This window comes from Patagioenas fasciata, chromosome 8 (assembly GCF_037038585.1).
Source record: "Patagioenas fasciata isolate bPatFas1 chromosome 8, bPatFas1.hap1, whole genome shotgun sequence".
Taxonomy (NCBI): Eukaryota; Metazoa; Chordata; class Aves; order Columbiformes; family Columbidae; genus Patagioenas; species Patagioenas fasciata.
The window spans coordinates 12,383,712-12,455,800 of NC_092527.1; the positions used below are offsets into that span (position 1 = coordinate 12,383,712).

The window sequence follows — 72,089 nt, forward strand, 5'->3', positions numbered from 1 at the left end:
TTCCAATCCCTAACATTCTGTGATACATCACACAGAATTGACTGAAAAGAGTGGAATATGAACGTGTTGACATTAATGCTGAATTAACCTTATATGAAGAGTGTTTTGGGAATAATGAAATCTTCAGTTGCTGAGTGCCAGTTGAACTTGATTTTATTCTGCTGCCACCTGAACTTCCTCTGCCAATTTGGTTGTTGATTTGGAAAAGCAGACAATGAAGTGCTGATTTCATTGGTTGTGTGACCTGGGGATTCGTCATCTCTGCCAAGTTCTGTTGACTATCCAGAGGTTGTAGTTCTCCACATTTGGACATTTTATTGGTATTTGGGTGCTCTCAGCTGTGCTTAAAAGGAACTCTCTCAGGGTATGGCCATTTATCTGAAAAGTAGCTATGGAAAATAGACATTGCTTGATATGGGCTGACACAGCATCACTGCAAAACCAATTATAGGTAAAGAGTAGTAGCTGCAAATGTGCTTGAATGTTCTGCGAAATAAAGACCTGAGTCCTCAATTTGACTTCTTTGAACACAGAAGCTTTTTTTTCTCTTTTTCTTTTCTTATTTGGTGTTTCACACAGAATAATTGTCACAGTTGTGTCAGTTGTGTTTTTGAAAAAAACTGCGCTAATCTTACAGGCTTTTTCTCCCTTTTCAGTTTTTTTATATTTAATGTGAAGAAGAAATGCTTATCTCAGTCTAAGTAGCACCAGGGCAACAATAATTTTTGTTTGTTTTTCCCAGGAAATTAAAATCTTGTCTTATATTTCATGTTGAAGATACAGAAAAAGTAAATAAATCCAATACCAGTGAATATCTTCCTTGGAAATGTCACACAGCCTTACTAAAAATCTCAAGTTGAAATACCTCTATAAATAGATAATAATAGCCATTTTTTTTATCATGATTGTACATGGTTTCTTCAAAAGTGGAGAAATAGCATGTTGGAAAAGGAGAGGTCAAGGGAAGGTAGTTCCATGTAATTTTGGTCTTGGGAAGCATGAAGCATAACTAAAACTTCTAGCAGTCTTCTGGGGGTAGATCCAATTACATATGGGTCTGAAAGAGCAGAAGAGATAGGGTGTCTGTGATGATGGGCTTTCCTGAAGAAAAAGGATTAATCTTGCACAACTAATCAAGACTCTTATTTCTGAGAAGTGAATTAGCTTTATCTTTTTTGGATTTTTTTTTATTCTGAAAGATTTCAGGGACACCTGATGCTCTGAGATTTTCTGTTGAATAACCATCTTATATTTATGTGGTTCTCCCATATATGAGAAGCTGAAAACAAATCAATTTATCTTAAAACTTATTGGATACAGCAGCTTGGCAAAATTGAATGCCAAGAAGTTCTAGCCTTCTCAGATACTGCTAGACTAAGAGATAAATGTAGTTACCATGTAGTCATTGGTGGTTTGATTGAGTGTAGTTTTATTGAAGTGGGGTGGTGCTAACTTTGCCTAATTTTGCCTTTATCTAGGAACAGAGTAGCTCTAGATCTCCTGAAGTGGCTTGTGTGCTTCTGGGCTGGTCCATGTGTTGTTTTGATCTCAGCAGCTCCTTGGACACTTCAATGACAGTTACACAGTTCTGCTGGTCATGTTCTTGCTTTTCCAGAAACTGTGCCCAGCACTAGGAACAAGGCCGTGGCTGCCCTGGCCTCCCAGGGCTCTGGTTTGTCAGGGTGAAGCTGGTGTCCCCAACACTGGTATGGGACCCCAGGAAGGGAAAGCTGGAAAGGGGAACAGGGGTCAGGAAGAGCTCCCCAGTTCTTTATTGCAGGGGGACTAGTCAGGGAGGAGCCATCAGGAACTGCTGTGCAGCGGGAGCAGAGGAGGTGATTTGTTGAGGGAAAGCAAGGTTTGCAAAGGGCAAGTACTTACAAAGATTAAATGTTACAGAGCTTGATCTGCAGCTGGTAAACAGGAAAATGCCAGGGTGATATTTCTGATGTGAATGTCTCTGCAGATTAACAGTAATTAAAGCTGGGCTTAGTCTGCTTGGGCTTTCTTTTTGCTCAGTGTCCACATGCTTACCCGTCAGTGCTAAGAATCAAGTATATTAATACTATTTTAAAATGTTTTGGTTTGTGTGTGTTTTTTTTTTTTTTTTTTTTTAAATATAAAAACTCTAATGGATTGTGAACAAACTCTGTACTGTGTAATCTCAATTGCTCCAGAGTGAGTCTGTGTGTTCCTCTGTATGTTATGGCCCTTCTTTTTAACTGCATCTCTCATTTATAAAGAGATGCATTTATGATATATAGTGTTTAAACTTCCCTACACAACCAATCCAAAGACACTAACAGCAGAGTGATAACATGCGTCACAGACAAATTTGATATCTGTTGAAAAACTCATCCTTTGCTGTAGACCTGCTTTGGAGCAGACGTTTTTCTGGTTTGTTTTCTTGTTTGTTTTTGTCACGGTTTCATGGTTTTTGTCACGGTTTCTCTCTAGATGCTGGCCATGATCAAAGAGAGCGTGACCCTTGTGACCACCCTCTCATATAGGGGGTATGACGATTATGGGATGGAATACTTGCGTTGGTCAGTTCTAGTCACCTGTTCCATCCACCCCTCCTCAAACACGCCCCTCTCACAATGGAATGTGGGAAAACTTATCAGTCTTTCTTAGCCACCATAGTAATAAATCTAAACATGAGCTTCTTCAGCATTCCGTTGGTCTCTTATCAGCACCGAGTACTGCATCCTAGGAAAAATATGCAGGCTAAAACTCAGAAAAGTACAGTCACCTAGAAGAACTTAGCTGAAAGAAAAATCACTAAAAGAGAACCAGTCTTGTTTTTTAACAAAACCAGGACAGTTTTTTACCCTTCTCATGTATCCTCCTCCCCAGTCAAACAGACCCGTACAGAACTGTTTGTCTCCTTGACCTGGGCCCAGATGTGACTGCAGCTGAGTCTTTGTGTGAACTTCCTCATCCGCTCCCTGTCCCAAGTATGAGGAAATAAGACTCTGCTATTCTGGGACACAGCTTTCTGGCTTACAAAATAAGCAATCACAAGGCAATTGCATTGGAAGACTAAATCTAGGGGTGAGGATTGTAGCCTAAACCACTGCAGTGGCACAGTATTGCATATGTATATATTCTAGCACCATCTAGCAGTTTTCCAAGGTAATGTCTATAATAATAAAACACAGAATATGATTTTCATATGAGATGTAAAACGATGAGTGAAAAGGAAGAAGAGGAGAAAAGAGAAATACAGAAAGAAGAAAACTGTCCTGGTGGTAGCCTGGCTTTACATGGAAGAGTAAGCTATTTTGGAATAGTTTCCTGAAGTGGCAGCCATTCAGCAGCTCCTGAGAGCAGGGAGAAAATCAAACTCCCTAAAACACTATCTAGTGCTTTCATTGTGCAAATGCCTTTAAGAAATGCTTTACGGTGACACTCTCAGACACTGGTGCTTAGCTAATGAATTAGCAACAGTGACTCTATTGGTGACTACTTGTGTGAACCATTTCCCAGTATGCTCTTAGAGAAGCTTAGATTTAAGATTCTTATCTGCTTAATCAAAGTTCATATGTAGTTTAGAAAGAAAACCCCAAGGAGTTCTCTCTCATGCCAGGCCTTATGTGCAGATGTAATCTTACATGACTGCTGTACCAGCAGGAATGGGAAATAACTGCAATCTAAGTGGCATTTAGAATCAGGCAGTTACAGTCGGTCTGCTAAGTTCTACCGATAAGCAAGGTCATACCACCAAAGTATTTGTACTTTTCAGATTCTCTTTCGTGACTTTGCTGTCTTCCATGTGATGACTCTGACACATCAAGCAGAAAAAAGGTGGTGTTCTGAGCCTCAACAGTGCAAAGTTGAAGTGTCAGTGACCAGGTTCCTTCAGGAGGTGCAGTGCAGTCTTCTGAAACATTGTGTCTCTAGTAAAGCTGTTGTGAGAGATGCAGATTGATGACACACCTGCTCTAGAGAATGACTACCTGATTCTTCCCTGCTTCTTGTCCCCAGGGGATATCCTGTCCTACATGTGCAGTGGTGTTCTGCTCCAAGAGCTAAACTGGCAGAGGACTAACTTCATAGAAACCATTTTTCTCCCTGTGAAGAACATCAATGTGCTCAGCAGACGTGCTCTGTGTATCAGACCCATTAAACTATAGTTATATGGTGGTAGGGAGGAACATCAGTGGATTGACTTTAGGCAGTTTTGAATAAAAAAATAATAAATGCACAAATCATTGCACATGACATGAGATGTGAAATGAGACCCGTGACAAATAAAAAACATTTCTGGAATCCATGCCTGAGTCTCTGCACGTGGAAACCTGGGGAAAAGAAAATTCTTTAACAAAAGGGCTGTGAGTTTTTATTTTATTTTTTTTTTCTGATCGTATAATACCTCAGGGATCTGCTCTATTCTTGCTGCATGTTACACAGTCAAGTGAAAGGTAGAGAGATAACACAACAGTTGCTGGTGTAAAGGGTCAAGATATAAATGTTATAAATATTAAGTTGCAAGACAAGGCTGTGTAAAGTATAAGATACGGCTGTTGTGGTTTTGGAGGAAAGATATAAACTTAATCAAAGAAATAATCAAACAAAAAAACCCAGTCACATAGTATCAGATTTTTAAAAAGCCCCACACTTTATTTTATCATAACTAATCAAATAAAATTCTTACTAGATTAAAAAAAAGTCTGATAACAAACCACCAAAACAAATCCTAAACAGGCAAATTTTGGGATCTCTGTAAATCACAGCATGCTCAACTTACTTCCGAACAGGCAACTCAAGCTGTGCTGTTCACCATTAAAAGCATTCTGTTTTTAATGATCTTGTCTGTAATGTTACCCTCATTCTTACAGGCTTATCCAAGGAAGCACATGATATACACTGTGCTCTGATTTTCGTTGTCTATTGGTCATTTTACATGAGTGTTAATAGTATTTATGACTTTGAAGGAAACTGTTAGTCTAGGTGTTATTCTCTATTTGCCCAGTCAGTGTCTTGGATGAGGCTGCAAGCTCAGAAAAAAAAATGGCAATGTGTGTTTTGACAAAAGGCGGGTGTTAGATAGAGAGTATTAGGTTTTACTTATGTATGTGTTTTTGTTCTTTGGTAGTCTGGGTCATCCTGTCATTGTCATCTATAGTGATTTCTGTTGTTTCTGTAAATGAGCACCAGTGGGACATGTTCTTTTATCACAAAGTGCTAGAAATGGTAGCAACAGACAAAGAAACTACATTGGTCTGCTTTGTCTGTTGGGCCAGGGTAGGAGCACCTGAGTGATGTCTCAACATTTTCTCAGGCTGAATTGTGATAAGTTTTGGGGCATTGACTTCAGAACCTTGAGCCTATCCTGTAATGAGGGCTGTGATCCCATTCATCATTCCAGAAAGAGAGAGAAGTTCTCTCACTTGGCCTGATTATGCTTCTCTCTGTGTCCCTGTAGTTTCCACATGTATCTTAGTGTTGGCTTTTCTAACACATTGTCTGTCATAAAGCAGTATCTTACCAACAATGGGGCGTGAAAGTCAAAACCTTCAGCTTCAAAAACCTGAACAGTACTTATGGTTCCAGATTGTCATGTCTGACCAAAGTCCAAAGACCTATGTATTTACTGCATCTTCCCAAACTGCTCAAACATGCTAGATGTTATCTTGCTGTTACTTTTCTTAGTGCAAATCAAAATGTGTCAAGCTTCAAGTTCCTAAATTCTAATAGGGTGTGAGAGAGACTCTTTTTTCCTGCAGCATCTTGCTCCACATGGGGAAATGAAAGCCGTGTTAAATCTGAACAGGAGTTGGAAGCAGGTTGTCTTCTAAAGGTTCTCTTGCCTTTGAAATGAGCTGGTTTTGTCACACCTGTGGTTAAATTCTGATGTCAGGCATAATTGGTTGTTTGGATTTTACAAGATTACAAGAGAAGGAAAATACATTTCTTTCCATGAAATGTGAAATGACATGATGCCTTTCTAGATATTCTTGACTGGAAATAAAGTAGATTCAAAGGTCTTTTGGTATCCAGGAGAACCAAAGTGGTTTGGCCGATAAAACTGCACTCAGACATCAGATTAATCCAGAGTCTACAATCAGCTCTAAATATTCCTATGCTATCTCAGTCTGAGGAAAACAAATGTAATTTACTTGGCACATTCTGATTTACTGTACACACTTGTGTGCTCTGTTGTGGAAAAGATTTATTAGGTGGAAGGAAATTATCTGAGTCTGCATTGTTTATATAGTCTTGACTTCTGTTCCAAGTGATACATCAGTTACACATAGTCTGCCCCTTGTGTAGGATTGCTGTGACTTGCTGTAATTCACAGGCCAAAGCTTGTTGTGAGGGAAAAGGGGTCCTGTGCTGTGGGGCACTGGAGTGGGGTCCCCAGAAAACTGGAATCAGTTTCCACATCTCCGGTGGACTCTGTGTGACGTGGTGGCAATATATTACGTTGCCTCACCTGCCTCACCTGGCCCTCATTTGCTGCAATGAGGATAACTTTTTTTTTTGTCTTGACTTACCAAAAAGTTTAGAGCATGAAAGAAACATTGGAGTAAATTGCTCCAATATTAAACAGTAGTTGGAGTTCTCCATGGCTGCCAGTGCTCAGTCTGAGCTCTTATCTTACACATCTGCCTTTCAGCCTGTGGACTGAAAATTACCTCTGTTCTTGGAGCCATGACACTGGCCATTTCTAAACTCCTTGAAGTGTTGGTAAACATCCTGTAAATGAGTTAAATGCTCCCTGGAGGTTTTCTACATGCCACTGAACTCTACAAGCTTGCTATTCCTCATGTCCCTGTAGCCCAATTTTCTTGGTGTTATTGGCCAGCTCCTGCAGAATGGTCCTGTGGAACCTCTACTGCCTTTCTAGAGAAAGAAGGAAGTCTGAAATTAGACATATCATCCTTTTGTTGGTGCTTGAACTGCAAATTTCTAGTGTCCAGGTAGATAACCCATTTATCTCTAGTTGTACCACATACTGCTTTCTCACCTTCTCTTCCACAATTAAAAAGAAAACCACAGCAGCAGAGCAAACTCTGAGGCTTAAAGTAAGGAGGCACAGTAATTGGAATTAAAATTAATGAATAAAGTATTTCATAAAATGGAGTCTCACTGTGCAACCTATCTCCTGCCTGTGATGGTGTGAACTGCTTTGCCAGCCTTCCCAGCTGTTTATGGTCTCCATAGTTCCTCATTTAGTTGCTACCTGGTTTTACCTTTGCTGTCCTCCAGCTTAACAGTCTTTAGGTTGAGTTTGTGACAATCAGCTCAGTGAAGAGGAGGAATAGGGGAGCCACTGACCTGTATCACCGGAATAACTGACAGGCTGGAAATTGGCATCATTACACTTGCATTAACCACTCAGATAGACACACAATTACATGCAATAGGAAGATAAGTATGTACATGAGAATAAAATTGTCCAAGTAATGTAAGGAGAGAAGAGAGACATCAGTAAAATTGTGATTCTTGTGAAAGCTTTCTTCTTCTTTTTTTTTTTTTTTTTTTTTTTCCAGATAGTATATTAATAAGTTCAGCTTTGGAAGCTGGGAGGGGCAGAGGGAAAGAGAGAAGAGGAGGTGGCAGGGAGCAATACAGGCATTTTCTAATGCAGATAGAAAATTCGCTTTCAAAGTAAGCAAAGTGACCTGTGGCCTAAAAATTCCTTGGAGCTTTATGACTGACCGTGTAGTAGCTTATTGTCAGGGAGTGACTAGAAGGGCCACACAGCAAATGCCATGGTAGCGAACAAATGAGTAAGCTGGGCCATTACAAAGGGTGGTTTTTACTAATTCTCACTCCAAGACGAAATAAAAATAAATGTAATGCATTTAGTGTCCAATACATTTGGGCCACAGCTTGGGGTAAAATACTCTCTTATCACCTACTGAGCAGAAGTGAAAAGACTCATCAGTCTTGCATTTTGAAGCCATTTAGATGAAGAGTTGCTGTGAGACTGCACAGATGGTTTCACAGTACACGAGTGTTACAGCTGCAATTTCAGCCTCTGCCTTCGGACACTTGGGCTCTGGGGAAGTCTGTGGGCTGTCGATGTGGGATGAACCCCAATCCAGTCAGAGGGACTGATGATTAAAAGCTTAGGAAGTTGAGCTGATTGGACATATAAGCAACTGGAAGATTCTTTAGAATCTTGTGCCACAAGACTGTTAAAAACAGTGTCTTCCAGTAGGGTTTGGACAGATTCATCTCTCTTTCATTAGAAACTGATCTTCAGCATTTGGAATTTTTTCTGGGTTCACGCTCTTCACTGAGTAGATACATTTTAAAGGTATGAATATTTGTCAAATCTTGCTCTCCAGCTTTGCAAAAGCAAAACCAAAGGGATCTGGAGACATTTTGATACTTCAAATTAAATGTTGCACAAAATGGATGTGCTTGCTTCCTCTGGCTTCTTACAAATTTCTATTAACTGAGGAGTTTAAGGAAGTCTATATCCTTAGTGGACTGCAGCTGCCAAAAGTTTAGCTGGTTATTTAAACTGGAATTTGTGATTGAAACAGTAACTGCTTTCCAGCAATTTCCTGGAGATTTGAGATTGGAGGGGAAGGTCATGAGGGTCTGATCAGGCTGCCTCACAACATGGACCAAAGGCTATCTCCTGGTAATCTCTGCATGAAACTATAATTTCTGCTTTGACTAGAGCATTTATCTTAAAAGAACAGGTTTTTGAGTATGCTGGTAATAATACAAGTTGTGAATAGTGTTTTCTAGAGTGGAAATGCACAGCTGCCTTACTTTAGTTTCTTTGAATACTAATGTAGACGTTCCTGTTGCCAAAGGGAGAAGAAAGGTAAGCAAAATAAGCACAAGGTGTAAGTTAGTTCATTTAGAGGGGAACATCTTTAGGCACATAGGTGAGGTTATTGTACTTGATGGAATTTTTTCTGTTTCTAAACCATGTGGTTTTGAAGTCCAGCTGAGTAGGGGATGGGGTGTTTGATTTATAAATGGCTTCTTCATGTGGGGAGGACACAAGCAAAAGGGAATAATCTGAATTACCTTCTGAAATAGAATAGTTTCTTCACATTAATCATTTTGTGGAGGCTCTCACACATAATTAACTGAACTTTAATTCAGTTTGTCTCGATTAAGCCAGTTAAACTAAGCTATAGTTTTACTAAAGACTGTAGCTCAGACTTGTTTGTTTAGCAAATGCCTGTGTTGTGCTGTTCCCAAAGGCTACCGTTCCTGTCCTGGTACAGAGAAGATAAGTGCCTTGCAGCCGTATCAGTCCAGCAGCCCAAACTGTAAGATGGGGTGATTTAACTAACCTTGTAAGGTGAGCTGAAACCCCAGCCTGCACTCCACACCATTGAGATAAGAGCATTATCAGTGGCTCACTTCCTCTCCAGCATCTATTTTGCAAAGACTATTCTGCAACAGCTTACATGAATCTTTCAGCTGGTGCTATTAAAAAGATGAGTGATGCATTTTAAACATTCAGAAATAGGAAAAAAGCATTTAAACATTCAGAAGTGGAAAAAAGTAAGAGAGGCAACTTTTAGATGAAATTGGAAAACTTTACTGGGACTTCAGATGGTCTCTCTGGCATTGGGGGAAGAGGAAAAATCAATTTTTAAAAGACTTACTTATCTGACTGCCGTTGCACCCCTAGTATAACAAAGAGAGAGAAAAACAAACAAAATCCACACAAACCTCACCACATATATCTTTTCTGGGACTAATTGTCTGAATTTTAATATTCAGGCATGAATATTTTATATATGGAGGTAAAAACCTAATCAGTAATTAACTGGAGACGCAAACAATCTGTTCTGTGCATCCTCTGTTGCATCTTGAAGTAGATACTTCTCCTTTCATGTAATCTTTAACTGGGGTTGTATTGCTTGGGGGAGATAACAAGGTGCATTATCCTTAACTAGTTAAATAATTTAAAACTAATGACAAAATAAGTAAAATTAACTATGTGCACAGTTCTACTTCCATGCCACTACAACAGTTAAGAGAAGAATAACTTCTCTAAGCGTTTTTTGAACAGCTGTTTATCAAAGACATATGAGCCAGTACTAGCAAACTTGAGGCTACTTAAACATATAACAAAAACATAGAGACAATTTCTAGACGTGTTTGAGAAACATGCATTTGCAGATAAATAGGTAATTTGATAGAGCTCATTAAAGTGTAAGTCTTAGAAGAGTAAGTTTCTCCAACCTCTTGTTCCAGTGAAATTGTCCAGCATGTTGGTCAGATATTTTGCAAATATTGATTGTTGACAGCATACAGTATATTTGGGTGAGATACTATTTGCAAGTACTATTATTGCTGACTCAGTTTCTATGGTAATAAAGGGACAAAAGTCATTACCACTGCTACAGGGAAGCCAACAAATTCTTTAAAGGCTGTTCTTCTATTCCTTTGTCTATTAGTTAAGATCAAAGACTTATCATGACTAATGAATGTGTGGTACACAAAAGTGGAGTTGGATTTAAGCTATAGTAGAAAGATAAAACATTATTAATTTACCTTTTTTTCCCCTTCCTGGTATTTTGTTTGGAAGATTCTGTAATCACTGCCGTTGTTGTTGTTTGTTTGGCTTGTTTATTTGTTCTTCTTTAAATGCTTGCACTGTTTTCTGTTTCCATTTTGTGGCTCTTTAGTTAGGGTCTTATGAGTAAACTGAACCTGTATCAGAGCACATCAGCTATTGACTCTATGACAGGAGAAGCACTGACAAGTTTCTAAAGGAGTTCACTCTACAGAAATGGGCTGAAAAGGAGGAAGTATTTACATGATTTTTGTGAAAGGAAGAGGGAAGTTATGCCTCACAAATTTGCTTTTTTTTTTTTTTTTTGAGTAGACAAAAATCAAGTTGATAAGGGTAATCCCAATGATGCAGTTTACCTTCATATTGAAAAGGTACTTGACAGTCATCTTTCGCTAAAGGGACTTCAAGGAATGAATATAACCACTGAGTTGCCAAAAGCTACATATCCTTGTGTTCATATGGAAAAGCAATCGGTTAAAAAGTAGAAAGAACATAGAAATGGACAATCAGTTTTCAAAGTGTGGACAAGTGTTGATGTCATTAGAGAGAAGTTTGTATTTGAATCAGTGCTGATCAATATATAATCTTGAAAAATTATCATGGTCAAAATAATCTTGAAATGGAGTGAATAAACAGGTCACAATTTACTGGCAGTCCAAAGAATGTCAAGATACTAAAGGGAAAGACCAGCTGCAAAGAATTGCAGAGAAATCTTATGAGCTGAAGTCATTGAGTGAAAGAAATGGCACATGAAACTCTGTGTAGGTAAATGTAAAGTGATGCATGAAAAGGAAAAAACCAACCCTATCTGTACACATAAAATGATGGCTTCTGCGCTATTTCCAATTAGGAATCAGATTTTAGCATCCTGGTGGATGGTGTGGCAAAAATATTAGCTCAATTCTCAGCACTATCCTAGAAATTAAGTATTGTGTTAGGTCTATCACAGAAGAAAGAGAGCAAATTAAATCAGCAGGCCGTCAGTTCAGCACTGATAAAAAGCTGAAGTGGATCATGCGACATGCAGAATGTTCTGAATGCTGAAAGTTTACATGAGTTCAGAAAAACAATGGGATAAATCCAGTGAGGTGTTGTAAGTATCAAGAAAATGTGTCTGGCTCAAGAGATCTCTGAACTGCAATTTGCTAGAGACTGAAAGGGTATTTTTGGGAAATAACACTGCATTTCTCCTGCCCATGTAGTTGTCTTTCTGTGACATACTCCACTATCCAACAAGCTGGGCTGGGCTACTGGACGTGGTAGATCTGATCTATGGTTATATCTGAATGTATATATTTTTATATTTATATATAAAAAAAAAAAAAAGGAGCAAAGCACTCTGACTTCTACTTTGTCCATTTCCCTGGCAAAAAATCCCTATATTCCAAAAAATAAGGAAAAAAAACCAAACAGACAAACAAAAAAAAAACAAACAAAAACCCCCAAAATTTCTGGTGATTTAAGGAGAACAGATTGTACAGTTTCTTATGCCAGTTCCTTTTTTGGAGTGTTGCCAAATGGAGAACTGCATGAACAATGGAAAAGGCTGACTCCAATGATTTTTCTCCTTTAAAAACTACATTCCTGAAAGCTCATAAGTATTCCTGCTTTGCTGGCTATACCAGCAAATGCTATCTTTAATGGTGCATGGATTAGTGTTTCATAAATTTAAGTTTCAAATTAAAACCTGAAAAGGAAATTTCTACTATCTAACCCACAAGGGAATGGCGTTTTCTTCAGCATACCGAAACGTTCTTTCTGTGAAAGCCTAGCTAATCTGAAATACAATAAGCTGTATTATTTCCCATTCCCTCTGCTAATCATTTTGTTAGGTTGTCCATCCTTCTACATTAGCATGATAAGAAAAAAAAAAGACTTTAATTGTATGGGGCAGATAATTTGCATACAATTGCTTCCCTCACAAAAAGAATTTTTTTCTGTTCTTGCTGGTGTTCACTTCATCAAGTCCATTTCTCCCTTGTGTTAAAAGCTCTGTGTATGTGTTGGATTTGAATTTACCACTGGCTTCAGACATAACAATCCACTTGACCACTGACCTTGTATATGAACAGAGCATGTTTGACTTTCACTGCCATCTGGTCCTGGTGGGACCAAGGAGCAATTTCTTATTGCATATCCTTATTAAGCAGGACACTCTTTGCTAACATGGCAGAATGGTCGCTCTTCATCCTCAGCAAATAAGGTAATTCTGTGGTAAAACTGGGGAAAATACTAGTCAGGGAAAGGCACTGACTGAACAGAAGATTTGCAGTGGTGAAAGAAACCTGGTTTTCCATTAAATTTCAGTAGTACATGCCAAGTTCTCTCTGCTGAGCTCATAGCTCTGTGCTGTTGGCATTTCAACTATATTCTGTATCTCCTCACTTTGTATTTTGTGATTTAGCTGGAAGAATCCCTTCAAATGACTTAATGAAGAGCTAAACATTTGTTTTCTGTAGCATTTATTACTACTGTTATTACTGTTGCTATCCAGACTGTGCAAACATGTGTCCTACCACAGGGACAGCCTGTCCCTGTCTCCTCTGAACTACTGAGATTTCTGAATTTCCTTAGAATTAATCCCATGTTTAAGGGGGTTTCTTGTTTCTGTGAACAAGCAGGAACGCTTTACAAGCTACACAGCAATGTACAGCTTTATAGAAGGTGCTGTGGAGAGGCTTATTTCAGAAGATTTCACTCTCTGTTTTTCTAGCTTCCTTTTGTGTTTTCCTTTACCTCTCTCCAATTCCTACAGTATACAGAGAGGTAGCTTTTAAAGTGCCCATATGTACTTATAAGGCCTTGCTTTTCCACAGAAATTTTAACTATATTTTACCAAAGAATTAATAAAATGAAAGACAGGGAGCAAGAGAAAGGATAGTCACGTATTGTTGCTAAAGTTAACTATAACTTAACTTTAGGGAATTTGTTACTGTCAAAGTAGGTTGAAATGGATACTTTCTAGTTTTTTTTTTTTTTTGTGATGTGCATATCGTTGATTCCAATGACTGCAAGGGTAATTATTCCTTTGTTTGCCAGGAACATTAAAATTGCTATGATTTCTAAAGAAAATGTGCTCAGGCTTTTTGAAAGTAAGTACACAATAGGCTATTACAGCAGCTTTTTCTACCAGAATTATTTTAAATAATAGTGGTAAACAGTAATTAACCCTTTGTGCTTGAGGATGCACGTCACACTCTCAATCAATGGGCACTTAAAGAATAAAGGGGCAGGGCATGAGCAGTTTCAAGATTCACTTCTGAAAAGTGTCTAGTTGAACTGCTGGGATCTTCAATAATAGTCATTTTTTCAATAGCATATTGGATTTCTCAAACCATTATTCCATGTATTACGTCAATAAAGTATTATACTTTATATTACTCACTTTGAAAAATGCGTGGGTGAAGTTATAACTTGGAAGAGTGAGGTACCACATCTGCTGCTGTTGACAACTCTGTTGTATGGGACAGGTGCTGTGTAGACTTTCCTGACTTAAAGCCTTGCCTGAAACCTGGCCAAATCAAAGACCTCTGCCTACTGTGTTAACACCACCACCTCTTACTTTGCCACACAGATAATTTCCCGTTTCTGTTCCCTTGAGCAAAGGTAGCCACTTGTGCAAATACCTTTTGATTTTTATTTTTCAGTGGAAAAAAAAATGGGACCAAGACATTTCAATCTGAAGCTGAAAATGGTTTTGAAAATTTCCATGGGAGTATATTAGCTTACTTCAGCAGTCCTGAATTAGAAAGCATGCAAATCTGATGCTGAAATGCTTATCTTCAGGGCTTCAAGCCAGGCAGAGAATCCTGTGCTCTACACAGAAATGCATCCAACATTGTTTAAGTTTTAAGCCCAAGTTAACTGAAGTCAATGGAGAGAATTCTGTGATTGGTTTCATGGAGGTGTATGCAATTTTTTCTTTGCTTCTAGTGCTGGTAAATAAACTATTACCTGAAAGGCAATACAGACTTCTGGAAACTTCCCCCATCTTTAGTGCAGGAATATGGGACTTAATTTAAAAATAAGAGGGTGTTTAAAAATATGCTTTCAATTACATTTTAAACAAACTCCCAAACCCAGGTACTTTTAAAAATCATTTTATGATGCAAGAACCTGTAATCAGACCTCCCTGTGATCGCACCTGATCTGTTAGGAACACAACAGATTTCTTCTTATATGGTTAAGTCTGCTGCATGCGAATGTGGAGAGAACCTCTCATTTTTGCTATTTATTGTAAATCACAACCGGTGTTGATGGTTGCACATCCTTATTTACACTTCAATTTTCTAGAGCACATTTTTTACGGAGAAGGAATAAGTAAGGAAATATAAAGCCTGGTGGCTTGACTGAAGGTTCTTCATGTGTTGTGTGCACAGGTGTTTAATATATTGACAAGACACATTTTCAGGTCTGGCAACTGTAGACTTTAGGACCACGTTTGCAGTGGCAGAATTTCTATTTTGATAAAATGAGAGCAATAAGATTAATAAATGGGAGGAAACAATGGACAGCAAATGCAGTTGCTTTTGACAAGCATTTATCTTTTTAAGCTGAGTATATTTTTGCCTGTGCATCTCAATGCTTCATAAAGATGTTCAGTGAAATCTGGTGCTGCTTTGAACGGCAAAGGAAAGGGGACATTCATGAGGCTACATTCATGGGGCCTGTCAAGTTTAAGCTATTGAGTTACTTGATTGAATTTAGTACCATGAAAAAAACTCTTTGAAAAGTCGTCTGTGCTATTAAGAGACCAAAAAATATTATTAGAGTTTATGCATTAGGTATTCTTGCCTCTTCAAATTTAACTAATTGATGACAAAATGTTTTGTTGAGTCTGAGATTCTTCTGCATTGGGATTTAAATTGTGAGACTTCAGACTCTTCCTGCTGATGCTCTTTTCTTAGAGATTAGAAATCCTGCTGGATAAACAAATTCCTGTTACAAATCAGATGCATCTTGCACTTGACAGCATCAGTGGTCATGGAGTAGTGCTTTAAATATTCTCTCACTCTGTGATTTGAAGTGAAGTAAGCAAGGGCTGAGAATACTGTCACTGCAGCCTTCAGACCTGTTGAGCAGAAGCTATTTGTACATGGTCAAAAACATAACCACGGCGGAACTCCCCTTTCCCCCCACAAAAATATAGTGGATAGCTTTTAACAGCTCTTCTTGCCAGTTTGAAAGAGAGAAAAATCAGAACACAATGTGAAAAGTGACGATAAAAGACATGTAGCCAAGTCACAGCCTCTGTAGTTGACAACAGCACTCTTCAACAGCTACCTCAGATACATATCCAAGTTGGGTTTTTTTCTTCTTCTCCCCTTCCCTGTATCTGATTTTCACAGCTTTGCGGCAGTTTATCTTTACTGTGCTATAATTTTACCCTCTTTCCTTCTATAAGCTTTGATTCAGCATGAGGCACTTTGTATTTATTACTTCCGCTGTGCTTGTCTCTTTGTACTAACTAATGTCTCCCCAGTTTCTCTGGTTAATGAAGAAAAGGCATCAAACTTCACAGCTCAATGAATTTGGTTATACAAGAACAACCATATACAGCCCTGTAAACCTTCCTAATATTTGTGTCTCTGTCTTGCAGGGATATATTGCAGGATAAAATGCTGTATAGTGCAATAGCACGAGACAATCTTTGAATAAAAAAAACAAAAAAACAAAAAAACAGATGCAGTGCTTTGATCCCCTGAATCAACACTATCATGCAAAAGCAGCTTTGCAGACAATGAACAGTGAATGAGCATAACCAGCAAAACCAGACAAGCCACTAATGGTTGCATTTCATCTTTGCTTCTGCAAATAAGTGCACAGTTAATGCCAATGGAAATTGTTTATATATGCAAGAACCAGATTGCATGCCTAATTAGAGACTGAAGGCTGCAGTAAGTTACCAAAGAAAGTGAGAACATTCACTAGAGAGATACCCAGAAAAGACAGACTGAACGTTGTGATTTGTTTAGGGCTGGATAAACCAACTCAAACAAGTTTTTCAAACAAGCCACCAACCACCCAAACAAAACAACAGCAACTAAAAAAAGCTCAAACAAAAGCCCAGTAACAAACACCACAAAAAGCTTAACAAATCAAGGAAAGAGACAATGTCCCAGAAGCCTAAAATGGATAGAAACTGACCCTGAATTACTTCTAGTCTTTGGAAAAGTTCCATTTTTCATTTATCATTTATTTAGCTGTCTGCCCAGACTGAAGTGGAAGTGATGAAACAGATAAATCCATTTGAGAGAAGGAAATAGTTGTACTTGTGTTCGAGAGCTGGAAGGCAAAGGGCTTTTCTGACAAGTGAGATTCTGTAAAGTATCTGAAGGTACTGAAAGACCAGATAGATGCCCCAATAATGTCATCATAGTGCTGTGGCTCATCAGAGACCTGTTTTGTTAGCTTGATTGACACCTTTTGCAAGGAGGGTCATTGCATTCAGATGCCTTTCTTTCCTTGCATGCCATTTTACTCTATGAAGCAGCCACTTAACCATCTTGGGGAGAAAGGACAGGTAGGTAGAAATAAATCTTTTTAAATGAACTGCTCTGTGCCCGAGGTATGCAAGTAACTCACAGCATTCAGCTCGTACATAGTATGAAACTACTTATGCGTTGGCAGGAAGGTTAATTTTCATCTCCCCCTCTATGAATTAATCTCTTTGTGAAGATTCACTAGCTCCACACACAACACAGTATTTTAGGTATCTGGAACTTCCTATGCAGACAGCTCTAATTGTATTCTATTAAATAATAAGTTATCACCTTGAAAACAACAAATGCAGAAAAACACAGCCCAAATTTATGTTTTTAGTTGACAAAATAGCTGATTCTTTAATCTCCCCAGAGTCCAGATGCTATTACAGAGCTTGTGTTTTGATGTTCTTCTTTCAATTACAGAAATAATTCTCTCTCAGGCACAGAGTTTGAATCTTTTCCAAAGGTTTTATATTACTTTTGAACACTGACAGAAATTATTGAAATTTTTAAAGGCTCTTTCCAAAGCCAAGCAGTTCTTTTAGGAGCCCGTGATAATTTTTATGGTCATGCTATATTGCCTCTTAATTGAAAAAGACTCTGGAAATGGAAGTTGTAGGAAAGGAAGATGTAGGTAGCAAAGGAGACATAATTTCACTTGATTCTAGAAAGGTTTTTATACTTTAGTACTTGGCTAATTGAAAGATGGCGGGGAAGAGGAAGATCAGGACTTGCTTGCAGCAATTAATATAATACTGTTCTTTCTTTACTTGCTAGGTGTTCTTGCTTCTAAATTTATATTGACATGTAAACTGAAACTTTGCACTGACAACGTGTATTTTGATACATGTAGCTTCCTGTTCTTTTTGCAAAGACATGGAGACTTTTTGGCACCATCTCTGTGCAGGGTTTTTACAAGAAGCAGTTCCTACTTTTAAGTCCTGATCATTATGAAACCCCAAGGACATAAAGTACTAATGTGAGATGGAATCTCTGTCCTGTTCCAGAGGAAGTCAGGATTATATCAAGTAAAGTCAGCATTTTCTCTTGAGCTTTGGTGGCATACGTTTTCTTTGGTATCTCAGGTTAATGGGCTTACTGGTACTTGGCCTCAGTCCTAGCTGGTTGATCTGTTTTGATACCAGCAAGCCGTGGGGGCTTAAGATGTCACCACACTCTTGTGGCTTTGCTACTTCTGTTCTTCTAGAGGTCCCAGTTTCTATTGCCAGGTTGGCTAGCATGGGACTCACACTTTTACCTTCTCCAGTTCATTTCACACTCTAAGTATCGAATGGAAACCCACCCTTCTTGGTGATTTCAGATCACAGTTTGGATTTCAAGTGGAGCAGCCAGGGCTGGTGCTCTAGTGTCATGCTACAGTCTCAGCACAGCTTGTGAGGAGAGGTACAGTTAGCAAGAGGAGGGACTGGCTTAAACCACTGCAACAAGATTTGCCAGAACTCATCTTCCAGAGAATTTAACACAATAGATGAACAATTATGAGAAAAATAGTTCCTATTAAGTAATGGAGAAATCTAACCCTTTCTAATGGAGTGGTGCTCCAGAGAAGCTCTCGGTTTCTCTCTGACTACAGACCCTTCACCCTGCTCGAACTGGTGTTTATAAAGTGTCCTCACTACCAGCCCAGGTGGCATTTTTGTACCTTCAGAACTTTCTGCAGAAGAGAGTGTTTTTTTTTTTTTCCATCATGAACATTTCTATGCCTTGTAAAATTTTACAGTCTCACTGAAACATAAGGAGAAATAAGTTTGGGTGGTAATCTCTGCTGAATGGTATTTAAATACCGTTACTGATATGGAATATTCTGTAAAACATTGTTCTATGTGGATTTTTTGCTGATAATATGAGGGGCAAGATACTGAGTACTTAATTTGCTTTTGTTACTAGAATTTAATTTTTATTCTGAGATACAACAGAATTTTACCTCTAAAGTGTAAAATTCTGGATATGGTGTTTGCAATATGGAGATATTTTTCATGACTGATTCTTTGTGTGCTCAAGAAAATGCTGGAAACAAAAAACCTTACTGTGAGACAGAAGTATTAGTGGCTGTTTGTATGTTTAAAAAAATGTGTTGGGTTTTGGTTTGTTTGTTTCTTTATTTTGTCTACTTAACTTTAAGGAATGAAGATTTTTTTTTTTATATATTGGGGAATGACACCAACCTTTTAGACAGCTACCCAAAGGAAAAAAAAAGAAGTCTGAGCTGTAACAGTTAAAAGTGTTACCAGAGGCATGGCTTTGTTTTGTTACTTCAGTGAATATCCTAGTTAGTGCTTAGCTTTTCCTTTATTATCTCTGTGATGCTTAGAAAAATAAATAATGATGATACTTTGCTCTTAGACAATGCTTTTGTGCATAGAACTCAGAGAGGTTTACAAGAAAGAGGTCATCATTATTACCCTGTTTCAAGACAGAGAAAAGAAAAGGTGATTTGAGTTGCTTGAAGGTTGTCCAATGTGAGAGCTGGCAGAGAAATTTCTGTCAGTGTCATTTTTCATTATAAAAAGCTGATTCACTGAAACTGAAACCTTTCATGGAAATTCATTAGTGTCCAGTTAATTATGCAGATCCAGAGCGAATGAAAATGACAGGCACTGTAGGAAGAGATAGCTAGAAGCCTGGTGACAAGAGTACCTGCTGTGGACAGCATAGACCTAGGTTTCACTTTAAGGACTTGAAGTGAAAAGGAATTTAAAGCTGTCTCTCTCAAGAGAATACCCCTATCTGTAGATGTACTGTGTTGCTGGATGTACCCACCTGTCAGACATGGTATGGCCGTTCTCAGACAGTTCAATGAGCTCTGTGTCTGGTGAAGTGTTTTAGTCTCCTAAAATTGATCCTATAGTTGATCCTTGGTGCGGCTCGAATTTTCTGTGCATTAAGGACTGAGTGGACTTTATAGCTCATTTATCTTTAGCATGTAGGGAAGAAAAACATTAACTGGGGTCTAAGACTTTACAGCTAAGAAGACTGCCTTTTACATACAACTTTTTGGCACTGCTTATATTTTAAACTTGGTAATGGATTAAAAATACACTTTGAGGAAAGGAAGGAGCAAGAGCACAAGGATAGATGGACACAAACATACTGTAAGGTCATGCATGATATATTTCTTCAAGAACCTCAGGCAGAATCATCAAAGGGTTTTGGTTTTACCGTAGTCCATATAGGATATTTTGAAAACAACAACCAAGTGTTCCACTTTTGTGTCCGCTGTCTCCAGTTGATGATTTTGGACAAGGGATCATGTTTACGTGGAGAAAGGGTGGTGGCTTTTTGCCAAAGAAAACTTGAAAATAAAAATCCAGCTCGAACACCTCTGGTTGGATATTTCATATGGCAAATTCATTCAGACGTGAAAATACAAAATGCAGGATAACTGTGAGGTTTCTGTTACATTTTATGTATATAAACATGAAGACAAAAAAAATCTGTTTTCTTCAAAGGAGGCTTGGGCATACATTGAGCTTTGGGATAGGCAGCTGGAGGCAGATTGACTCAGCAGAGAACAAGAAGATAAATAAAAAATAGCCACTTATTTTCAATAATTCAGTTTGAAACTCTGAAAAGGGGCTTTATTTTTGTGCAAGTCCTTTGAAGAAATGTTGTTAGTCTCACATAAGAGAAAACTGGGAGATTGTTCAAGGGATCAGTCAAGGAGGCAGCCTTTGTACACCTCTATATGCTTAGCCCAAGGTAGGCAAAAGAAAAAGGGAGAAAAGAACATCAGGAGGGAGGGAAAGGAGCTGTAATCCTGATGGTGGTGTGAGCTGCAGCATGACTGCAGCAGGTAAGGCAGTTGTTCTCCTCCTGCTTTGCCATTGCCAGGGCACCAATAGGACAAAAGGGGACGTGAATATATGGCTCATATAGACATGGGCTTTATGGCAGCGTCCTAAAGGCTGATGTGAAGTTGGCTTTCGGCAGAGCTGTGGTTATTTTTGAAGACCTGGTTTAACTGTCAGAAAAAAAAAGAGACCTCGGCTCTCACAGAACCTAGCATTTGTTAGGGGTGGGAGAGAAAACGGTGGGAGAAAAGAAACATGGCAGTGCAGGGGAAGGGAGAGGGAGTAAGGGTGTCTTAGGTGAATATCAGGTTGTGAGCCTGAGCTGTTCCATGCAGCACTGCCTGCTGTTTTTGGACTGCCTTAGTTCCCTCAAGAGACCTACCACGTCACTTACCACTTTCTCATAGTCCAGTTGATAAGAAGAATTTCTGCATGTGGTCTGCCACAAGTGAAATACTTCTGTTCTCTGAGCATTTTTAACAACAGGTCCCCATCACAGGAAAGTGCTGCTGACCCCTCTCTGCCTTTCATAAAGCCCTTGCTATTACATTAGTCAGTAATAAACTGCCCAAGATTCACAGCCAGTATAACAGCCTCCCTGTCTGTGACTGTGAACCTCATTATACCTGTTTTCCCACACTGAAAGTCCACCTCTTCTTAATCTTTGTCTTATATTTATAAATCAGTTCCTGTCATGAGAGAGTATTATCCAAATTTTGAAAAAAAATAATTGTGCAGCTGCATTAATCAAAGGAATACTGTGCTGAAGGAAATGTCAGGCCTAATAGCTTGTCAGTGATCAGGGGCAGAAAAGCTGCTTTCAACTAGTTTGCATGGCTTCTTTGACACTAATTAACAGACTCACTACCTCTTAAAACATTATAAAAGGGGGAGGGAGGAAAGCCCCAAGATACGTGTTGCTGTAGCAGGAGTGGAACAGCAAGTCTGGCACATGTGAGAAGCAATAACTCTAAGCACCCTCATCTTTAAGGTGATTGCCTTGTGTCTTTTTCTGTTAGCAGTATGTGTGATTCCTAGTACCTCAAAATCCTAAGCTTGTTATCAGACAGTTGTCACTTTTATTTCAAAGAGGAGTTTTCAGCTGCCTGGACAGACAGCGAAGGCAACAAGGATGGTGAACTTGTTATGCCCACATGCAAGATCAAGTCACCGCAGTAACATCTGACTGTGACACTCTGAACCTGATTTATGACTCATTAGAATCAACACAAGTTTGGTTCTCTGCTTTCTATTATAAATATAATTTATGAATAATGACAAAGTTGTCCTTTATTTCAGACTGCTGGAGGTGCTGACCCTGTTCAGTGCTGTCACTGGGTTACAGACAGCAAGCTTGGCTGCCCAGGTGCACCAGGAGGAATCTTGCGATGCAGAGCAGAAGGTATGCATTTGGCAAGAATATAGATGTTGTTACTATGCCATCAAAGCGAACATTGTGCGGCAGGCCTGACCTCAGCTGTGTCCAAGTAGCAACCAAAAGAAAGATCTTTGGTTTCCTCAGTTCTCACTAAGCCTTACTGCCTGAGTGAATGATCTGTTCAGTCCATCAAAAATGCTGACTGTAGTTGTCTCATATAACCCAGACTAGAAAATGTTCCGTACACCTCAGTATTCTCTACAATGCTATCATCAGAAAACTTCTGTAAGAGAAATGTCAACTTAACACCCTTTATCAGCCTCCCAGTGGTTCATTCTCAAAGCAACTGAAAGGCAGAATAATACGTGGTTTTCTGAGCTCTGTGAGAAAAAAAAAAAATCCTGAGCTTTTTGGGCTTAGTGAGTTATTAGGGAAGCTAGTCCGCTGAGCACCTCATCCATCATGGGGATCTTCTCTCATCCATTATTTAAATAAGATGTCTACACACTGTGTCCCAATTCTTCATCCAGTATTTCTATCACAGAATAGCAAGAGAGATGTTTGGTGTTTATCTTGGCTGCGCTATGAGAAAAGGCAGTGGTTGTACAAAACCACAGTTGAACAGGATAATGTGCAACAAAACAACTGTTTCCCAGAAGAGCTGATATATGAGGAAAAGCCAAGGGTGTCAGTGAGTGGACTTTAAGATGACCTAGAATCAGAATTGGGAATGTACTTGGGAAAGATAATTACAAAATACTTTTCTTACCATGAATTTTGTTGTCATTCAGAGGTCTCTTGTAAACTATGCTTCACTTTCCAGAAACTCTGGGATTTTCAACATGTAAGCAAATGGGTACCAGGATGAAAGCAAGACATTTTTTGTCCTCTTTCACATAGATACATATGCACACAGTTTAGTTGAACTAATACTTCAAAGATTAGGCAAATAATTTCAACAGTGAGAAAACAAAAACAAACAACAAAACCAAAACAGTTAAATTCTTCTTTTGCCTATTAGGACATTCAGTTATAGATGTATTTCAGAATGAGAAATAATATTTTGCTTCATGTTTACTGCTTACTTTTTAGATGTAGTAGATTCTAGTGGGATTACTTAAAGTTAAGCATTTATTTAAGTGCTTTTGTTGGATGAGAATACTCTCAATCTGAAACATGAGCTATAGTTAAGTACACAATGCCTGTTGTATTTTCCCATTAAGTTACTGCATTTGTTCTTCACTCTGACAATCCAAAATCCAACCATGAGTTATGGAAAGTTTCTGCCATAAGTTCCCTGTTTTTCTCATACAGTTCAGGGTCGTAATATTCAGAAGTTACTTTAGATACCTTGTGACCTCTGTGAAGGCAATTACCAGATAAAATTTTATGGGTAATTATTTTTTTTCTAGCTCCTAATAAAGGATAATCCATGCTGGCAAATATTTACACCTATCTTACCATTTTGAGCAGAGACAGTACAATATCAAAGAGTATTAAAATTCATCCTTCCCTCCCATTGATTAGGTGGTCTTTACATGCCAGCCATGTCTGAAGGGTTCTGAGTGTGGCAGTGCTGACGGTTTTCTGTTGCCTCTGCTCATGAGAACTCAGTACAGCTCATAAAAAATGCTTTACCTCCAGGGCTGACAATTTGGCACTTCTAGCTAGTTATTTTCAAATGGGCTTTTTATGCAAATAGATTGGTTTTGATTGAATTCAAGGATTAAAATCAGGAAAAGCTTCAAACCCCAAAATGTTCTATTTGAGTTGTAAGAAGATACTGAAACTGCCTAATACAAGGTACATAATTTAAGAAGTTAGCCTTTCTATTCTACCTGATTACGCAGTAGGGGGAAAGAACTTTATCAGAAGCTGTACGTAGAGGGCCTAGTTACAGGTCCTGCTTTGAAATACCCTCCAGGAGAACTTCTTTCTTTCCTTTATCAGTATGGAAATTAATCTCTTCACACAGGTTGCCTTTTGGTAGCCTAAAACTGAGGCAGCAGGAATACATCTCAAGGGTGGTGAATAAAGTTAGGCAGATAGGCCTGCTTGCCTGAAAATAAAGAGAAAATCAATGTTCAGGTCTACTTCTCACTTGCACCTGCATTCAAGAAGGATGCCATGTGAAAGTTATCAGTGGTGTTATGGTTAGTTCATTTTTGTAGTGTTCTCTAAAATTAAGCAGACTGTTAGTTAAAGTTTAAAAAATGAAAGGTGGGGAAGGGGGAGATGTACATGTTAATTTTGTTCTAGTTACCAAAACGAAAAAAATAAAGCCGATATACCTCATTTTACGCCAGATGGTACGTTCCATGTGACCTTTCATTTCAGACATTAGCAACAAAAGCAAAAGAATAGACTTCTGTTGTTGGAAATGCTGCTTTTCCTACCTGTGCAACATAGGGAAATGTAGAGTTTATTCCCTCTTGAGTAGGCTGGGTAAAGGAAAACCAATCTCAGAATATGCCACAGCCCGCTGCTGCAAGTACCAGGCTGGAATCAGGCTGGGGTGGGGTTTGAATGTGAAAGAGGATGTGCATGACGAAGAAACTTGCATCTCATTAGCAGTACCTAAATGAGTGTTGTGTAGAAAAAGGTGGAATAAGCATTGTTGTATTTGTCTCTTAAGATTAATGGGTACTACAGTTTCAATTTCCACTCAATAGCATGCTTTTCCAGTGGCTATCTCTAAATTGTGATGAGAAGCTTGCTTCCTGCTGCTAAGAGTGGGAAGGGACAAAGGATAAGTGATGTCCTGGGAAAGATCCTCCTGTGACTTTTGATGTGTAGGTAGAAAATGGTCATAATTTAGGGGAGTTTTATTCTGGACAATGGCAACTACCAAAATCCAATGAATTCTGGGTCCTCAGGGGTTGCTGGCAGCATTTGGGAGTGCAACCCAATCAATGCTGTTCTTTCAGCTTTGCAGTTTCACCCAAGTTCTCTTAGGGCCAGTTTTGTGATGGCTGAAGTGTTGAGCCTTAATGATAGAAGAGTAGGTTTGACAACTATGAATTCTGTTCCTGCGTCTGTAAGAGATTAACTGGTGACTCAGTGCCATGTTCCTCTAGCTCTGTCTTCTCAGGTGGAAGAATGCTGATTCTTGGTAATATCTAGTGAGCCCGCTGGGAATGCAGGTGAATCTTTTGCTCTGGAGGGGAATTTAGGATTTTCCCAACTGTAGGGAGTCAATTGCATTGGCCACGACTGAAGCCAACTGTTAGGGATCATGTTGAACTCCATTCAGTTATAACCAATGGGCTTCACATCCCAGGGAGGATTTCTTGAGCTGCTGCCCATGCTAACATATACCTCCTATAATGGGTGCGATTTCAGGAAAAAGAGAAAACCTTTCATTTATTGCTGTATGAAATTAAGTTGCAGATAATTCACTTTATTGCAGAACAGTTCTGAAGTATATGTGTGTTGTGAATTATGCCTGATCGTTCTGGTGACAAAAATAAACTTTTACTGCATTTTATTTGTCAGCCTTGCAGATTCAGCACAGCTGTGGGGGAGTGAGTTGGAGTCTATCCTGCTCGCAGGTAGCTCCCAGAATCGTTAACTATTTCCTATCTTCATTGAGAATCGTTAACTATTTCCCGATCTTTATTGTTGTTGCTGATACCACAAGCCTGAAAGACTCAGTTGGAGTCTCAGAAAATGGTTTGAGTTTTCAGAGCTGGCAATTAGGAAAAAGCATCTTTACTTCTAAATTGAGCAAGGTTGATTCGGAAGGCAGAGAAAGTAAACACATCACTGCTATTTCACAAGGTCACCTTAGAGAGTCTAATCATCTTTTAATTTGGAGCAGTGCCTTTGGAGGGCAGCAGGCAGCACTTTGTCGTACAAGTAAAGAGTGATACCCTTTCATCAGGGGCTTTGACTTAAAAAAAAAAAAATCAATTAGTTGGAGGCCAGTATCTAGTGGAGTGCCTCAGGGGTCAGTACTGGGGCCAATATTATTCAATATATTCATTAATGATTTAGACGAGGGAATTGAGTGTACTATCAGCAAGTTTGCTGATGACACTAAGCTGGAAGGAGTGGCTGACACGCCAGAAGGCTGTGCCGCCATCCAGCGGGACCTGGACAGGCTGGAGAGTTGGGCGGGGGATAATCTGATGGAATTTAACAAGGGAAAGTGTAGAGTCCTGCATCTGGGCAGGAACAATCCCAAGTTCCAGTATAGGTTGGGGCATGACCTATTAGAGAGCAGTGTAGGGGAAAGGGACCTGGGGGTCCTGGTGGACAACAGGATGACCATGAGCCAGCACTGTGCCCTTGTGGCCAGGAAGGCTAATGGCATCCTTGGGTGTATTACAAGGGGGGTGGTCAGTAGATCGAGAGAGGTCCTCCTTCCCCTCTACTCCGCCCTGGTGAGACCCCATCTGGAATATTGTGTTCAGTTCTGGGCCCCTCAGTTCAAGAAGGACAGGGAACTGCTGGAGAGGGTCCAGCGTAGGGCAACAAAGATGATTAAGGGAGTGGAGCATCTCCCTTATGAAGAAAGGCTGAGGGAGCTGGGGCTCTTTAGTTTGGAGAAGAGGAGACTGAGGGGTGACCTTATTAATGTTTATAAATATATAAAGGGTGAGTGCCATGAGGATGGAGTCAGGCTCTTCTCAGTGGCAAACAATGATAGGACAAGGGGCAATGGGATCAAGCTGGAACACAAGAGGTTCCACTTAAATTTGAGAAAGAACTTCTTCTCAGTGAGGGTAACAGAGCACTGGAACAGGCTACCCAGGGAGGTTGTGGAGTCTCCTTCCCTGGAGACATTCAAAGCCCGCCTGGACACATTCCTGTGCGACCTCACCTAGGCGTTCCTGCTCCAGCAGGGGGATTGGACTAGATGATCTTTTGAGGTCCCTTCCAATCCCAAACATACTGTGATACTGTGATACTGTGATACTGTAATACTTTTGTGAAGTCAAGAAGTGAAATAAAAGTAAATAGTAAAAAAATCTGTATACTAGTAACCTGTATTCCTTTATTTCCCTTTCAGTGTAAGGAGGGATGCCCATAAAAGTAGTGCTTACTCTCGCTCTCGGGTGTTGTGCTGCTGAATGGAATCATAGTAGTGTTTGAAAGTCTGTGTTTTGTTCCAGAGGGCTTAACTGCTTGGCAAAGGATAAATCAATGACAAGAAGTTCTCATACACAACTTGCATAAATATATCCAGCATTTAAGCAGTTTATCTGCAATTCTAATGGATTGCATTACTGATGAATTACTCCACCTTAAAGCTTGGCCTCTGCCAAGACTTCAGTGGTGACTTTGGCTCTCTGGGTACCAAGGAGACCAGTGGAAGTAGGAGATCAAATTGAGATATAATCTGTTATTGAAAACACTGCAAAGCAGAAGAGGAACAAGGAACAGATGCACACTAGTATTCCTATTGCAAACAGTATTTTCTAGAGATGTCCTACAAGTTAGATGTATATAGGCATATTCATAGGTGTTGTGGTTTAACCCCAGCTGGCAAATAAGCACCACACGGCTGCTCACTCCACATCTCCCCCGCAGTGAGATAGGAACGGAATGGAAAAAAGTAAAACTTGTGGCTTGAGATAAAGACAGTTTAAAAGGACAGCAAAAGAAGTGAGAATAATAATAAAAATGGTAAAAGCTCATGCTCTCATCAGTCAGTCTCTTCTGGCAGCGGAAAGGCTTCAAAAGACTTTTCATCTCCAACATCTTACAAAATAAAGAAGTACAAATCCATATGAATAACTGCGACCAGTGAACGAAACCAGTCCTTGTGAAATTAGGAGTTTTTTAGAAAGATAATAATTGGCTTACAGTGTATTATTGCAAAGAAATGTGTTTTTCAATAAATGTAAGAACAACTACTGCGTTATGGAGCATTTCCATCTGTTCTGAATGTACCAGTTGTGCCCTGCTCCCCTTCACTTGTCATTTGAGCATCCCGCTGAACTGTTCTGATGTTTTGTTTATCAGGGAATGCTGGGAGTTTTGTTTTAAAAGCAGATGGGAGTTGTAGGTCTTCACAGCAAAGCATTTTGACTCAAAAAAAGTGAGTTAATACCTCTCTAAAGATGTCCTTGTATTGTTTTTAAGTGTGATTTTGTTGAGTTTGTCTCAATTTTATTACCCTACAACTTCATTTTTGAAAGTAGAGACAGATAGCAAATAACATTAAAAACTATTAAAACATATATTCAGTTTCAATGTATTTGTCTTCTTGACAAATTTGTTTCACAGTCAAACAGATGGGCTGTAACAAGACTGTATAGAAAAGAAATGGCTAGAGTTAAACCTTGGGATCACAAGTTTGAAGAAGTTTTGACTGATTTTGAAGATTGATCAAGTCCTTTTAGGTTTTTGCAGACATTTTCTGTGGTGGACATTTTCAGTGAGTGTATTCTTTCTGAAGTTATCAAGCATCCTATTTGTCAGATGTCTTTTTTTTTTAAACACCTAGTATGTAGCTCTGAAAATCCTTGGGATTTTTTCAGAGTGTCCTAGACCTTGAATGCCTTTCCTTATGTAAAGTAACCTGAAGCACTGATCCTGAAGGAACAATCTATATAGATTAATGGATTTCCTGAATACCTACATAGTGTTCAATTATAGATTAGCATTAGCTGATGGACGTGTTAAAGTGTTACGTTGTGATTTTGGCAGTTTTGTGTGGTTCTGTCTTTTTTCCCTGTCAGTAGAAATGCCAATAATAGTAATTAAAAAAAAAAAAAAAAACCAAACCACAAACTTTTTTTTTGACAGAGGGAACACATAAGCATTTCTGATGGAAATGAGCTCCTCCAACATAAAATAAGTATTAATGTAGCAACCTGTCTCCTGTATAAGTGCAGTCTTTGATGATGTTATAATTTATTCATTTCTTGGCTCATAATTTGAGTCACTTAGAAGTAGCATTGACGGACTTTCTGCTAGAACTTCTGTCTTTTGCCCTTCATCCTGTTTGCTCTGGGCTCCTACCTGGGATGATACCAGCAGAGATGCTTCCTTGCACAGGTGAAAAGTGTTTTTGCAGAACTCTCTTGATCACCAAGTTCTTCTCTTGTTCCTTTACACCACAATAATTTTATTTTCACCATAGGATAATAGTACAGGATTCCAACCACACTGGTAGGTGCAGTTTGTACTGCATGATTCTTTGTTTACCCCACTATCAGAATATAGCCCTGGTCCTGCTAAACTGTACAGTGCTCTGGTCGCTTAGACACACTGGAAAATCCCAGTGATGTAAGAGTGCTTTTCCTCTTATCTCTAATTTGAGAAATGCCTGGGAATCTTTGAATTTTGTTTGAATGATGTTTTCATTAGCCCTAATTTTGTTTTCATTAAGTTGGTCAACAGAATTGATCTTCATTCAAGCGATGTCTCCATAATAGTGTTGCTTTATCTGAATATGAAGTAGTGTATGTTCATGGAGTGCTTTACAATTTCTGTGTTCTATATACGGATTATAAATAATTGTACTGTTGTTGTTCCATGCACTCACAGATGTTTAAATGGCTAGAATTATGAATTGCTTTTTTAATAAATGTATGTTTAAAAAAAATTCAGTGAAGGAAACTTTGTCTGATATGTAGCTGTAGGAAAATCTACCTTTTATTCACTATTTTTGAAAGGACAGTAGGAGCCATGTTATGAAGCACATGTAACACCCAATGACTTCATCTGGAACTGCAGATACTCACCACTTCTTAGTAATCAGCCCTGCTTCTCCTAATAATTATGCCCTTGAGACTTTCTCATCTCAGTTTTTCATAACTAATATAATCCAAACTATATTATCCTAGTAAAAGACTAATTCTTTTTCCTCCATCGAGTAACAAGCACCTGTCTGCTTACCAATCAAGAAGGCAGTGACAGTGTTCTCCCTCTATTGTTTGTGTTAAAGGAGATCGTCCAGGCTGTAATTAGGGAAGATCGAGCTTGATGAGTCAAAATGAGCACATTAGTCTAGTCCTTGAATGGAGCCCTGCTTTATGTTTTTGTTCCTTCATTATTCCTTTTACATATCTTGGCTATGTCTGTAGCGGATGGGAGAGGGACCACTTCAGAGTATAATTCAAAGCACCTTTTTCAGGTCCCTGTTTGGAATAAACTTGCTGTTTCTTCTCACCAGCAAGGGGATGCAGTCCTAGAGCTCAGCATGAGCACATCTCCACTCGGGCATGTTCAGGGTAGAGGGGAAAGATAACATTAAAGAGGAACCGCTATGATTTAAAAAGTGCTTCTACATTTATAAGAAGTAATGAATTATCAGCCAGGCTAAATGCCAGGTTTGAGCTGATGGGAACTCTCATCACAAGTAGATATAAATGCCATTGTCACATGCCGTTGGAGATGTGACACAGTCTTTTGAATGAGGAGGAGGGTGTTACAACAAGGATTTCTTTTTCCCTCCTTTCTCACCTCCAAGATTAAGTTATTGCTGTTCCTTCAGAGCCAGGCAGCTTGAAGCATTCTGCACTATTTCTGTCTACATTATACCAAGTTAACTTGTAAAGGGAAGTCAGAATACAGCCAATTGAGAAACTGGAAAGGCAAAAGTGTTGTTTTTAGCTGTAGAAGCTCTCTAACACAACGTACAGCACAGAGCAAACGGTGTTCAGGTTTCCACGGAAGGACTGTGAAAGCAGGTGTTTTGCGGGTGTCTGAATAGCCAGAGAAGCCACTGGAAGTGTTCCCTTTCCTGCTGGGTAGTACTTTACAGATGAACCTTCCTTTATTTTTTTTTTCCTTAAATATCAATCTCTGTTTATAGAGCCGAAGTTTTTGGTATATTTTTGTGTGCCACTCACAAAATGACATATATGTTCTGCTTGTGTGTCACGTTCACAGAGACATTCAGTATTTTGAAAAGAGACTGCCATTTGGGGGAGAAATGGCCCAGCCTTCAAGCTCGAAATTCACCCTTCCCCTCTTTTACAATCTGTTTTCCACCTTATTGCTTAATAGAAATTCAGGTTGATAGACAGGAAGAAAAGGCAAGTATTATATTCATTAATGTCTTTCATAATGTCTTTGATAAGCATTACTGCTATGAACCCATGGTAGATGTCAGATATCCCTGGGCAGAGAATGGTTCATATTTATTTACTCTGCCTGGTATTCTTCAGTGCAAGGGACAACAGGTTACAGCTGAGGTCCCCTGTGTTCCTGTCTATCACTATGACAGTGATGTCAGCCCGCTCATAATAAACTACTTACAGGCATAATGAAACGTGTACCATGACTGTCCCTTCAGTAGAGCCTTGCCTAAACTGGCAGCTTTCCAATATTATTCCTCTGTTCAACTACCCCTGGTGCAACAGCACAGATGTGAATACTGAAAGTTACTATGAAAGTGCTTCCACTTCATCTCAGATTCTCACCATCTGTGCTAATACAGCTGGAGTTGAAGCAGCTGCATAACTCTAGACGATGAGGGAAATAATTTTGTTGGTTTGAAGTGGGAGAGCCCCTGGTGCTAGTAGCTTTTTGGTGATGAAACACATCACAAACTATATGATTGCTGCCACACAGCCTATACTGTGAAGGGAAGGCGCCGGTGAGCAGTTTGAAAGTACCTGGTAAAACTTTAAATACTTTGGGTTTATTCCATGTAGAACCAAACCACCTCCTGCTGTCATTTAGTTCCAGCAGCTGATGTTCAGTTTTTGCTTTACTCTTCAGCAGGCATCCCAGTAGCAGGTCAACAGATGACTCTTGCCCAGTACAAGCATCATTCAATGAACTCCTATACTGCCAGTGTTTCTTCCTCATCTTTTACGTGGAATAGTTAGGCAATCCTGATCTTTGGCCTTAGGATGTTTCTGTAAAACAAGGAATAGCACATGCTCCTCAGATAAACCCATGACTGAGACACCCCTACTGAAAACTGCCTGCCTGCAGTGGCCATCTGCTCTCTATCCCTGTGTATGAAAATGCAAAATCTTAATGTAGAGGTAGAGCCAGTGCTCAAGGAAATTTCAAAACAGGTTTGGATATTTGCAAAGTCCTCACAGAAATCTTAAAATACTTTATTAAAACCCTTTGAAGCATGGATGGCATTTGAGTTTGTTCTGTGTATAATTTAAACAAACATTTCAGTTGCAGATTATAGCCAACATTACGTGGTTCATTTGTTTAGTCATCAAAGAAACAGGTTTTTCAAATATTTCAACCCCCACAAGCAGGACTAAGACTTAAAAGAATACAAATACCAATTTTCCTGCTTGCTGAGGTACTAAAGCTGCAATCAGGCCACTACCTTGTGAATTGGGCACCTGGTGTTAAGGATTAACACCTGGAAAACTGTTTCTCTGCACACTCTTCAGAAGTGTTCTTCAATTATTTATATATTTTTTTCTTTCTCACAGGTCAACATCCCAACACTGTAAATGGCCACCCTGGATTTTGCCAAATCTGTTGCCCAGACTTGATTTTACAAACCATAGTTGAGTGTGTCTGCAACATACTTCACATGACATTCCATGTGAGTGTACCTTTGGATTTGAGAAAAGTGAATCATTAGATGTGAGTTCAAGTAAAAAAAAGCTGAGTTATCAAGTTGTTTTTCTTTGTACTTTGTTGTTGTTTTCAATAAGCTTATAAATAAAATACATAAATAAAATCTGCCTCAGATTCACCTCTACATAATGTCTAGCAAAAGTGTGTGTGCCACTGAAAGTTTCAAACTGAAGCTAATGAGAGCCTCATGAAAACTTGTGCATCAGCTCCTGAAGAGAAAATTTCACCTTCAGAGTCCAGGATCAAAAGTTCCATAGAAATCATTACTCTGATGTCTCTATTGAAAAGACAGTATCATTAGTACATTTTTCTAAGTGCTATTTCTCTCTAGTGTGCATTACCATTAAAACTTCCAGTACTAAAATCTATATTTCCTTTTGAAATGAGGTTTCATTCAGTGCCTTCCCTGGTTGCTTGAACTCTGCATGAAGCACTTTGTAACTCTCCTCATGGAGGAAGCCATATAAAAATAAATGTTACCATCAGGTACATTTTGCATGCCGTAGCTGTGTGTAATTACTGAGTCTGGGATTCACTGTTCAGCTGACCCCGACTTCCCCAATGTGCTTTGGGCAGGCTTTGTGACAGTTTAAACTAATGCAGTTTCAAAGGATTACAGAGATTGCAGTTGTTATTTCTGTTAGGCAAGATAAAAGAATAGCCAACTAGTATGTAATATAGCCAATGTTATTAAAACATCTCCTTCTTTGAAGGGCAATCACTTAAGGGTCTGTCCTTACAAGGTTATTAACTCATCATTTTCGGATTATGCTCTATGGATCCCTGGAGGTCTATTAGCTCCTTCTAAGAGATCTGAGAAAGGTGATTAAAAAGGCAAGGATATTACTAGTACGCTGACAACAAGGGATCTGAAGGGAAAGGGTCTGCAAATCAGCAGAGAGGAAGAAAAGCTAAAATCCACTGAACAAGGAGTTCTAGGGAACAGATGAGAATACCCTGTATTTTTCAGGTCATTCTAATAGTAAATGTTTAATCTGCCTCAGCAGATTTCAAGTCCTGTAATTGCATTGTAGTTTAGAGGCATCTTAAGGGTAGACTATGTAAAAGGTCTTATTAGCTTGTATTTTCTTTGCAGAAAGAGAATTGTGTAGTACCTTTTATTGGCTTCAGTGAACGATGAAGACTGTTTTATTAGTAATGTAATTTTTAACTGTTGTACAAAACACAATTTCCTCAAATACCTGCTTGGTGTGCCTGTGGTAAGGGTGCATAAGGGGAAGAAAGAAACAATGTCATGTGCTCATCTGACAGAAGTCTACTTAGCTTTAATGAAGTTTTTTAGTGAAGTATGCAGATATACATTAGCAGGATTTAACCTCGAAGACTTGCAGCAACTGGAATTTTTTTGTTGTTTGTTTCTGGTTGTGCCTTGAGAATGTCTGGAAATGACAGGTCTTATAGAAACTTTAGTTATTTTTCTGTACTGGAGTAGGAAACAAGGAATTATCATCACATTGCTGACCTTTGTCATGCTCCATGGTGTTACCTGGGCCCAAAGCAGTTCCCATTGTGAAGGTGTGTAGCTCTAGCAGTGTGATTCCTAGTGATTCCTGAGAGCTACCTTTTCATTTCTATAGATGATCTAAAAGCATCTGCAGTTGGTGTGTTATGTGTGCATTTCCTGTGCACAGAGGTGAAAACAATATGGCTGTGGTTACTACCCTGTTCATGTTAATGAATGGCAGAGCTCATCTGGACTTCTCTGAATTAACATCTGTCTGGGCTCCTCTGTGGCCCTGGGAAAATCGTAAATGAAACTACAGTACACACAGGAACTATCTTTTTCCAGACTTAGAAAAGTCACCCTCCCTACCTAAATTGAGGCTCTCTTTGTTCCAGTGAGGCTGTGGGGTTTGTGTAGCCCCAGGGTGTACTTCAGTGTTGCAGCTAAACACTTCTTAGCTTTGTCCTTTTTGTATTTGCTGTTCTGCATAGGACAAATTTACTGAGAAGCTCAGCTGAGGCTGAAAGAAGCTCCTCTGACTTGGAAAATGCCTCTGAATAAATTAACTGCTGTGAAAGAATGATATATATTCTACCTAAGAGCCAGAAAGTGAAACAATAAAGGGTGTTCTTAGAATAGTTCCTAAGAACCTGGGCTTCCTGAAGGAAAATGAAGCTTCTGGAGGGTGATTTACAGCATCTATTTTAGTAGCCTGTCTCTCTTCAGTAACAGTACAGGGAGATCAGGTGTCAGACTGGAAAACCTCAAGGTAAATGGTGTGAATGCCCCTCAGCCAGCAGCTTGCAGGGTGTGGGACAGCATTGTGGTAGAGCTGTTGCTGCATGGAAATCCAGAAAGAAGTTAGTGTTTCTCATTGTGGGCATTCTAGCCAGCAGTTAAATGGATAGTTATTTACATTCTTTAATTTTTAATAATTTTTAGACAATTATAGTGTAATCCCACTCCCTGTTCTTTGGTGTACAATTCTTGAGAACAAGAGCATGCTCACAAACTCAACGTTCTCCACTGTGTGAACAATGTGAAAACACTATGGTATCTCATGCATTTCTATGTTACTGTGAAGACAGGTACGTAGCTTGATTCACACTTGTTTTTGTGCTGCACATGTGTTTGTATTTCCATTCAGAAATCAATAAATATTTTGAGGAACATAAGCGTTTGTGGATGCTTGGTGAAATTTGTAACATTTTTATACAGGAAACAAAATTAAATCTTTAGGCCTTGGAGACCACAGCATCATAAGATTTCCAACATGTCACTGCAAATGAACAGTTAATTTCTGGAGACAAAGCAAACCCCATTGATACTGAAAACTCTAAATTAAGATGCTGAAAGCAAGGTTTTTATTTTGGGCTGATTAGAAGGCTGTCTCACAGAAAGCTGGCTATTGCCAAATGTCATGGGAATGAGGGACTTAAGCATGTCACTGAAATATGTACTGCAAGTTCCTTCATGATGAAGTCTCGGATAAATAGGAAACACAGACTTACCTCTTGGGAAAGCCAAACAAATTTCAGATTGAAATGAATGGAGATTAATGCAGGGTGTAGACTTAAACCCAGCCTCTAGGGACATGGTAATTGTGCCTTTTAGAAAATGGTCTCCTGTTCTATGCATTTTAACTGTCTGTAATTACTTTTGTGGTTTGTTGGTTGTTGAGGAGCTTGACAAGCTGGGAATTGGCAGATTCAGTGTTGCCTTTATTTACAGTGCTTTTGCCAAATCATTAAGTCAGCAACAGGAGGCTTTGTTCTGACAAAACTAATCCCTCAGTGTGTCCAGACACCACATTTTCCTTTTAACTTTGTGCTACCATTTAATACTATTTCTGCCAAGACTGAGGTTGGCATGAATTGTCAGAACACCACCAAAATCAGTATAAATAAGACAAGCTTTTTCCGCCTTCATCCCTGTCGTGGGTTTTTTGTTTATTTTTTCCTTGCAATGAGCTGTGCAAAGCTGATTATGGCTGGAGCGTTCTCCAGACTTCATTGACTCATGCTGCTGCAGCAAGTCTGTTCCTGCACTGCCAAAGGGACAGGGGGTAGGAAGCTGCTTCTGTGGGTGGCTTGGAGAATGTTGGAGAGTCCCAGGAGCTTTCAGAGGCTGTTGGACTTGCTTTCTTCATAAATACAACAATACTGCTTGCCGCTCACCGAGTCATCTTTGCCTGGCTCTACCAGTGCTGTCCAGTTCTGCCAGGAGCTGCCTTTGAAGGCAGAGGAATGACTGGTGCATAATGTGGTTGTGCTGCCAGCCTTGAGGATTGCTGAATTACCATGTATGTCGAAGTCCAGAGACATGCTTTGTGAAGTGCTCAGTGATAATTTGACACTAACTGTGATACAAATGCTAACTGTTGTTATTATTCTTTCTTAAGAAATCAAGGCATGTTTTTCTCATTATTCTGCAGGTCTCAGTGTCCTTGTACAATTAGGCTCTAATCTCATCAGAATAACATTTGAATTGGAAGCAAGCAAATATCTAACATCTTTGTACTGAAATTTCCTCAATTCTGTTAACCCTGAATGTGTTAAAAACTGATGTTAATGGTGACTGTCTGACACCAGCAGACTCTTGAATTATATTATACTTTCTGGAAAGTGACTTGTAAACTCTGAGGTAAAACCTGCATTGGCTGCTGCAACTCTGTCCCTTGTCCTTTCTGCAATACACCATGGAATCAATTAAGTTGGAAAAGATCCTTAAGATTGAGTCCAAGATGGGCTAGAGGAGGAATTTGCTGAAGAACTTTCCTGTGTTCAGGAGTAAAGAATTCTCTCTGGTACTTACTTTAAGGCCCCTTCAAATAAACTCAAAACCTGCACTCAGCAACACCGACTGGCGTCTTCTGAGTATATAGCATTGTCAGCCCCATCTCTTCATGCTCACTGTTAACAGGAGAGCTCTGCTTTGTGGTTGTTGCAGTGGTGGGCAGGTGGAGATGCTTACTCTTCTGTCAGTGTACTAACAAAATACTTGTCAGTGTTATAGTATTCAGCTGAAGCTAAAGAGGAGTGCTGTAGACAGAGTCAAAGGAAAGTGTTTGAGCAGCTGTAAGAACATTAGAGTGTGCAATTGGCCAAGACCAGGGCAAAAAGGATCATTTGAGAGTAAACACCTCCAACTCTCTGTAGTAGCCAAAGGGAGCAAGTGTTGAGGATACATCTTGGTTATTTCCCTTAATGTTTGAATTTTCTCTTGGATTCTCTTTTGGATATATGGTTCTGAGGCATTTGAAGCCTCTTCTTTCTCTGCTTTTCCTATTTGGCCTAGGAAGACTCCCTTTCAGATGCCTTTCTACTTTGGACATCTCAGATGGTCCTATTCAGTAGGAATCTTTTGCCTGCACAATGACTGGAGTTCTGCTTAGAACCTCTGATATTTGCTGGTGTTGCCAAAATGAGAGGATTTCTGTTGGACGAAGCAGAACACAAATCAGAAAAGGCAAAATTTTAGTAGAAAGCACGTAACATGAAGTTATCCTATTATAGCATAGGGAACATTTAAAAACTTGCATGTTAATGAATGACATGTTGCTGAACTGTGAACACAAGGCATCAAACCTGAAGCCTGGTTGTTTTTGTTTGTTTGGGTTTTTTTTTTTTGTTGGTTTGGTTTGTTTTGTTTTACAAAAAAAGTTGTTTAGATAGAATTTACGTTATAAAATCAGTCAATTTATAAGTTACCACAAAGTACAAATTCTTTTGACTTGACTGTTTCACAGAGAAATTTAACAATTGATAAATGTAATTTCAGGATTAAGTCTTCCAAAGAGAATTGAATTCCGTGTGGAATATGTTTGACTCAGATTGTCATGACTATTGCTGATCTTCAGTAATTTGTTCACTCCAGGAATAAGAGTCAAGTTTAATCTAGAGGTGGCATACAGGGAAAGTTAAATGATGTGAGGGGGAGGGTGAGGTTCCAATATCATCCTTTTGTTGGGTAGAAAGGAGGCTGATTTCTTTTTAAAAAAAGACAGGACAAGGGTAAATGAACAGGTCCTTAAACAGAACATTAACTGATCTGCAAGTTCCATTTTACCAAATAAACATTGTTTTGGTATCTGAGATGCAATAGGAAATTTGTCATCTTTTCCATTCTTATTTTTGCTTATACTCGCTGAGATTTTTCTTTATCTGTTTTGACAGGGAACAGCCTACAAAGCTCTGGAGACAGGAGACTTTTAATGGAAAATATTCAGTAAATTTCATTTTTCATAAGGTATAGAGGTTAGTTAATATCTTCCATACACTACAGATCTGAAAGGAAATCTGAAGTCCAAAATTGACTTTGTAGAGCAAGAGGAGAATATTGTTTTGAAAATTATTTTTCATTTTTCGATGATGTGGAATGAGATGCTCGTCATTGTTTAACACTATGAATGGAAATAACAGTGATTAAAAATTAAAAATTCAGAGTTGGTAGTGTTGGTGGTAAAGGTGTTTTGTAATCAAAAAGAAATTTCTTTAATTTCCTTCTCACCTACAAGATTCGCTGCTCTTATTTCTGTGAACTATTTCATTGAATAAGATAAAATGACATTTGTTTGAAGTGAAAACAATGGTCTTAGAAGAAACAAAAAAACTGATTTGTAACTTGTCTTTTACACACATATGACATTACTTCTGCAAGATTCTTGTAAATTAATTTCTTTAATTGCAAGATTATGTTGTTAATATAGTCACGTCTCAATTTCCTGACATTTATTTTTTCTGTTGGAAAATAAGGACTATTGTAATAGTAAATGAAAAGTTTTTTGCCTTATTTCTATTAAGCATAGTGCAAAACAGTAACTAAGGTTACAGAACTACCCGCGGTATCAGTGGTAGAAAGAAAAGGTATACATGCCTGAGATATTAAATGGGAATAAACGGATAGGATAAGCAGCCAGTTTGCAAGGAATCCAGACCAGAACGGTTCAGACCAGTAGATAGGACTGGGGCTGGAAACAAGATGTAGTCTCAAAATCAGTATGAAAGAACAGAAACCAAGGTACAAACCTGGAGCTGGGCATTGGGCAGAGTTCAACTTTCAGTCTGTTGTCATTACAGCAAACCACCCTCATGTGGTGCAGTCATATCTGGTGTCACAAGGGCCAGCTGAAGGGACTGTTTGTCCAGCACATGTTAATGGGACTCAGCTGGACAAAATTGGGAGCCAAACTGATCAATACTGATGCACTGGATTTTGAGGGGAGAGAATTGGTGATTTGTGCATAAGGAGATGTACTAAATATGATGGGATCTAGAAATTTCTGGAAGATGTATGCTATGTTTAACAGTGTGGTGCCAGGTGAAAGCAACCAGCTTAATGCTGGTAACTTCACTATAGCTGGTTTGCACGTGTTTCAGGGACAGGATGAGGGCAGCTGATGCAGATTATAAAGCAGAGACATGGCTTCCCAGGAACCCTCAAAGGGAGCAGGATGCAGAAGAAAGGCAAGTCCAAGGGATAAGTGGATGATAAGGATCAAGAAGCTAATTTCTTGTAAATGATGTATGTCTCCTGGCATGTCAGATGACCAGAAAGTAAGTAGTTGGTATATATGCATTTAGAGAGAGATGGGTATACACCCCTGCTGCAAATTTTGGCTTCCCATGCATCAGATACCAGGTGGTTTGTTAAGGCTGAAGGGCTAAATATTGGTAATTTTGACAGCACTCTGAGTAAATCAGTTAAGAAGCAAATTAATTTTTTTGGGCTATGCAAAATTAGTATACCTGGATTTCTTGAAATCTAACTGAATGGTAAAAATCACTGACAGGATTTGAAATTCACTTTCAGTGAAAACAGGTTATTTTATTACTGCTATTGCATTAGTATATAAATGAAATGCTCCCTGTACAGATTTTAAATAAGGAGAAAGGTTGTTGCACCTGGCTTATATTTCTGTGGAAAACAAGTGTTTAAGACCAAATTTAATTTGGTTGGTATTTAAATAGCCCACAGATTCAGCTGTGACTCAGGGATCTTACACTGTAGGGTAGGTTAAGTCTGTGAATATTTGATCTACATTTTCTCAGTGAAATAAAGCTTTGCTCATGCAGCTACAAAGCATCATTAGGTTGTAATCACACACAGAGTGGTCTTCATTATGGAGTACTGTTAATTACAAATGTCGTGCAATTTGCAGGCCATTTATTCTGACTGTAATTATGATGTCACTTGCACACTTGTGTCTGAGAGTATTTTCCTCTCTAACTAGGGCTCATTCTTTTTACTCAGCAAGGAACTTCTCTTGATGGTGGAAATAGCTTGTTTGTTGTCTCCAGGGGTATAGAATGAAACAGAAGGGAGTGAAAACTTGGAAAACAGCCAGCAACTGAAGCAGGCAATAAGCCCTAAGTGAGCGTGTGGGGGCCTACAAAACATAGGGAACATGTCTTGAATGTAATATGATTAAAAAATAGGCTTATAACAGGCATGTTTGCTGGTGTGCTTTTTGCCCAGTGCAACACATATTAATTAGAGCTTTAGCACAGCTTCTCAGCAAACACCATTTTCCCCCAAAGAGAAAGAAACAAGGAGAGGGAGAATTCTGATGCTGATAATAAGGTACTATGAATAAGAATCAGCAACAATGGATTTAGTTTAAGTTGGACTGGAAATTGTTGCAGCTTGATGTTTTTATAAAGGAAACCTGTGTGTCAGCTTCTAGATGCTGGAAACTGGCATGTGAGGATAATGTGATAATATAGAGACACCAGGGAGTATGTGTACACAAAAATGCATCTCCGTCAGCCAGAAGGCCATGCTGTGATTTCAGTAAAGAGCTTCAACAGCAAATCAATAGCTTTGAGAAGGGCCCACCGTAAGGCAACAGCATTATCTGCAGTTTCTTCATTCTACTTCTCCCTTCCCTCTGCTTCCCTCCCTTCATAAAGACACAGAGCTGCGTGTTCTCCTGTTTGAGTTTTGCTAACTCTGTGCCTCCGAGCAGCTCAAGCAGGGAGGCAATTCAGAAAATGCAAAGTGTCTCCAAACCAGACCTCAGGGATGGAGAATAGGGATAGTTGGGCAGGGTGCTGGGTTTATTGACAGGCTCTGATTACCTGGTAGGCAGTCTGGGTAGATGGTGGTCTCCTGCACATCACAGCTGTGTCCTGATCTTCAGAAAAGTTTCTCAATGTATCTTAGCACAGCCTCCACTCAGTTGTGTATTTTCTGATGTGCAGATCAACAGTAAAGTCCCTCTTCCAGGCTTCCATGTAGGGCAAGATGATCTGGCTATGTAGTCCCAGATTATGGAGCTTCCATTAGACACTGACTTTGCAGAGCTTCAAAGACTTAAAGTGAGGTTTTTCAGGATGCCTTTTTTTCTTCTCTAATTTCTTTTTGTCTGAAAAGGTAGAATAGGAATTGCTAATGAAAAGTAGAGCAAAGAATGGGCAGCTTAGCAGTAGCTGACATGTAGTTTGTAATCGTGTTGTATTTCAGTTTGTGAAAATACCTCTGTATTTTATACATAGACCTGTAGTAGATTTAGAGTTGATGTTGCATATGCGTCGTTATACATTTTACAATTTCCTAACATTTGAATGCTTAATCATTCTGTCCTAATATGCATGTCAGCTTGTGGACCCTGAAACATGATGAGGGGAAAGACCGTAAGATTATTCCTTGAATGCCCTATCATCTTAAGGAAGGTATGGAGTCAATGAGGGTGCTGTGAAGCTGCATTACGTTGCACAAAATGCTTTCACTGCACATGGACAGTAAAATGGGGAAAAGGGAAGACTGTAGGCAGGTAAAGCTTCTCCTTCCCCATTAATCCGTACTTTGTGTTCATATGCAGGTTTAGGTACATATATGTATATAGCTTTGGTTCTATGAAAAACAAATTAAACCTTTTGGAAAGTAATACAGTTTTAAGTCAGACATACTCTTTAAGCAGAAAGTCTGCCAATAACATTCAAATGGGGGGAGACTTTTATTTAAATATGTGGAAGAAGGAAGATGATGTAAGGAAAGTCCACAGAAGAGGAGAGAGTGAGTGAAAGGGGTGAGTCTATGATCTGGTTGGTAAATAGGATATTATTTGGATTATTTTGTTGTTGTTGTTGAAAGTGATATGATAACTTAATTGTAGATAATGTTCTAAAGCCAGGAGCTCTCTAGGGTTTCATTGTTCATATGCTTGGGTGTATAAGAATTTTGGAACTGAGAATCCTTTTCCACATTGGCATAGAGAGGTAGCGTCAGCAATCCAGTGACATTAAATAATAATAATCTACTTGGTTTCTTTTGCTAACTGATAACACTGAGAAATGTATGTGTTTCTAGCATAAAATTAGACTAACACAGCAGCTAGGAAAAAGTTTTTCTGACACTTCTGATTCCTTCTCACCTTATCTAAGAACTTGTTCCTTCTGTATGGAAAACTATGAGAAACAGCCACAGACCTGGCTCATTAAAAAGAGATGATTTGAATTTGATTTTTTCCACAAAGTTGTCTTTTAGTTAGAGCTCAGTATTTCAATACACCAGTACATAAAAGATTATTCAAAATTTATTTGGTGAAAAAGTTGAAGGAGAAGGAATTCTCTAGCATTTAGGAAAATCTTTCATAAACAAATATGATTTAATGACTGCTTTTTCTAGGCTGTGAACATTTAAGTTCAGGCAGGTGTTGGTTAGTGGGAAAACGTGGTTATAAGGGAAAGTCTGTTAGGGTTTTGTCCTTAGAGACAGCTGAACTGTATAAAATGCATGAAGTACATAAAAGTAAGAACATTCCATCTATCTATCTAATTGAACTGGGTGCTGGGGCTGGCTGGTATTGTGATTGCCCTCCAGCCATAGTTACACCATACCATGGGTCACAAATGACTGGAGAACTGTTTGAAATACAGAAGTGCCTTGACCACAGTCAAGGTGCTTGATCATCCTTACAGTACCTGTATGTACGGTACACTCAGCCTGGATGACTATGAATTAGTGATCAACACCACATTCAGGTTTGCTTGTGCTCTAAATGGACAACTATTCCAGCCTTCCAAATCAATTCTAGCCATAGCAGCCATGAGATCTTCCTTTGCGAAACAGAGAGCTGAGGATTAAATGCACGGAGAAGCAGCTTACAAATCTTTGACTTGACTGGCATGAAAACCTGAGGTTATTGTACCATGGTGTGCCAGGCAGGATTTTGAGGTCAGGAGGTGCTGTGATAGGACATTGCTTCCTGAGGATGCCCACAGTCTCCTTGAAGACCTGCTGGGTTTATTTCCCTTGCACATACACATTGTTGAAAATATTTGAAAAGTGTTTCTTCATCTTAAAGAGAAACAACAGGTTTGAAAGTGGAAATGTTTCATTCTTTCCTCCAAGCATCTGTAATCTGGTCTGTGCATGTTAATGATTGAAAGCAGGGAATGCTTATACTGGTTGCAATCAATCACATCTTCTGTAAGCGGTACTAAGACTTCATCTTTTAGTTCTCTTCTTTCTGGATTCCTAAAAATCCTGCCATTCTTGTCATTGTCTCTGGTACCTTGCTTCTTCAGGCTTAAAGTATTCTGCTTTTCATGTATGTGTATACCTGGGTTGTGTTATGCTGTTGCTCACTTGAATAATATGTTCTTGTAGATTTCAAGGCAAATTATTTCAAAGCAAGGAATATCAAGCTAAAATCTAGCGTAGTGCTCAAAATAATAAAAAATAAAAAGAATAGCAATCAGTGGCTGTTCTAAAACACTTGTTTGTGGTGGGTTGTTTTTTTTTTTTTTTTTTCAAAATAGAAACTGTATAAAAATGGATTATGCCTTTGGGGGAAAATTATTTTTGGCAATTTGATTTTTGCCAGCTCACCAGAAATGTCTCAAACAAATATCAGCTATTTTAAAAAAAGAAATGTTGGGAGACAGGAATCAGGGGCATAAGTGAACACTTCTAGAGCAGTGCTAAACAGTATTAGTGGGAGTTGGAAAATCTTGTAGGAATTGACTTTCCAAGGCCCCAGCTAACTCCGTAGAGAACGCTTACTTTCTTTAGGTGGGCACAGTACTTCATTAATACTTAAAAGGAAAGCGAGTCTGTTCATAAACTGTAGGTTGGAACAAAAAGGCTGTCGTTGTAGCTGCAGGAACCGTGAAACCATCTGTGCGCTATGAGGTAATGTACACGCTGGCTGAATACCAACACTGTCTAAGCTGCCAGTGTAACGGTTATATTGACAGAATGATCCATTGAAATTTACCATAGTTTGTATTTTTTTAAACTGAGTCATAAGGCTGCCATCCTTGCTGATTGCTGACATTTAAAAATGGAAGTCAAGAGGAGCATTGGCATTTCCAGCACCCCGTTTGACCAAACACAACCAGAAGGGATCTGCCCCACCATTGTCCTACATCAGTTATGTAGCAGTCAGAAAGAGTCGTGCATGTTAATCACTCTTGCTTTATGACAGCCATGCGGGATTCTTAGGAGATGAAATCTTCAGACCACTTGTGCCAAGTTCATCACTTGCTGAAGTTAACTGCTGAGCTGCAGTTTTCTAGAGCTGTATTGTCTTTGTTAATTTCTTACTCTGCCTCTTAGAGAAGATATAGATTTCCTGTCAAAGTTGGTACTATATATTCAGCAGAACTCACCTTTCTTCTGGATGATTCACAAATTCTTCTGTGCAACATAGTCTCTTAAAGGATGTTGTTGTTTAATGCTGTAACTGGCATGTTTTGTATGAAATATGTTTTAGGAAAAAAAAAATACAGACTGTCCCATGCTTTATAGCTTGAGGAAGCGGAAAACACTAACCAGCAATATACAGCCAACAGAAAATGGATCTATGCTCTTTGCCATTTTGCCTACAAAGTTTTGATTGTGGGTACAGTCATTATCTGACATACAGATGTGCTGTTCAAATGGAGAACTTTTGGCCATAGAAAAAGAGCCAAGTAAAAGTCCTATAACTGAATACATCCTGAACAACTTGACACTGAATTTACATAATGACAGTGAAATGTGTTGCTTAGAAATTTACCGTGTAAAAACAAATCTCTTAACTGTATGCAATTTGCCAGAAATCATTTCAGTGTCTGACTGCAGTAAATATTAGCTATTTCCTCACAAACAAGAGTAGACTTATTAAAACATATAAATCCAGTGGTGTCTCTCCCTCAGAGTTCAGTGATAAAAGTTTTAATCCATGCTTTGCAAAACTTTTCAGTTTAAATTACAATATAATCTGCTTGTAATGAGATTTATTTTAAGTCAAGCAGTCAAAAAAATAATGAACAGAGCAGTTTATATTAGAAAAATCCTGTTAAGTTAAAAAGAGCTGTCAGGAGCTGGCTGCTTTCGAAGGAATTGAGTTTTTCAAACAAATTATTTGGAATTCTAACTGAACTATGACTTTCCCATTTCTGTGACTTCTCCCTTTTTTGTTCTGAAATCTTTTATTTTGATTCATTATATTGTACCATAACATGAAAATTGGGATGGTAGATTTTCATATACAGTGTGTTTTAAATTACGAAGAGCAAGAATAACCAGAAGGAACTATTTCAAGAAGTTTATGCTGATATTTCTGACTCGTGGAATTTTTATTCTCAGGCATGTTTGAAACCTGGAAGTTGAAGACAAATTTTAAAATCCTAGAATTTCTCCCAAATAAAATTTCTATTTTTCACATGGGTTTAATCACAAATTCTGCTACAGCATGGAAATACGGGAAAGATGTGCTGCTGTAGTAGTATAGAGAGGATCTGTTTTAGTCAAATTGTTTCCTGTACCTACTGTTTTCAGCTCTGCAGGCAGTGACTGAGGGCAAATCTACTGGCCTCAGCCAAGACTATTGAGGGTTGTAGCCCCATGTGTTTGTGTTCTTTAGTAGGCTACATGGAATTCAATGGAGGAAATCATATCAAATCACAGCTCATCTTCTCTGATCTCACCACCTGAATATAATGATCCCACCTGGATGAAGCGTGTACTTTTTTACAGTGGTTGCTACTTTTATCTAGGACTTTAAGATGCCCTGAACCAACATAAAGAAAAGTGGCAATATGAATCCAGTGATGATTCAGTCAAGTACAAATTTTAAATATTTCTCTTCCTTTTCAGTGGACTTTTGAGAACTGTCATGGTACTTACAGGTATATAATTTTTAATTAAAGTTAATTTTTACAGTAGCATATTCATGCCCTCATCAAGAATAAGGACTGTACACATTAGATCCTTTTCATGCACAATGCAATGAAATTTTCTCTGTATCCTTCCTAGTCATTCAGGTGTGTGTGCTTGTGTGTTGCTTTTTTATACCGTGATTTCACTCTGTCTTGTTACCTACATCTTCTGGTCCCAGTTTAGTTCCACTTTTCCCTAAATAGCAAAGATCATCTTATTTGTTTATATATTTAAAAATTCAGAACTTAGCCTTAGGCTTTTAGGTGAAAATAGGAGCTTCCTAAATAAACTTCGGATCCTGTCTTTGCTGTTATAAACTGACACTCAAATATCTAGAATTGCTCACTGATATTAAGGACTTTGGTGTAGTTTTCATCAATTGTATGCGTGATGGATAGTAACTTTTAGAGCTGCTTGTTTTGCAATTGCACTGTGAGTTACATCCCTTTGAAAAGGAAGTGACCAGGCAGCAGAGAAAAGTATTTGCCTGTTTTTCTTGTTCAGCTGCTGTACATTCAGCTCACTGGGATCTCTGAAAGGAGGAGATTGTGCCTCCCTCAAGATCAGCTTTTGGTGGCTGGTGGGAGAAGCTTGTGGGGTACAGGGTAGGTCAGGGACACTCAGCCAGCAGCCTGCCAGAGACTGAGCTCATGATGTGAAAAGCAAAAGCCAAAGCCAGTCTTGGAATAAAAGGGAAAAGCATGATTTCTCCTTGGGAACTCATGATGAAGTACTAGTCATCACCCAAATAAAGGTTAGACTAGATCAAGCCTGATTGCAAGGACATAATTGACAGGGAAGAAATTTGTTTCTGTTTTTCTTTTATTTCTTTCTGCCACTTGTTTTGAGTTCTGCCTCTTAAAATGCCTTTAGTTATTCATAACCTCTCTGGAATTTTATAAGTTGTTTTGGAGGCTCAAGGAGTGCTTGTGTTAAGGAGAGATGTGTGGGTAGATCCGCTTATGAGCTCTTATACACTCCTGCCATTGTGCAGTGTTTTGGTGGCTGAAGAGCAGCAGAGTCTGATGTGACAGAAGGACCCAAGCATCATTAAAAACATCCACCCAGTCTGTGTGCTGAGGGGCTTGCATGGTATGAGACTGTGTCAGCCCTGAGAGAACATCCCTGGGAGGACGTCCCATCTACCCCCCTCTCCAAATCCCACATACTTGTCAAAGCTGTTCCCTTTGGCTAACTCAGCTCTTTTTTCTGAAACAAGAAGTGCTCTTCCAAACAGCTCTGTCAGAAAAGTGGGGCCTTCTCGAATTGTAACAGCTGTCTGAGAGGCAGTGGTAAGCCACAGAGTACTGAGAGCCCTGGATGAAATATCCTCTCATGATAACTGGAGCTGGAAGAGAGTTGTTGTGAGTAATGCACCCTAAAGCATGTGCATCAGGGTGGAAGCTGACTGAGTATTTGCAAAACATCTGCAAATAAAATAATGGTACAAAACAAAAGCATGTGTGGATCAAAGAGTTGTCACATGTTTTGACTGTTCCTGTGTAGACAATGACCAGGACTAGCGTGAATGTGAATCAGCTGTATATGAAACTGGTTCAGAACTAGATACAACCTGACATGATTTTGCAAGTTTGGTTTGAAGCAAAATGCTGTGCTTTTGCACTGAGTGACTCCCTTGTTTATTGTCAGACCCTGCACTTCCATGTGCAATCAACTCACTCAAACTGAAATAAAATATTAAAATGAGTGGTTAATAAGTCATTCAAGTGTTGACTTACTAGAATCTTTTAACTTGCCTATTTTAAAAAACTGTCATACTGATGTTCCTGGGTTTGACACCTTGATGACTAGTAATTCCAGAAGATAGATGTCTGAGTCCAGACACCTTGGAGCACTTAAGTTTCTGCTGGTGTGTTATAAATATAGAAATTCCCAGCACTAAATAGCTCTAATGTGATATGCTGCAGAAGTGAATTCACCCCAACACACACAACTTTAGCTCATTGACATCAGGGGATCTGCATGAATGTAGCTTCAGGGCAAGCTTTAGATGGAGGCAAAGCCTGGAGATGCTCAGGGCAGGGCTGCCTTCCCTGCTTTGACCAGAGCATGGAGGACAGTGAGGAGAGCAGCGTGCAGGGAAGAACTGCTCATCCCTACCCACTGCTGCTACCAAGGGGCTTGTTGTGCGTGGGCTGGGTCATGCCTGCGATACCAATTCCTCCTCCCCTTGCTCACAGCTGGAAATGACAGAGTCAACTTTTCCCCTCGTACAGTGGGAAGGGGGTTCTATGTTAACTTCAGGACAGTGAGGGTGACTCAATATCTGGAAGGGGCTGGGGGAGGAAAAAAGGATCTGTAGGACAAGCTTGGCTGTGGGAAACCAAAAATATTATTTTGTCCTGCTTCCATCCATAGATCTTGGGAAAGCTTCATCAATCTGTGAGACTTTACAAAGTTCATTCTGTTCAAAAATAAAATAACAAGGTATCTTTCATCAGGTATGTGTGCAGTGTGGAGGGAAAATTGCCAAAAATTAAGGAGCCTTTATATTTATTGGAGAAAGATCTCTCTACACCACAGAATGAAGATATGATGGCAGCATGTGTTGGGACTCCTGGACTAGAGTTAACCTAGCCAGGGCAGGTAACAGTTATGATTAAAGATGTGTTGGCATGAGTTGTGACACATGCTGGCATCTACAGCACAAACCTTCCAGATACCAGCCACTAGCATAAATTGGAGTACAAGTAATGCTGGTGCCTTCTATTTTTTTTATGCTATAGATGTATCAGGCAGTGTACCAGAAAGGTTGCCTCCAGTTTCTATCAATTTGTCTAAAAAAAAAAAAAATTACTGCCAGACCTTAACAAACTTTGCCTGGATACATTGTAAGATAAAACAAAGTCTGCTATCTAGAAGTTGGATGACAAATAAAACTGAACATAAGGGAGAAATTTTAATTAACTGCTACAATAATTTATTGAGGAAAGCAATTTGCTGATCACTGCTTTCAGTCTTTAAATAAGAATATGTTTTCTAAGCAAGGTGCTTTTAATTGAGTTGCATTTTATTGCTTTTGGTATAGAAATTGCTGGAGAGCATTCCATATATTCTCAAGCAGATCTGGTTAGGTGATTGCCAGAGTTCTTCTTGCCCTTAAATTTTTTTTTATATGTCTGTGCATCCTCCGTGCTTTTGAATTTCCTGCTTTTGCTTGGGATAAGAATTGTTAACACCACCTGCTTATGTATTTCTGGCTGAAAGTAAAAGATAAAAGGATGGTATGTGTAATGAGGTAATGTGGGTTTCTTTAGTCATCTTGCTCACTTTCTGTTAGCGAGACAGGTAAGGCATCTCCTAGTTTAAGTAATGAGTTGATCTTCCCCGTTAAAACTAGAACTTCTTGATCTTTCACCGTCAGGAATAAAAACAATAGGACCAGTTTTTACATCTTTGACCTCTTTGGTTCCCCAACACCAAACCTGTATTTCCAAAATCTCTCTCTAATGCAACTAGGGTGGAAGAAATGGATGTGGGTGCCTGGAAAAAAAAAACATGCTACTAACTGTCTGTAGGTGTCATCTAGACTTACCCAGAGCAATCTCCAGTGTCTGTGGTGTTTAAACAATTGAGATGAATTTGCTAGTATTTTTTTCTTGTTCTGTCTGCTGCAGAATGATGCCAGGTTAAGTGGCTAGTATATGTGACATATTAATAGGTTATTGAACGGGCATTGTTGTTGCTTAGCCCATTTATTTCATATGCACTGCTTCAATAACGTTATCACTCTGAGCTTTCTTATTGATTAAGCTGAGAAGCAGTAATTTCCCAACAGATTATAGGAACCAGTAAGTAATGAATGTTTCTGACATTAAAAAAAAAATTATTCACGGAAAATATGTATGTTAGGTATTATCTGGAATAAAATATAGATGTTATGCATTACATATATATTTGTTAGTCAACTTGTAATAAATAATTTAAAAAATATTTTGTCACATCCTGTGACTCTTACCTGCATTAGTTTACTTAAAATCATGTAAAAGTTTGTCTCCCTATGATCTCAACAAACTTGACTTGCTTGAGGTGATTTTTTTAATAAGCCAAGACAAAAAAAAGGTTTCTTCAATTTATTCTTATGAGAAATAGGAATACATATTATTTTTATATTATTCTGTGAAGAAGATCTGGATTTGGATGGATTTGAGAAAAAAAAAAAGCCTGCTATATATTAGTTAAACCTATGCAAGCTGGTAGTACCCTTGCTTATGCATTTTGCTAATAGGCAGATTTGATTTTTTTTGGGTCACATGGATTGCCTTTTCACTAATTCTGTTTTGAATTTTTGAGTTGAGTGAGCCTGCAGAGGTTTTCTAATCTGTGACTGGAAGCTTTTCCAAACTCTTTTCTTCTCAGCTGGAGAAATTAGTGCATTACAGAGTCTTACTAGCAAGGTATTTTGGTCAGTACAGCATTATTTTCTTCTACCTTTAGAGACCATTTTTCACCAGATGGGAGCATACTTGTCATTTGAATCTTTCTAGCTGTTTTAAAAATTCCAAAGCAGCTAATATACAAACTCAGGGATACACAGCTTACATGAATTCGGTTAACTATTAGAGACTTCCATTTTTAGCCTCCTCCCACCTGTCTCTATCAGTATCTCTGGGTTATCTCTGTACATGATCAGGGGGTATGTTCCAGCTGTCCAGCTGCCTGTGCACCTGACACGAGCAGGTGGCCTGGGAAGCAGTTTGACTGCTCCACGTACAGTAGGTGAAGGTTGATGTGAAATGGGCTGTGACCCAAGGCAGTGAATGCATCTAACAAAGTGAAAATGGATGAAAATGAGCCAGCCGTGTTGGCTCACCTTCCGGCACACATGGGCAGCCTGCTCCTGCGCCTCTAAGATTGCCTTCTTTGAAGAGAAACCAGCCTTCATGGACTCCTTTGTCCTTCAGGACTGTCTCCCAAGGGACTCTGCCAACCAGCCTTCTGAACAGGTCAAAGTAGAAGTCCAAAGTGGCAGTTCTGCTGACCACCCTCCTAACTTCTCCAAGGATAGTAAACTCAATCATTTCATGAACACTATACCCGAGGTGACCTCCAATCAACACATTGCCTGTGAGCCCTTCTCTTTCACAACAACAGATCCGGTGTGGCTTCTTCCCTGGTGGGCTCACTGCCCAGCTGTGTTAGGAAGTTGTCTTCCATACACTCCAGCAGCCTCCTAGACTGCTTCCTCTCTGCTGTGTCATACTTCCAGCAGACATCTGATAAGTCAAAGTCCCCCATAGGAACAAGGGGTAGCGACTGGGAGACTTCTCCCAGCTGTCTGCAAAGTATTCATCTGCTGCCTTCATCCTGGTTGGATGGTCTGTAACAGACTCCCACTAGGATGTCTGCCTTGTTGCCATTCCCCTTGATTCTCATCCATAGACACTCAACTCTATCATCACCCTCCTCAAGTTTCAGACAATCAAAACCCTCCATAACATACATGGCTACCCCACCGCTTGTCCTTCCTTGCCTATCCCTTCTGAAGAATTTAGAGCCATCCATTGCAGAGCTCTAGTTATATGAGTCATCCCACCATGTTTCTGTGATGGCAGTTAAATAATAGTTTTTCTTCCTTAAAATGGCTTCCAGCTCCTCCTGTTTGTTGCCCAGGCTGTGTGCATTCATTTAGGTGCACTTCGGCTGAGCCATTGTTTCTAGTCGGTAGACTGAAGGGTCTCATTATCACTACCCTCAGATGCCTGCATGTCACCCTTGGGTGTACCTCTTCCACATCTGGTTTCATGTGTTAATTTCCATGCCTGTGTAATTGCCAGGTACTTAGAAGCTCTGAGTTCAGAAGGCAGCAGGGAAGGGGTCAGGACAAGTGAACAATGGCATGCAAAATGAAAGTTATCTTGATCCAGAAGATGAGATTCTAATTGAAAGCAGCTGGACATCTAAATGCAATGCCCATTCTAGATCCCAAATGTAACTAGTAGGTCTATTTGCACTAGAATAAAGCCTTAACGCAGTCCTGTGTAAGTGTGATGTCAGCTCTGATGACAAACGTGGTGTTCTGCTGTCTTGTAAAGAAGGTAGCAGGGCCAGCGAGCAAATGCCAAGCTAAGCCACATCCCACCATTTGTAAGAAAGTCCGGTACTCTAAAGCTTAACAGTAACAATAGCCACAAAAGCTGTCTGAAAATGTGATGAATGAGTGAAAGTGAAAAGTTAGAGACCTCAGGTCATTGTCAGCAAGATAGATGTGTAGCCAAAACAAGTACCTTAAAAAATGAAGTGAAATGAAAACAAATTGAAAATCAAAGAAGAGATTGTAGTAAAACACACACTCCCCTCCACTGTTGTAGCCAGCTCTGTTGCCAAAAATGTCAGAAACCCATTCACTGAAAAACCCCCCTCTGTTCTCTAAAGCAAGGTAAGAAAACAGCCATGGAAGACTGTGCCAATGAAAACACCGCATCACTATTTCAGGTGTTTTCATGACTGAAGATGAAAGGTCCTTTTCTGGCTCTGAGCAGTATATGTGTGGGTCCCAGACTCTGAGTCCATTCCAGAGGATGGTTTGGGGGGTTGGTTGTTTGTAGAGCTCAAGTGGTGTTGGTGCAGTAATTTGTAGAGCAGGTCTAAATTCTGGAGCTGTTTGGCTTGGTGGCAGAAAGAAAAAGAACTGACCTCTGTCTTTTCGTGTCTTTCTCTTGGTCTTTCTATCTCTCCTCCTTTCCACACAAAATCAGCATTGAAATCTGCTATTAGATGCTGCTCGTTGCTTGGCCATGACATAGTTATAATGATGAGGAAAACAAAATGTATTTCCTGAACTGCTAAAAATTCGTTTTTCCATAAGCTCGTCCCACATTTACTACACAGGTACAGTTGAGTACCAGGTCTTTTTTTGAGCTCAGATTCATATGAACACAAGAGTCACTGTCTACAGGTGCCTCCATAGCTTCTAAGCTTGCTGCTGAAAATGTCATTTTGGACACAGCCCATATGGTTTTTTTTTTCCTGCACAACACATAAACACTTTTAGCCACTGTTCAGAATCTGAGCACAAATTGCCTGATAAATGCCTCTCCCAAAACATGACCCTATGCATTTTGTATCATTACGTGCTGCCAAGGGGCTTAGACAGAGGCTGCACTAGTTGGTGGGGATCTACCAGCCTTTGCAGGCTTGGTGTACCCCTCTTGAAGGCTTGCTACTTAACAAGCTGCAAAAGAGCTATGGCACAACTGGATTGGGGCAATAGCAGGAAAACTGACAGTGATTGCTAGAAATAATGGGTTTACGTTACAAATCCACAAGCAGCTGTTTGATAGCTGGTTCCTAAAGAACCAGGAAGGTCAAAGTGGTTCTTTAAGGGAAACCTTTCCCTTTTAATGCTGATCATATGGGTATTTAGTCAGGGGGTTTCAAAAGTGCTTGATTACTCTGAGTTTTTTCATTTGAAATAATAGGAGCCTTTCCTTTTGAAAACAAAAGGAATAATTAATCCGTACAGTGTCATCCTTTGACAGTTTATCTTGAGAGCACCCTTCTTATTCTCATCTTAGAGGTCAGTGGAACCCCAGACTGGGCAGCAGACCTGGCCACAAGCTCAATACCTCTCCACCCGCCTTCCCCATGTTAAACATCTACCCAACAGTAGTAGTCCTGTAGCAGAGGCTGGTCTTAGGGTGATGAATTTTATAACCAAATTCTCTTAGCATCACCCATAGTTACTGGACTTTGCACGCGAGGCAGATGAGAAGTGTTCACACTCTGTTCTGAAGCTGAAGCAGTCACCCAGAACACACAGCAAAGAATGAAACATAACTCAACTCTTTCCATGCATTTCTCTTTCACACTCTCATTCATACACACTGACTGAATATCTAGAGCCATCTGCTTTCCTTTTCAACTTCCAATCCATTTTCCTCTCCATTTTCTCTAACTACTTCTCAAAAAACAAACTGAGCCCTAGGCCATGGACCTCACCTGAGATTTGCTTGTACTAACCTGTGTGATGTTTGCTGCTCAGGTATCTTCCTTCTCTATATTGTTAGCTATTTATTTTACAAGTAAGAGTTGAGTCTGTCAACTCCTCTCTACCCAGTGCCCAGCACCACCAACTCCCACTCCATATCAGCAACTGTGAAAATCTTCTAATGAGTCTGTAGCTACAGCACCATGTTTGGAAGGCAAAGCTGCTCTGTGTGTTTGTGTGTGTGTGTTAAGAGAAGAAATACAGCAAAGTGCTACCACTTTGGCATTCACTTTTTTTCAGTTCTTCGGCGAGCTTACTGTGCACTGAGACTATGGGTCTGCTTCTTAGTTATGTTAATAATGCTTTGACACCATTGATATTCTGACAGTAGATTTGAACTATTCCTTGAAAATGCAGCTTCTATGGTTAGTGCAGGCCCTGCAGGTCCTGCAGAGCATCCAAAAGGCGAAGGGGTTTTACAGAAACTCTTCTTCCAGAGCCCAAATACAGGCAAAACTGTGGACTGAACATTATTTCAGGAAATCTGCTAAAGGTATGTAAAGAAAATACACATTTTGTCAAGCTTCAATTCTCAGCACACAGGTCATACCTCCATTGGGAAACCCCTGCAAACTGGAAGTTATCAAAAAGCTTTGCAATATTAGTCTTTGTTTCCATATTTGGCCAGGGATGACAGAAAGTAAATTCATTTACAGAAAGCTCACCTTGGGTCTCGTGTCCTTTTAGAAAGATTTAAGGATTTGTAAACACCCTGTTTTGCCAGGCATGTAATAAAGAGTGGACTTGCTGCTGTGCTTTGTGAACATGGACTCTCATAACATACTTCATAATCTTCACACCTAGTTTGTGGGATCTGTGTTCTCCCTGTGTTAGGGAGAGGGGAGAGTTTTCAGGAGTTGTGGATTAATCACAAAACAACCCTTAAAACAAGAAATCTAACATGAGCCAAGAAATAATTAATCTCTTTGGGCTGCTTGCTCAAGGATCGTATGCTACTTCAATCATACTTGCATCTGTTATTAATGATAATCATTATACCACAGCTGTCAATAGTTACAGCAGTACCCACAACCTGGAACTTTTCATCCTTGTGACAAGATGTTGAATCTAATTAGAGGAGCTTTTGTTTTGTTCATATTTATCTATTGTGAGAGGAGGTAGAGGAATGAAAAGCATTGTGAATCCATGTGATCCTGGAATGGCAAACAGGACCTCTTCTCTGGACGTGCCAGTGGCTTTATTTTGACCTTGGCAGAGCAGCCTTGTGAAACAGGCAGAGAATCACAAGGCTGTGCCCTGTGTTAGTCCAAGTCCAGTTTTGGCTGCAAGCTGGTTGTTATAAGCAGCTGCAACAAAACGTTCCCCAAAATTGCCTTTTAGTGATTTCAGACTTTGTTTAGTGTAAAACAAGAGGGAGAGGAGCATTGCTATTTTTTCATACAGAGGTTTTTTTCTGTTTTTCCACCAGTGAGCATACTTGAGGCTTAAACTGAGCAAATCTGTATGCAGTCCCACACTGTAACACGGACAAAATTCTTGAGGCCGGTCTGCTAATGCAGTTCTCATCAACCATCACCACTTTTCTTGATGATGTTCAAAGAGCCTATTCACATGTGAGGCCTTCAGCTGGGAGAACAACAACAATAAAGTGGGTTAAAAAAATGTTTTTTAGTTTTAGTTAGAAAGAAGGTGGAAAGGATGAGAGAGCTTGAAGTATTATGGGTTGGCAGAAACTCAGCAGGAACCTCTGGAAGGAAGAGACAAGGATGTGGATTGAAGAAACTGAAGCCCTGAGGGCAAGCCTCTAAAAATATATTAGAACAGCAGCGTCAGTAATATTATTCTCGAGACACGCAAGTCCCGTACTCTTAATTGAAAAGTGCCAGGGGTACATTGCTCATCTTGAAACTCATTATCTACTTAAAATAATTTATTTCATTTGCTACTGCTGGGAACTTGTTTTAAACTGAATTAAGAGTTAGAGCCTGAAATACAATTTTCTTGTTCTGAGAGAAGTTTTCTCAAGGAAACAATTGATTCCAGCTAATAAGGCCTGGTTTATTTAGTATATGTATTTATGAGCTACCAATTATTTAGTGCCTCTGAGTTTGATAGTATTCCTCCTGTCACCCCAAAATATTGCAGTATAGGAGGTTTAATCATAGCTCTAGTTTGAAGTACCTGTCTATATGATACACATGTATGCACGGATTTATCACATGTATCTTTGGACACTACTGTGGTTCAGGGTCTGCTTCACAGACCTTGTCCTGAAGTGCCTGTGGTCTAACTAAACAAAAGAAGCAGAAAGAAGAGAGACCTATCATTTCTCAGAATAGATTGGGAACAGAAGCATAAAAAATTCAGTGATTTATGTAAAGTCATGTGCAGAACCTTACATACACAAGGTTTATTGAATATGATTATTGATTACTACATTTTTTCCTGATTATTATAAAATGAGCTATAATTAGAAATCTGATATCCTGTCCCTAAAGTACAGTGCAAAGAGTCAAAAAGCTAGAAAAAAGTAAGTGGACAATGTACTAATAGGACAGGAAAAAAGCTCTTCTGGCAGTTGAAAGCTGAACCCCAGGGGATGCAGTGATTATTCTTGAATAATTTATATCAATCTGTTGCAGAGGAGGAACAAAAGAGAAATTGAAGACTGGGAGGGGCAGTAGGGTGTTACAGTTTTAAAGGATACTTATCTCCAGGGCTTACATTTAATTCAGAGTTCAGCTCCACAGTTTGCAAAATCGATGTCTCTGTTCCCGATTCACCTTCAGACTCTTGGACATATCTTCATTAATCCTGTGATTCAGGAATAAAGCAGCCATGTGTGTCTGGAGACACCCACCCATATCACAAACAGCGTATTGCTATAACTTACTCTGGGGTCTATTTGCATAGTCACCTTAGTCGTATGCAGCAGGAGCTGAGTGAGCAATGAGCCAAGTGACCCTTTTGCAGCTCTGTAGCTTCCTGACCCTGCTCAGAACAGCAGCACTCATCTAACAGGTTGCTACTGAAAGTGGCAAATGCATTGGCTCCCTCAAATGGATAAATACTTCATGCTTCCTGAGCTCTGTAGTAGCAAGAGGAATTAGTCTTGCCTTTTCTTGTCTTCTCTTCAGATGTACCAGAGTGCAGTAAGGCAGAAGCGGTGGGTGGCTTGGCCGCTGCTCTGTACGTGGTGGAGGGACCAGAAACTGCCAGCATCCAGCTCTGAGCTCAGCAAGGACAAGGGCTGTGACAAACTGGTGGACACTGAGCATCTTTGGTGGTTTTTTTATACCCCCATTTCCTTATGGAGGGAGATTATCAGCAGCACTCAAAATTGCAGCAATGGAGTGGCACACTTTTCTCCTGTTTCATTTCAGGATTTAAATAGCAAATCCAAAGTATGATTTGTTGTTTATTTTTCCCTGCTCTTCTTTTTCTTGGTGGTGTTGAATGGTGTGGGTAGTGTCTGAGTATGCAAAATGAACAAATCAAAAAATCCTGACTCATTCTGGGAGGAAGGGCGATGGCGGCTGCTGGATTTTGCCAGTGGGAGCTCTGCTCCAGACTTCATCAATCCTTAGTCCTGTCAGCCTGAGCCAGAAGGCACCACACAGCTCTTCTACGAACACTGAAGTTTTATAATCCATCATGGCAATACCAGACTGAAAAAGGGTTGACTATTGGTCCAGAACTGACTAAATTCAATGGCAGTGTTTCTTTCACCTCAACAATCCTCGGGTCACGGTCCTCGCTGTATCAGCAGTTTTAGGAACAAATCCTGTTCCTGACACTGAATTACCGGTCTCAGTCCAATACATTTCTGGAATTCAAGGTTCATTTCTCTCCAGCTCACTAGATCTCTTCATTATCCTGGTGACTTCTTCGTGGCAGGATGAAGTTATTCTTTAAGGCCGCTTTCATGATCAACTTCAAGCTACGCTCACTAAAAGTTGCCATTCAAGTCTGTGTTCTGTGACTGTTTTATACTTCAAAATTAGTCCTCAGTGTGTACTTTGAAATCTGGTTTTTGTGCAAGAATTTCTGATATCCTTGAAAGCTGGCAGGCAGCCCTGGAAAGACCTGTTTTTGTAGAATGTGTAGAGTTGCATCATGTAAGTGCTAAAGAAAGTTTCAAGCACTTTCTGTTTTCCTTCTTGAAACAAAATTTCCCTGTAGTTTGGCTGTTCTATATTCAGCTTATGTGTTTCCTTAGCCTATATTTTTGTCAAAATATTTTGTGTATTTTATATAGTTTTTCTAAAAACCACAACAATCTAATTTACTTGAAATATTTAAATAAACTTCTATATACTTGCTTTTAAGGGCCTGAAGGTGAACAACACTTGGCAGCACTTTCTAGAGCGTTGCCTGTTCAGCAAAGAGTGGCTGTAGCGAGGACTGTCTTTGCTGCTGGGCTGCACAGGGAGTCATGGCTTGTCCACAGGGTGTAATGGGCATTAGCACTGAGATACAGTGGTATGTTGGTGTGGCACAGCAGAGTGCTGCCTTAGGATAAGAAACGCAGTCCAAAATGAGCTGCAGACAAGCTACATCTGTACCACTTCTTAGCCAGTGAGCTTTACCTTTGAGGTTATGATACATGTGTAAGGGATGTGCTAGTGGTCAGATGTATAACTGGACTAAACACTGAATAACGGATATGTATGTGTGGTTGGGTGCAGACACGTATGTCGTTCAGCCATGCCTGAAGCTGGCTGGTGTGGTGGCTTGGCAGTTCTGGTGGCTCAGTGGTGGGTCTGAACTGAGAGATCTGCTTCTTGTGAAGCTTGTTACTGCTGGCACAGCACCACAGCCCTATGACCCTGGGCTGGAGCTACCTTGCCTCAATCAGGAGCATGTAAAGAGGGAGATTGTGCATGTCTGCACTGGGCTGCACACACACACCCTCCGAGCTCCCAAGCTGTACCCTGCAGATTCGTCAGCAATGCCGTCCTTCAGGCTGCTGTGCTGTCCCTCCAGCTCCGGTATGTGACACATGGCTCTTCGGTTTGCTCAGGGGAACCCATGCTAGGAAATGCATTTCCATCCTGTTGCCGAAACACCTCAAGAACACTTACCCTGATATGCTTAGACATAGCTGAGGAGGTACATAAAAACTCACCTGATTTAAATATGCTCTCTCCATCTAGTTTATCTCTTGAAAACAGAAAAAAAGAGAGAGAAAAGATCAACTTAGGTTTAGGACTGTGAAGAAAGTAAGCACAGTGTTATGTCCTGTGTTGTTTCTGCTTTAAAGAAGCTAATTGCTGTCACTATGCAGTGAAAATAAAAATGACTGAATCGTCAACTTACATTTCAAATTAGAGTAATGATTTTCTTCTTTTGTTTCAGATAATGGTTAGAAGGTTTGTCCAGCGGTATTTATAGAGAGACTTGTGTGTCTTTAGCAGAGTAATAGGAATGTGACCGACATAATTTTCAAATTATATAGTTTACCTTGGGGCAAGCAGTGTGAGATGGGAAGCAGCAGGGTATTGGCACAGTGAAGTTTATCAATACTTGTCTTCTGTGATGAAGAACAAATGTTCATGTAGTCCTGCATGTTTTTAACTGTTCATCCCAGGTTCTGTGGGCCGGGGCACATCCTATTTGCAGCCTCATGATAAGCAGCTGTTCCCTTGGCAAATTCATTTCTGAAAGTGAGATAATCCGATTTGAATCGAGCTGCAGACACCTACTCATTCTGCCAAGCAAGGAAAAGCAGGAGGGAAATAAAGCTTTTTCTCTGCTTCTTCCTTTGCACTCTGCCATGATTCAAGGACAGATAAAAATCTTGGCCTTGTTTCTCTTCTTGTTTGTGGCCCTTGATAGCTTTGTAAGCTTGGTTATTTCTGCTGGAAATTACAAACTCACTTCGCTCTCCTTGGCATAATTCCTGAATTTGTAAAACTGAGCCTGTGCCAACACACAGGATTTTGATTCTGATTCAACAAGGAATGTAAGCAAGTGTTTGATTTAAAGCATATTTTAAACCCACCTGTGTTCAGCAGAGCTTTCAAGCTATTTGTATAGAGGACTTGCAGTGCCCGAGAGTGCACAAAATGCCTCATGATATTGAGGATGTATGGGCGTCTGTGTGCTGTATGCCTCCAGGAGTCCATTTCTTATTTATCAGATGCCACAGTAGTTCAGTAGTTTCACAGTAAATTCTTGGAAGTTTTTCACCTTCACTGTAGAAGGAAAAATGCCTTTGTATTTCACTGTGACTTTCCTCCTAACTCCTTTCTCTATTTTTACATTTTCTCAAATTGTCGCAATATGCCAGAACTTGAATGACTCTTTCTATGGGCGCAGATGTCTCTTATGAACTGCCTGAACACTATGGTGCGCAAACCACATTGCTCTGTCGCCAGCTTCCTTCAGCCCCTGATCCATCAGAGACTAATCAACAGTCATCAAGCTGTTATGTTTTCTCCTCTCTGAGCTACCACACAGAGATGTGCATGAATGTGAATGGAGGTATGAGCGATTCTAAGCCCTGCACAGTGTGAGCTTGGAAATATCCAGTGATGTGAGGAACAAGCTAGGACGTGGCGCTAAAGAAAGGGCCAGAGGAAAGGGAGCTTTCTGGAATGAAGGCCATACAAAGGCAGATAGAAAAAATTACTTATTTTTTAAAAAAAAAAAAAATATTTCTGAGGGAGAGTATGTATCTAATGGTTCAGAAGGTTATTTGGTTTCCCAGACAGGCTGGATAGTGGAGAGCGCAGGAGGCAGGGCAGCAGCTGCTGGGCTCAGCTGCCTTACTCTGGGAACTGAAGGAGTGTGGGATCAAGCAGCACTGGCAAAATATTGAGGCTCAGTCTGGGGATTGCACATCCTGATATAGAAAAGTGTTTGAAAAAGTTTGCATCTAATGCCTGGTTTACTGTGGGACAATAACCACAGCAAGACCTATCTGGGACAGTCTCTGCTATGTGACCTGCAGAAATTTGTGCCTGCAGAGACCCATTTTGGGGAGATGCAGTTTAGATCATTGGAGGGCACTGTGGTTGTAGATGCTTTCTGTCTGTGTTGGTAGCCTTGTCAGAACCATTGTGGCTGTCACGCCTGAATAACTATACCTCTCTGATCTTAATTTTATAACCTCTCTTCTGTCATAGACGCATTTTTCAGATTAAGAAAAGTAACATTTCACCCTCCCTGCAGCTGTGTACCGTGTATCTACCATTAGATAACAACATCCTTAAGGCAGGATTCACTCAAGCCTGTACGTCTGTAAAATTACATCCTGACCTTCCCAGAGCATGTCTGCACTATGAAAAAGAAGTTACCTCAGCAATATGAACGCATGTCAGGAGGAGTGAGTGTCTCTACAGCAGAAAAATACATTTATACTGCGTGCTCAGGCGAGGAGCTGTCTGCCTTAAAAAGAATATAATTTCCATACTTAGAAATATGCGTATTTTTTGTATCTGTGAAGTATTTATTGGCTGTAATTGACATATCCTCTGTCTGGGGACTTCTTCTGGCACTGATCAGGTCAGACTTCACAATAGTAGAATGGGTCTCTTCAACTCAAACTTCTGTCACTTGAAGGCTGCACATGGATGCCTTAGTAAATTGTGTAACAGTGACAGTCCAAAGGTTAAATAGCTCCTTTTCAGCTTCTGCACAGCAGCTACATGGGATTAGTTTTTCTCGGTGGATCTCTAGGTACTCATAAACAAGAGAGTCCCCTGACTATGTTTTCTTCTTTTTTTCTGTAATCTTTCCAAGGAGGCAAGTGACCTCTTCTCACTGGGATAGTGCAGATGATCATATTTTTCCCCTGTAGCAAGCCACACAAGTTTTTTGTTCTGTTCGTAAAAGGTTATTGTTGGGGGGGAGGCAAGGAGGAAAATGTAAATGCCATCTCATGAGAGAGAAAAATAATAACTCACTATTAATAGATTTACGATAAGTTCTTTGTTGCTCTCCATATTCTGATGGCCCATGTGTCCCTTTGATTCATCTGGCTGAACCTCTCATCCCAGCTTGATTTCTTCTTTTACTTCCTGATTTCCTTTCTGGAAATGCCAGTTTCTTTTTGCATAATAAAAAAGATTTGGGAATTTTTGTGTGTATGCGAAAGAACGTGGCAAAAGGGCACTGACTAGAATGTCTGCCTGTAGCCAGGAGTTGGTGTGACTCTGTTGCATGCTGGGTGGTCTGGCTGCACTCATTTTTTATGCTCCTATGTGAATTTTAGCACATTTAATGCTTAGTGGCTTGTAGTTACTCTTCTTACAAGACATTTCTCAGTATCTGTCAGTGGATAGTATTAAAGCATAATACATTAAACTGGGTCCAGCCAGTTTACAAGCAATTTTCTGACGTTCAGCTCATCCCTTTCTCTCCGAGCCTTATTAATCCTGTAATGGTTATGTCTGTGATACTAGAAGGAGATTCTGGAAGAGAATATTGCTTCCTTACCAGATATGTCTAGAAGTCAAAACAGAGAGCAGAACTGGATCAGAATTAAGTTTGCAGACTCAAGTTTGAGCCTGAGAAAAGTCTTTAAGGCTCTGGGCTGAATGTCTAAGATAATGGAAGATGTGACATTTAAAATTCAGAGACTGAGGGGAAAAGGACTGCAACCGGGGAGCTTACCATGGCATTGGCCTGGGGCACAGGTTGTTCTGTGACTGGGATGTGCAGACTCACTGCAGTCATGTGTGTCTGTATTTGACAGTCAAGGCCTGCCTGGAAGTGCAGTTTGGCATGGCCCAGAATCATTCTATGTTCTGCAAGCTGGAAATTCTCTGATGAAGTGGATTTTTCTTGGGGAAAAAAAAGGACATTTGTCAAGTCTGAAATGTTTCACACAAATTTGCCAGTTTTGAGGAGCTTCTGACAAAGCACACACAGGAATTACTGGAAATGAACTTGTTTTTGCTGCCAGTAAAATCTGTGCATTGCTCTAGAGTAGGAGCTTGTGGAGTCTCCAGCAGTGGTGCTGCCTGCTCTCTTGGTGCCAGAGGTGTCAAAGTGACTCCCACTGTTTTGATTGCTCTGGAGCTTTCAGGAACTAGAGATATCGCTACAGGGAATCTGCTCCAGGACTTCCCTGTCCTGGTTCCAGCACAGGGCGGCCCATGCATTACTGTTGGAAGACCTCACAGAGGTACCAGATGTCTGCTCTGCTAAAGGTGAATGAGGCTGCACAAATTAAGATCAGCTTTAGAAGTCCCATGAACAAGCTATTTGTCAAAGGGCTGTCCCTTTGCATACACTGTCTAAAAGTTTAGCTATTTGAGTTTCGGGAGCACAGTATACACTATAGGGGTCTGTGATGATACCAGGTTGCAGGAGGGGTGATGGGAAAGCTGTCATGGGTCACCAGGTTCCTGCCAAAATGCAGGATGGGTGTGACCTGCCCAGAAGTCACGCGGAGTGGAAAAGTAGGGACAGGAGCCAGTGTTTGTGACTAGGTGGAGGAATTGCAAGGCACCTTGGCATAACATCCAAAGGCAATATACGTTGCCTGAGAGTGCTTTTGCCTTTAAAAGGAGAGGAAATAATGGGCATGATAGTATATCGTGCCATGTCTCTCCTGATTTGAAGGAGTGCTAGATCACTTAGCTGAAATCATTGTCAAGTACCAAAATAGTATATGACAAATAACAGAGTGCAGAATTAACAATATTTGCTTTAAAATTCAGAGACTGATTCTTCTAAGATTTCTTTATGCTACTTTTGTAGCTTGAGGAAAGAACAAAATAACATCTTTCTGAGAAATGAAGATAATTATTCTTTAAAGCACAAAAATTTGCATGAACTAATCCTTTAGTGTAACAGCAACTTTAAAAAGAGGTCACAACCCTCAGTCTTAAGAATTTAGCAGCTCTCGAACTGAAAGCTCTGTTAATCCAGAGAATAAGAGAAAGCAGATCAGCTTCCTCAAGCTTGATTATAGCAAAGTGCTGCCAGACAAATAAATTGATCTCAGAAAGTAAGGAACAACAGAATTTGGAAGTGCAATAAAAAATAAGATGTTATCATAAAGCACAACATAAAAACATATGTTTAATGCATTTTTATTTTTTTATTTTCCATCTAGTGTTGTGGTTATGCCATAGCTAAGAGCAGCCATTACACAAATCAGTGGCAGACAGGCTGAAATACTGTTTCAATTACCCTGCTCACAGCAGCTCACCCCAGCCCAGCTATAAATAATGAGCAGATCCTCAATTGCTCCATGGATTAAGATTAAAGATATGCAGAAAATTTAAATCCTCAACATACACTCGCCCACTGCAGAATGTATTTTAGAGCCAACTGTTTGTGTCCCCCAAAACTATACTGCCGGGAGGTTACCATCAAATGAAGCATTAGGTTAATAGTATGTTATGACAAGGTAATGACAGACTAAACCAAAACATTTCATCTCTCTCTATAGGTGTTGCTTTGTGTTAGATAATTAAGAAATGTGTTTTCCCCTCCTCTAACATCTTCATGCTCCTAGACAAATTCGCCAGTCTGTGCCTCTCTGTTGTCTCCACAATCTAGGCTGGAAGGAAGCTTGTTCCTCAAAATTCCAGTGTGTTTAATCTGTTTCAGTTAAGATGAGAGCTAATACAAATACTTACAAACATAACTCCTCCGGTTTCTCTTTGTTTCTGGAGAGTTGGTACTGTACCCCTAGGACATCCAAATGACACAAGAAGCTAAATTATGCATGGAACAGCATCCCCCAGAAGTTTTCTTAGTGTCTGAATATTACTAGGCTTAAAATAAATTGGATTCTGAAATGCAGAACAGAAAGAAAACACAAGACATTATGGGAGCTGAGTCAGACATGAGAACAAGCCTGTTAAGCTCTGCACCATAAATGCTTTGTTGAGAGAAAGCGCTGGCTAATTGAGAGAACACAATTGTCTTTGAGCTACCTATAGAAAAATAGGTCATTGAAAGAAGAACATTCAAAGAAGAGCAAGTCCTTTTCAGGTTCTGGTCCTTAGCTCTAAAGTTAACTTGGTATTCTAGAAGCATGGAATACCATGTTGGAAGGGACCACAAGGATCCAACCTGGTATTCTATTTTGATGAACATCTTTTCAGAAACCGGCATTAAGAGCATCTCTTTCTCACTGAACAGGTGAAAGAGGGAGAATACTCTTTTCTTCCTACTTTTCAGGTTTTACTGAACACATCAGTGTCAAGAGCTCATATCCAGGTTCTTTGTGACATCATTTTATTGCCCTCAACTTGACAGGACCACAGTCTGCACATTGAATGGGCTAGTGGAGTGCCCTTGCCATCAGAATCTGCCAAGTTTATTTTCAGTGAACAGCAAAATATTGATTAAAACCAAGTAAGGAAAAGTCAGAAGTAACGTGGTAGCAAACTCCTTTCTTGTAACTGCAAAGTCTTGGATTGCAGGCTTATTTATCTCACAATAAATGTCCTTGAATTTAGCTGCTTTTTCTCCTCTCCCAGGTGGAATTTACAGTCAGCATGCTACAGAGTGATTTTTTTTTTCTTTTGTTTTCTGTGATTCAGGGAGTAATTTACAACTTTAACAGGGAGGTTAGATAATACATTTTGGTTTAAACATTAGGGAATTTAACTGGGATCTTGTTTGTAGCCCCTGAAGAAACAGAAGGACTTTGAGTCTGAATCTGCCATGTTTTAGATAAATTTTTCAGTCACTGTGCTATGACATAGGAACAGGAGTTTGGAAGAGAGCCATGCTGGGGTGTATAAAGCAGTAAATTACTGACTTTATGAGATCTGCTGTATGCATGACCTGGATAGCTGATTTCTCAGGATGTTGTGGATACACAGAGAGGCAGACATATGGGACACTAGAAGAACTTGGATAACTAAGGAAATCCAGCTTCTGGACTAATGGGTTAACTGACTCTGTATGTGTCCATTTTGCTCATTCCCATCCCCTTCTGTACTACTTCGATATAATCTGTTGCTGTCAGTTCTGAACATCTAAATGCTTTATATATCCCAAAGGAGTTTGAGATGTCTGCACCATTTATTGGTGCACTGATTATTTAAGCCTATGTTTTAATGAAGGTAGTTTGCTCAGACTTCTCAACACACACATGCTGTGTACGTGAATACCTTTATTGTTTCTCCTTTTGCAGTGAGGGTATACTGACTTATACTGCATGAGGATCTGACCAGATAAGTGTGTGTGTACATGGAGGGAAATAAAGTGAATAAAAGGAGAAGAAAAATAGTGTCATAGGAACAATCTGGACCCTGATTAATTTCAGTTAATAAAGGAACTCTCTGACATATAGCACTGTCTCATTGTTAGAATTCTGTATAGGCACTTTCTAAAAAAGTTCTATAAGAAGCAGTATACTTAATAATTGAATAAGCTAATATAAGTCTATCCCCTAACACTCGTGGGGCTATGAAATGGTCAGATATAATCGGCTAGAGGACATATGTGACATTTTATTCCTTTCTGGTCAGCATGTTTGCCAGAACGATGGATATTTACAGAGAAGCAGAAGTCTGTTCTCTTTAGTCAGTGTTGTTATATTTTCACAGTATGACTTCTTCCCCCATTTTGGGTTGCATTGTTGAGATATCACGTTACATACACCACCATTTTTAGAGGGAAGGTGAAAGTACAGCATGCAGTAGATAGTTCACGAGCGAGAGAAGGTATCTGTAACCATGCCAAAGGAGTATGCCCATGAAGAAAACAACCAGAATCCTCAGTCTTGAGAGGTTTGGGCACTTTATACTGCTGGAGTTCCTGAAGAAGATGGTTATGGACAACTTCATAATTTCATAGGTGTGTTGAGTGTCCTCTGCACTGAAAAAATGCCCTCGAGCTTGATGTTTGTTTAGAAGATACACAGATTTATTTGATTATCAGCTGTGATAGTGTCACATACACAGATCATTAATCCAAGGCTCCAATCCATTTCCCTGTGATGAAGTAATTTTCTGTAAAGCATAACTATAACTCCTGTACTTGAGACATGAGTATTAACAGCCCTCCAAATGAGGTCAAAAAAGTCTTTTCTTGGCTGTAGCTGGTTTTCTACTTTAAACATACTACTGTGAAACAGCTACTTTTACTTTTGCTCCAAATGCAACTTTAGAAGCAAAGGGAATTTCTTTCAAAAATAATGACAAGGTTCTTTTGCCACAAATGCAGCCCGGAATCTTTTGTTGTGGTAGGACCCAGCAGAGTCCAATCTAAAAATATGCTGATCACCTGAAATTCCCAGGGGTATAGTGATGAGTCCTGAAAAGGCTGAGCCTTGTAGAAACTCAGTACCATTTGTTGGCAGGTTGAGAATTATCCCTGCTTCTTTGGAGAGAAAAGACCTTTCCCTGGGCTGAAGGGAATCATTGCAGCTCCCAGGCAAAACACTGGGAGGGATGCGCTGGTGCCTCTGTGTTGTTCATGTGCATGAGGCACAGGGGATAAGGAGACAGAGAGAGAAGCAGCAATCAGATCTTTCTCTAAACAGCTTAAGACTTTAGATGCTTTTAGGAAAGATTTGGTATCACCTCCAGGCAAGTATAGTGAGGGAATAATTTCTGTGGTGGGAAAGCTTAGGTGCCAGAGGGCTATTTCTAAGGAACTGGTTGAATTGCCTTGAACAAAGCCAGGCAAGCCAATTCCCTCTCTTCCAGCTCCCACATTGCATTCATCTTTTGTGACAATGTGGTTAAGTGAGGGAATTCTCTTTAGTCACTGAAAACAGCAGCAAAGACAGTTACCACAGTGGAAAGTGCAGAGACTTAAGAAGCCTCAGGGGGACTGACAGAGCTTTGCAAACACATTTGTTTTCCTAAATTTTGTGAGGTTGAGTAGGGGTTGAGAGTTATGAAGTCTCTTAGTTTCTTTTCTAGCTGGGTTTTAAAATGAAGCAGACACAATTGATGAAGTTTACTGTTACAGAAATGAAGATACGCCCTGTACAAAGGGTCAGTCTTCCTTTTGAAACACCAGCAAACTGAAGAGGCTGGATACAAAGTTCTTCTTGCCTCTCTATATTGCAGGGCTTCTCAGCAACTGCTTTCTAAGTGCTCTCTTCTACTCCTAATGGCCACTAATGCCATTACGGATGGGTTTGTACCAGATGTAGACAGGCCATTTGAACACCAGTCATTTTTCCAATAGATGTTTCTTTTCATGTTTTCCTTGAATCAGCTCAGAGTTTTATATCTTTTAATTTTAGAGAATAAAGTAAGGCGTGGTCTGTACCCCTCTAAGGGAATATTTTGGAAACCAAAAAATGGACAGAAAAGCAACAGTCTCTGCCTGTCTCTGCTAACAGAGCCTCTATCACTGGCAATTCTGACCTGAATGCAAATTCAAAATTCAGATTATGTGAATAGTCTCTATTTGAGATTATTATTCACCGTGCATCTGCCAACAGTCACATTCTCTAGTGTTTTCAGCTGGAGAAAACATGAAATCGGTGTAAATACTGTTGATGTGAATTCACTAAGGTATTCAAGTGACTGTTCCTGCTAGTTCTATGGCATTTCCTCAGGTCTGTTTGTTGCCATGCAGTCAGTTCTCGGCCATTGTTCCTTGGAGGAATACACCAAGGACCAAAAGATAGTAATTAATAGAAAAGGAAGAATAGGAATAAGCTCATTTCACAGGTCAAAAATAAAGCACTCATTGCTCATCTAGTGACTGAAGGAGCTTCCCCAGCTCGTTGTTTTGTCTGAGCTGAAAGACCCCCTTTTATTCTGCATGTATACCATGATAGCCTGCTGTCCTCTTTTACCACCTTTTTACCCATTGTCTGCTAATAAGTATGAAGCTATCCTTCAATCTGCATTTTTCCTCCCTCAAAGTAAGCCAATAAGGGAACTCCTGGTGTGATGTTCTTAAAATGCATGCCATCGCCTGGTACCAGTGTCAGACAGATATTTTGCTTCCACTTGTCATAAGTGAGTGTGAGTTTGTAAAATAAGAACCTAAGTGACCCTTCTATGTAATTATTACTGTTAACAGTGTCACTTTTATTTCCCATACACTTAGTTTTCAACTGAAAACCTCACTTTATTTTCTAATTTTTCTTACAAGAAACATGTTCTCCTCCCCACCTCCTCCTCCCTCCCTGTAAGCAAAAATCCCTACATTTTTATTTTATGGTTGAGTTATTTGGCAGATTCTCTTGTGTTCTAATTAATTACAGAGTAGTTCTGAGGTTACTTCTCTTTGATATTGTTAGATTTAGGGAGAGCAAGGCCACCTGGTTTAGCTGCTTTTTTTAGCCAGCCTCTCAGCTGACTTTTTTCTCTCTAATTCAAAGAACAGACTGTTCTACCATTGCCTGGCCTGTTGTTCTTTCACCTTTGACAGTTGAAGTACTGCATGTGAGTTCTGCTGTGATACCGTACTTTCATAGCAATGATTTCCTTGTGGTCAGTGGAAGTTCTTCAACCTGTGCAGAGGTTGAGAGCAAGTGTTTTTGTTGTTTTATCTGGTCACATCCACTTGAAGAAGTTCTCCCAGATCAAAAGATCAGTTAGTAACAGAGTAGTTAGATGCTGATTATCTCCCATGACAATTGGTCTGGGGATGGGAATTGAATCAGGCACTAGAACTGAAGTCCAAGTTCTGATGAGAACATGTTGCTGCTGGTGAATTCCAACCCAATCAACAAACTATATCAAATGGAGTGCAAATGGTTTACTTTAGAAACACATTTTAACGCTTGGAACAAGCACTTTTCATTCTGAAGTTGCTGTATAGCACAGCAATTTACGTGTTTTCATTATCTGCAATAGTTTAGGGTGAATAGAAGGAAATTCAACGAGCCATGAAGTTGTCCAAAGTCAACTGTAAGTAGGGCTGGGACCTGTACTAGTTAGATTGCTGCTTCCACTGTGCACATGTGGTCATTCACAGCATATAGGGATGATGGAGATCCCTAAACTGTTATTTTTGTCTTACATGGTGAGATGTGATGAAGTGGTTAATTCCATTCCAGAAGGACAGACATACCGTGGATAATATATCCAGGAAATGAGATTGAAGTCTGACTATATTCTTGATAATTATCTGAAACAAAACCCTGCATGCTTTTGCCAGTTGATCTGCAATTGGATAGCTGAGAAGAATTTGAAGAACAAGTGTCTGTAATTAAATAATGCTTTTAATTGTGGATAACACATTCCATGTTACAACCCAGAGTTACGGAGTGTGATGCTTCTTCGGGAATTCCTGTCAAACACTGTCAGGATTAACAAGAAGCAACACACAGAATTCTCCTTCCAAGGGTTTCAGAACCTGCGACCATCTGCAGAGGCATTCCTGGACCAAAGCAGTGGGCTGTTTCCAAAACAGCTTCAGTAAGCTGCAGAAGCTTCATTTCCACAGGATCCCTCCCCAGAAGGTTTTTCTGAATCTCAGGTGGCTGTAATGTCTCTCCATAGCAATAAGTGCTGTGAAGAGACCCAGCAGACACAGCCGCTGCCTGGCAGAAGAGACTGCAGTGATGACCACATCATCACATATTTGCAACCTGGAAGCCTGTGCAGTCATAGTTGTAGTTCATGGTTGCAGCTCATGGTTGCAGGGCTGGAGGGGTCCTTTTCTGTTATGATAATAGGCACCAGATTCTTAAAACCTCTTATGGCTTGGTGTTTTGTTTCAAATATTAGTTTAATCAGACAAGTTTGAGCTGTGTGCCCATAAGCCTGTCTGCATTTAGATCTCTGCTCGACTGGCCTTCCTGCAATGTTGAGTTCTTGTGTGAATGCTGGCTGCTTTATCAAAGCACCCGCTCCCCATCTCACTTTGGGTATCTTTCAGATTTTTCACAATGTTAGGATCCCTTTCTTTGTCAGAAGAGGTCTGTGGATTTATTGTATTTGCTCAGGAAGCCAAGACTTCAGGATTTTCTCATTTGCAAGCAGTATCAAGATGTCACCATTGCATATACAGGTTGTTGCAAGCCCTTCATACCAGTTAAGATACCTGTACAAGGGCAAATCAGGCAGATAGAGGAGACTCCACTATTTATTCAGGTCTGAGATGTAGTCTTTGTGCTAATACCAAATACACCTCTGAGTCAGAAGTGTCAGTCTCTGTTGTTCCAGGCGCCTTACACCTTACATCTTCCCTGCCAAAAGCAGCAGAGAAAGGGATGTCTAATAACAACTGGAACAGTGGCAATGAAAAGGTGCCTTCTGCCCTGTGTTCAGTACACTGAACAAAGCCTGGGCAACTGTGTTTCTGGGAGAGAGAAGGGAATCAATAACCCGATGAGAACTGCCAAGTAATGCTGTTGTCTGCAGTGCCTTAAATGGTTTGGGTCAATAAACTGTAATTATTTTGCAAATATATGTTGTGTTCACTTCTAAATCTTTCTCCCTGCTTCCTATATTAATTTTTAAAAATGAGAGATATCCTAAGTGCTTGCATTGAATGAAATCTGTATTTAAAATCAATTGCTGTATAACAAAGGGACTTCCTTATTCAAAGAGCACACATATCAAGTGCCATGCCTTCTGTAATACATTTTCCGCTATTTTTTAATATAAAGTTCATAATAAATCATCATTTGTATAGTTTCAGAGAGGCTTCACAAATATATATTTCTTTCTGTCTTATTTTCTTTGGAGGTTGGAATTTGCCCAAGTATCACAATATAATTTCCTTCATAAAATTTAAAAGAAGAGAATCATCCCCAGACACCTCTACTATGTTAATTTCTCTGTCTAAATAATTTTTATTTCTGCTGTGCTGTAAACTTGAATGTATACCCTTTCATTTTAGATTAATAATACAAAAATATAAAGATTCTTTTTACTGTACTTCACATTTAGTTGCCCAAGG

The 72,089-nt window shown here is 39.7% G+C and overlaps 1 long non-coding RNA gene across 1 annotated transcript; it reads left to right on the top strand.

Annotated features, from left to right (window-relative positions):
* Nucleotides 1-21,731: 21,731 nt before the first annotated feature.
* LOC139828492 (uncharacterized) lies at nt 21,732-32,770 on the top strand. Its single transcript, XR_011740168.1, has 3 exons — nt 21,732-21,798; nt 22,107-22,209; nt 32,553-32,770. It is a non-coding gene; the product is annotated as an uncharacterized lncRNA (long non-coding RNA).
* The last annotated feature ends 39,319 nt before the right edge of the window (nt 32,771-72,089 follow it).